This window comes from Calypte anna, chromosome 15, assembly GCF_003957555.1.
Source record: "Calypte anna isolate BGI_N300 chromosome 15, bCalAnn1_v1.p, whole genome shotgun sequence".
Lineage (NCBI taxonomy): Eukaryota > Metazoa > Chordata > Aves > Apodiformes > Trochilidae > Calypte > Calypte anna.
In genome coordinates, this window is record NC_044261.1 from 4469006 (window position 1) to 4525833 (window position 56828).

At 40.5% G+C, this 56828-nt stretch overlaps 1 protein-coding gene across 1 annotated transcript; it reads left to right on the forward strand.

Annotated features, from left to right (window-relative positions):
* Positions 1 to 728: 728 nt before the first annotated feature.
* On the forward strand, positions 729 to 49285 carry GLT1D1 (glycosyltransferase 1 domain containing 1). The gene is made up of 12 exons (XM_030460550.1): positions 729 to 1095; positions 7460 to 7608; positions 9000 to 9105; positions 14275 to 14326; positions 18076 to 18112; positions 18551 to 18607; positions 28215 to 28310; positions 29378 to 29427; positions 33126 to 33169; positions 33554 to 33674; positions 37201 to 37299; positions 47867 to 49285. Exons 1-12 carry the CDS (start codon positions 1028 to 1030, stop codon positions 48011 to 48013), a joined length of 1026 nt encoding a protein of 341 aa, XP_030316410.1. The 5' UTR covers positions 729 to 1027; the 3' UTR covers positions 48014 to 49285.
* Positions 49286 to 56828: the final 7543 nt, after the last annotated feature.

Below are 56828 nucleotides of genomic sequence, written 5' to 3' on the forward strand. Positions count from 1 at the left end.
CTTGGGGAAACACAGGCATCTTTGTGGCCTTGTGAATTACATCAGGGAACCCCAGACCAGGTTATAAATACACCTTTCAAAATGAGTTTTCTGTTAGTCCAAGCCCTCCTTCTCATCTGTCCCATGGCCACAAATATCCTGTGTGAGTTCTCAATGTTTTAACAAAATGCTGAATCAAATTCAAGGCTTTGGCTCCTTGTTTCTGGTTATAATTGGGTTTAAGCCCTGATAGTTCAGGATACAATTTTCTTTGTCCTGAGTTCAAGCTCTTCTGGTTTTCTCTTTTTCCTGCTTTGTTGTATCTCTGGATTATTCCTGCTGCTGTGGAGGCTTTGGTTACTCACCGGTATTCCCCTGGTTTTATGCACCTTTGTTTCATTGTGTGCCCTTCCTGATGTTTATTGTCATTGACCATCCCGTTGCCTTATTCTTTGGACTAGCACATTCCTCTGGCTTTTCTGGTTTTTGGCATCAGATCCTCAATTAATTTTTTTCTCTGTTCCTTCACTGAATATCTATGACCTCCTTCATCTCGGCAGACACATGGTGACCAGGGTGTAGCTGAGGAACTGCCTCAGGACCCGGTAGCTGATACAACCTCTCCCTGATGCTCTTCTCAGGAGGTTTCCTTGCAACCAGTTTAAGACTGGGAGCGCTTCATCTCTGTGCCCGTTTAATGAAAATACAAATCAATATTTAGCGGTGGAGGGGAGGTCCCCACACCTACTGGCACCACACCGAGACTTTGGCTTTGTAGTCCAGTGCCCCCTGATCAAGGGACACCTGGCACGGGCACGACTGTCCCCTCAACAGGCGTGTCTTGACACCCTAAGGTGGTGCCATCCTCAGGTCGGAGGTTTCGGCGGGGGCCCGGAGCGGCCGAACGGGCCGGGGCTGCGGCAGGTGGAACACACCGGGCTCCTCCTCCGGGAGGCCGCGGGGCCGCGCCCGGGCAGGCGCCAGGTGAAGGAGGCGGTGGTGCCCCTCGGTGAGGCGGCTGCCGCCCGGTCGGGCAGGAGAGGCCGCTATGAGGCTGCTCTTGCTGGCGAGCCTCCGAGCGCAGACGGGCAACGCGACCACCGCGGCCAGGATACAGTAAGTGCCTCCCTGCCCGCCATGCGAGGGATGAGGAGATGCTCTCTCGCTGCCGGTTCCCCGCTGACCGCCCGCTTGCCGCCGCCGGTCCTGCCCGCGCTTCACCGGCGAGCCAACCGGGAGGCGGAGCCGGCCTTCCCATCCCTCCCTCTGAGACCGCCGCAGCCCTCCCTGGAGGGCAGAGGGGGCTCCACGGTGGATGCCGGTGCCGCGGGCCCAAGGCGGGGATGGGGCTGCTGCTGAGGCGGGGGGCGGTGGGGGCCTGTCCGCCATTCGCTGCTCCCGCTGGCGCACGGAGGCGGTGTCGCTGCCTCAGCCGCCTGGATGGCTGCAGCCGGGGGTGTGTGAGGGGAGGGAGGCCGGGACCGAGCTGGCCCGGTCAGAGAGCTCCGAAGGGGCATCAACCGCTTGTCGGGGAGCCCGGGAGTGCTGGCTGTGGGCCCAAACCCGTGCCCGGGGAGTGCTTTGCTGCGGCTCTGTCAGGGTTACGTGTACCCTGTTGCCTGCACTGCTGGGGAGTAAGGGAGAGGGAGAGCCCAGGGGTTCGACCTGACCCCCCCAAAAATATCCAAAGAAACAAAAGCCCTTCCTGCTCAGGGCAGTTTGCAGGCACAGGAGCTGTTGGGACTTGCAGGGAGACCCCGGCTCCCAAGCCAAGAGCAGAGGTGCCCTCAGCAGCCGCCTCGATGAGCCCTGGCCCGGGCGGCCTCGGTTCTTGGGCTGCTCCGGTCCCTGGATCTGCCCACTTTGGGGATCACCAGGGTGAGATGGTTCATGCAAAGAGGAGGAGGCTCTGGGAGCTCTGAAAAAGAAAGTCCATACAGGAGCCGTCCTAGAGCAGCAGTTGTGCAAGAGCTGCTCCAGGCAATGTCCTTGCTGTGGGGATTCACCGTGCATCTCCCATGAGGATTATGGATGTGACTCGGTTGGAGTTTTTAGGACTAGCAGAGATGCATGAATACTCTTGATGTCCTCATTTATCTTTTTGTGTGACGTGGAAAAAGGATGTGGCTGACAGCATTTCTGAGGGCTTTGCTGTGCTTGTCAGTTTTGTTTTACAGAAAAAGTCACTATTAAAAATGAAACAATTGCCTAATGGTTTTGTCCTCTTGAGGCCCAAAGTAAGGGCTTGGTTCTTTACCTGTCAGAGTCATCCACTTTTCTTAGGATGAATCTCTTGGGATAGCCTTCTGCTATCACAAGTTTTACCTGGCCTCAATCTCTATATTATCACTATTTTAATGCTATACATATAAATAATCCACTTGGCATTGTTAAAGTTTTCACACAAGACATGTCATAGCAGGTTCAGTCTTAGATTTGTGCAGGGCAACTGCATCGTGCCAGACAGTGATGGAACGTGACTGATGCCTCATGTCACCCAGAGAAAGCAAATGGCAAAAAGACAGAGGAAGAGGAAGTTTTCTGCATTTTAAAAGAATAATTATTAATAAAATGTTGAGATAAGTACGTGTTTTTACCTGCTTTTACATTTATTTTACCTGTAGATGCTGGAACATGTATAGTGGTTGGTGTGGCATTCTGCATTTCCTTTCATCTCTTATCTCAATGGAATTCCAAATCTATGCTCAATGGAAAAAACAAAACTTGTCCTTGGGGAGACATATTCTCATTCTTTCTCTATTAGATTATTTCTTCTACTTTCACAGCCTAAATATTCAGTAACCTTCAACATCTGTGTCAAAACGAGGAAAATCAGAAAAACATTTAGACTGTAGCCATTCAGAGGTTATCTAGAGGAAAGCTGGTTTTGCATTATTTGTAGTTAAACTAAGTCAGACAACCAAATGTCCACATATTATTTCAAATTGTCTTCTGCCCAAGATGAGATTGATTATGACCATGTCAGCATCCTGCATTGACAGACAGTGGTTTTGCAAGGTTCCTTTCTGTGAGTCATGGTAACCAGCTATTGTGGTTAACCTTCTCCAGCCCTAACTCATGCGTGGTGGCATAAACTAATGGGTTTTAGTATAAAAGAGGACATCATCTTGGTGTGATGCAACAGCTCAGTTGACAGATGGTTTAACATATTACCGTGTTAATGCAATTATTTGCAGCTATGTGAACACATCTGCAGTGATCTTAAAGAGTACCCTGACTTGCTTAGCATCCTGTGGCTTTAGAGGCAAAGCTTATACAGAGTGGATGTTGCTTTCTCATGCACATAGACCCTTCAAATGGAAAGAAAATAACAAGTGAAAGGTCAATTTAAATCACGTTCACAGTAAAGGTGGATAAAGGATTTTAACAGAGTGTCTGAGCATTAGTAACTTATGCCACGTTCAGTTGCTATCTTATCACCTACCATAAATGTTAGTTACAATAATAACATAAATGGGCCCATTCAGGGGAAAAAAATCTGGCTGGGAAAAATAAGAATATTAGCTAGCAATTAAATTTTCCCTTCTGACTGAAAGGCTAGTCAAATGGTAGTTATCACTAAAAACATCCTATGTAGATGCTTCTACCTAATACTGGTTTTCTTAAGACTTTGTTCCATTAAAAAAAATGAAAACTAAATATATGATCAAAGGCATGGTCATGTCACTTCTTGAACTAATCTGCCATGCCTCAGGTTAAGTGGTAAGATTTATAGCATATGAGTTAATACACAGAAAACATACACTCCAATTAACATTTGGCTTCAGTTGTATCTGTGTACATGGGGTTTTTTGTGGGGTTTTTTGTTTGGTTTTTTTTTTTTTTTTATATTGAGCAGTGGCAATTTTTGGTAAAGTATAAATGGAACAATGAAGTTGTCTGCAGGTTGGTTACTTGCCAGCATAAATTTATTTTATAGGTTAATATCACTGTCTATACTATGTTTATGATGTAACAGCAGTTCTTATAACTGCTTCATCTTTTCATAAATAAGATATTAATTTCCTGAGTTTAAAGTAACTGATGACAAAGATTCTAGAATTGAATTTGGCTGGGGATCAGCTCACTAAAACAAGTGATATAATGAATGTGCTGTGGGTTTTATTCATATAGGTCTGCACAATCCTTAATTGCCTTGAAAAATATGAGCAATGGGTAGAGAACAAAACACTAAGCTAAAGTCTTTGGTTAGGCTGCCATTCTTTAGCCTTAGAAATTAGATCAAAAAAGATGTTAGAGAAGAAAAATTAATCTTCTCTGCCTCTTGAAATTTTCTGTTCATCTTTTATTACATGGTAGTAAAGAAGAATAGAAATCTTGAATTAATTGGTTAATTAGAAAGATTTAGATTGAGTATTTTGTCAATATGTAAATATGCTTTAGAGAGGGAAAGGTTGTTTCAGTTCTCATCTGAAAAGGAACAGTTGAAATAGCCATGTTGAAAATCTCCAAGTAATCAGCTGCAAGAGAATTAAACCCACAAATTCAGTAATGCTTATCATGCCTCCTTACAATTATTTTTCAGCTGAGACACTGGAGTAATTCTGAGCCCCAACTTTTCTTCTCTTTAGTCTTACACTCCGTGCTGCCATTAAATCACACAGAAGAGCACTAATACAGCAGGAGATCCTCTTCTCTTCAGGGTAGAAGATAAGAGATCTTTGAGCTCACTGGATTTGCACAGGCACCAGTAAATTCCTGCTCTTGTTTGTGTGGCCCAGAGCAGGACAGCTGCAAGGCAGGAATTCTCCCTCTGCCTCTGCAACTGAGACATTTATGCAGCCTGCACTTGCTGAATGCTGCATCCCAAAATGTTCTGCATGCCTAGACCTGTTTATAGGGCAGGATTAAACTTCACAAAGTTATTTGGTCCTTCAAAAGGAGCAGGACATAGAGACTGCAGGATTCTCTCCCCATTTTTGCTCATATTTTTAATTTCTGTTTTTACAGATTTGATTCATACTTCATTTAAGCCAACCCAATTTGCCTGTGTTGTTTAAAAGAGAAATTTGAGAAAGAAAGAAAATTGAAAATACTTTGCTTTAGCAAGTATGAAAAAAATTAATATAAATTACAAGGAAAACTGAGAAGATCAAACAAGGTTTCAGCTCTGTAATTCCATCAAACATCAGTGGGAATCACAAATATTCAGCTCTGGCCAGGCTTCAGAAAAGGCATTGGGAGTGTCTGCTCACTTTGTAATCTTTGAATCCTGCTGTATAAATTTAACAATAGCTGATGCACACCTTGTTTACACAATAGATTAGAAAAAGAGAATTAATAATTTTGGGTCAAGTATAATTTGTGCTGTTCAAGTGTCAGAGTATCCACCTAGCAGGAACTTTTTGGAAATCAAACATTCTTTGTCTTTAAGTAATTCAACTGAAATATCTGTAGAGAATTAGAACATAAATGTTTTTGCGGGGAAGACATAACAGAAAATAAAGCAAGTTTCAAAGCTATAGCACTGGAGAAGTATTTGTTTATGAAATGGCAAAATAATGTGAATACATGGTTGCCAGGAGGAGAAAAGCTGGGTAATGTATCTCCTTTGTCTTGGGTCTATTCAGGGACATCTGTGACTTCATAGATAAATCAGCTTGCAAAAAAAAAAAAAATAAAAATAAAAATTTCTGCAGTATCTTTGCAGCACCCTCATCGTATTCCTTGATAACAGGATATGTGTGAGAATCATAGACTACTTTTTTGTCACTGTTGTTATAAAGATGAAAATTCATTTTAAAAATATGAAAATATCCCTGTAAATCTCAGTTTAAATGCTACCTGATAACTCTGCTTCTATTCAGATATATTTCCATATATGCATAATCTGAAGCTTGACTGGTTGTATTGAACTCAATGCTATGTTTATGGAATTAAGGCTTTACATTTGGGAATGCAAATTAATCTAGGAATAATTTGATACTTTTTCTTTCTTAAGATGTATATGAATTATTTACACACTCCTGAGTCATTCTGTGTAGAAAAAAAAATTGAAGTGATAGAAGTAACCCATAATTTCTGAGTCTTTGGAACACTTGAGGGTGTTTCCCTCTATTTAGTGCAGAAACAGCTTTCATTCAGCAGTGAGATTTGGAGCTGTGAAACAGTGGAGGAAAGGAAAGATATTAATTCCCTGTATATTAGGGAAAAAAGACACTTCAGATCAAAATTCCTAGCTGAGTTTCTTGATTCCTGATGTCCTAAGAGACTTATTTTAGAGTTAATTGTAATATGCAAACATACTGCTTGTACAGGGTACTGATTTATAGTAATTGGAATCCTGATGGGAAAAAATCCTTTCAATCTGTGTGATGAGCACCTGTAGAATTCTGGAATCCATGCACCAGCATCCCAGTATTTGCCTAAGAGATTTTTCTTTCCACAGCTGTGAGATTTGGGCAGTGTTATTTAGACATAAATTGAGAGCCTCTTTCAAGAGGCAAGCAGGTACTTGGTACAACTTCATGGGACAGCAGATGTAAGTAATTGCTTAGCAGTGTAAATAAGGAGCTTACAATCTGGCTGTATTTTGTTATTTATTAGTACTTATTATAATTTACTGCTTTGTTTCAAGCAGTGCAGTTAAAAGTAAAATTAGTTTCTTTTTAGAATAAGGAGCAAATACAGCACCATATGTTGTGCCAGTGAAGCTCTGACTGATGCAGTGCTAATACATTCCTTACAAGGCCTCCAGACATTTTACAGCATTTTTAGCACCAATTTCTGCAGTAATGACTAACTTCTGCAGGACAGAAAATTACAATCCTTGGGAGGATATGAAATGATGAGGAAAGGAAAGAGCTGACATTATCAAAGAAGATATTGAATTAGCAGGCTTTTAGTGCCAGACCAATTAATATGCTATGAAAAATAATTCAACTGAAACAATACACAAGAAGTAGAAAGCATCCTTGTGATCTTTTCATAATATTGAAAATATAAACACCACATGTCAGGGACAGAGTGTGCTGGTTTCTATCAAAGCATGGATTTCTCCTGTATGTTTTTTTGGCTGATGTCACTAGAAACCTTGCTAACTGATTCTTTTTTTGGTGGGAGGATTGATGAGCCTAGAGCATAAAACAAACCAAAATGCCTCAAGTAAAGCTCCCTGTAATCTGTCAGGTTCTTGACTTTAGCAGTTTTTTTAATCAATGTTTTAATATGAGGAACCACCGTATAAAGATAAGATGAATGGAAGCTGACACTAGACTAGAGTGGGTTGTTGTTGGTTCTGTTTTTTTTCTCCTTTTATGCAACTGAGACCTTAAAAAATGACTGAAAGTATTTGTGTAATTACTTTTGGTTAGGTTTTTTCTTGAACTTCAATTTTCTTTTACAGCAAAAATTATTAAGGAAAAATATTTTGATTAATCCTACTTAATATACTAACCTGCCTACATCATTAATAATACTATTTGTTTGGGTTTTTTTTCTATTTGTTCCAATAATGAAGGAATCATCTACATGCTGCAGGTCATATCTGCATTCTTAAAGATGCTTTCATGTTTCAAAGTCCAGCTGAAGTAGCAAATCTAACGTCCACAGACAAGTTTGATGCAGCCCTGGCCATTCATCTCTATAAAGGAGGCAGACTTCTGCAAGGTAATTCTCTTTCTATTTTGCAATGAAAATACCTCTTAAAAAGGCACTGAAAGAGAATTAATATAAACAGTTTTAAATGGCTATAAATGTATAAACCCACCTATAATTCAGTTACTCTGTTTATACACCTGTCCAGAAATGCTGAAAATCTTTCTCTGTGGCAGATTTGATCCAGAGAGGAAAGAACTAAATAAATGTACTTTTAAAGCACATAGTGCATTTAAAATGGATTACTTTAACTTCATTAAGATATGAGCATTATATTAACAGTAAGATACTTTCAGCAAATGTGTTCTTTCAGAGGACAATGGCTTGGCCACGTATAGATGAGCTGAACTAGAGGCAAACAGAGAGCCTAATTTGATTTTTCTGCTCAAAAACGAGTCAGGGTTTTTTGGACATGAAATTTAAATGTTGAGATGTCATTCATGGCAGCTAAACTGTAGGAGACAGGATGTTATCAGGCAAATAAATTTTTCTATTGAATCTCAGTGTGTAGAACAGCATTTAGCTTGCTATTAATGAAACACTCAAAGCACTAGGTTTCAAAATTACAGATGCTGTCACCTACTGAAATGGCAAGTGTGAATCCATTTTTGAGATCATATTTGTACTGTACAAAGCTGCTCAGTAGGATGAGGATATATAATTTGATATTTCATCAGACCTAGTGCTACTTTTCAGACTACACACATGCCATGGTGCACATTAATTCTCTTCTGCTACAAAAATTAGAGCATTATAGGTAAAAGTGCTGAGTAAAGTCTTTCAGTAGTCAGAATGGCAATTAGTCTTTTGTTCATTTTGTTTGTTCTTTCATTTAGTAATGAGCACATTAGGAATGCTAATGGAATCTTACAGCTCACTTAATTTTCAAATGTAAATTCCAAAGACATACTATGTTTCCTATCTTTATCACCATATTTCTCTTTTTCCTCATTTGCTTTAAGATTTTGTTATTTGTTTGCTTTTAACAGTGAATTTAAATGATGAGAGTTCAGTGAATGCAACCTATCTTTTCTCCTCCACCCCCTAAGACACTGTGGGTAGCTATTGAAGATGTCATCAATGGGTTTCACAGCCTTGACCAATCAAGGTCATTTATATGATCTCAATAGGAAGAACCTTCATCAACACAGTAACCTCTAGTGCCCTGCTTACAGTGTCACCTATGGAGCCCTTGATCCCTCTTCCCTTCCATCCAACATCAAAAAAGGAAAAAGCAAAGCCTATTTTTGGTCTTTATTAATACACTGCGTGCAGTTTGTTTTTCAAAGGCTTTTGCTTACATATGTGAGACTATTATCAATACAGTTTTCACTTTTCATGTCTCCTTCTTGTCATTACTTTGAAATGTTGGTCGATGTCTCATTGTAGTCATTGCTTTGCAGGCAGCAGAATTCCTTTTGGAATCATCTTTGGTGGGACAGATGTAAATGAAGATGTCAAATGTGAAGAGAAATGTCGGGTAATGGGAGCAGTGCTGGAAGAAGCCAGGTAAAAATCATGTGTGGAAGGTTTATGAAAGGAACTTTTATGACAGGACTTTCAGGAACTGTTCCTTAAATGCTTGGAATCAATGAAAGAAATGTAAGCCAGCAGACAAAGTATAGACTACTTGAAATCCCTGTTATCTCTACAATCTCTAAATATTGTTTTATGATTCAGTGATAGAACAGTTTCCTCATAGTGTGTATGCAGTCTATTAATTTTATATCTCCTGTAACAATTGTTTCATCATATTTGTCCATGTAAAAGTTGGCAGAGGTAGTGCTGAAACTTGTTCTCTTGGGCTATGAATTTTCAAAAAGACTCAAAACCCATTAAAAGCTAATGGAATCTGTGCTCTTGCTAACTAATCCCATGCTTTGTCTGCTGAATCATAACTGTTTTCTGGAATAATAGAACTGTGCATGTGATGAGAGTATAAAATTCTAAGGCAGGTAAAAGAAGTGAGAATATTAGCAAGAATACTTAATCTGGGATTTGGGAGCATGTTGCTCTGGAGAATAATCTACTTCATAAGTAGATATAAAATCAGCCTATGGGTTGACTGCACTGACTTGACTTTGATTTATTTGATGTGTTTGTAATAGATACATTTTTAATCACACAGGTTTTAATTTCTCATAAATTTACTTCAAACTCTTTATATTTGCAGAGATTTAGGTAAAGAAATGCACATCTAAATATATCCACCAATATCCATACAGTTCTCTTTTGTACAGAACTATCCTGGCCATGAAATGACAGAGATTTGGTACTTCAATAGTGTATCTTTATAGAGGGGGTGGTTAATGGTGATTTAATGGTGTAAGTGTGATTATTTAAGTAGCAAATCTTTGTTAGTGGTGAAGGTATGAATATTCTCATTAAATCATATTATAGTAATGTTAGGAGATTAAACAAGGTTGGACCTACCTTCCCAAGGCCCTGTGCCAGAAGAGCCAAATACTCCTCCAAGTTGTTTGTTTTTTTGTTATTTTTTAAACCCTCTGTTTCTTAGGAGATTCTGGTTTATATTATATATATATCCCAACATATAAAATATTCTGGTTTAAAACTAACATGCATCAAGTGCTTGCTGCACATACAGAGCAGGGTGCTCAGCAGTTTGAATTAAGTGAATCAACAACTGAGAATAACTGACATTTGTCCTGCTGCATCACAGAATCAAACCTCTTACTGAAGGCCTCACATTTAGCTTGCTGATGGAGTGCCTCACTGAAAAGCAGATGGCCAAGTATAAGGGATTTTTGTTCTTTTTTCTTGTTAATGTGATCCTTTCTCTAGATATGTGAGCAAAGAAACAGAGGCTGAAGAAAGTCCTTAAGCAAACTCTCTCAATTTGTTAGGTGAATTGATAAGGTAGTATTTTCAGGATGTGTTGAAGTCTGGAAAAGTTGTGGTGAGATGTCAGTGTAGTCATCAAATACAGGTTAAGAACTGATGAGAAATCAGAGAAAATTACTAAGAAACAAAAAGGGTTTTTTCAGCATTTGTCACTGTTTCAACATCCCTAGAAGAGTTTCCTTCTGCTTGATCCTAAGGTCTGTTGACTTCAAGTGTTTGATTATGTCCGTGGTGGGCCACTAAGCCCATTGCTTGTGGGAAACTAGAGCATTTTATGGATATAAATCTTCCAAAGGATGGTTATTTTAACAGACAGCTTAAGTCTTACAGAGACAGAGGCTAAGGCTGTCACTTCATGTGCAGCCATTGTAATAGCTTGCTGATGGCAGGGATGATTCTCCTGCTACATCTCTTCCACTCTGTCTCCTTTCTGTCTTACCTTTGCTGTGTGACCACTCTTCCACCTGCAGGAGTGAACTGAGCAGGTTTTAACTCATTAAACAGCATAAAATTGTTTTGTTTTTTTTTTTTCTTGGTTGTGGAAGGACACAAGAAGGATGTTTTTTGGAGGCAGTAAGCTGCTACAGCAGGTCACTCAGCCTCATGGACTATGCTGTGACTAGTGATTACTCTGAAGAGTCAGCACTCCAGAACTGAGCTCTGCAGAGGAGAAAGGGGTCTCTTGAGTGTACTAGGTGTGATAAAATTAAAGCATTGGGAACACCATATCAAATCCAGTGGCACTGCTTGCACACACAAGCAGAATTTACCTACCTTGCTGAACAGAGCTTGCTCAGGATGCTTTTCCAGTCATTTTAGCTAAGACAGGTAACTCCAGCATGGATTTTGGTTCATGTTCTTAATTAGGAAACACATAGAGAATCTGCAGCAGGCTTCAGTCTCAGCTTTGTCTTTGCTAATACCACTGTATGTTGTAGCTATTATTAGCTAACTGAACACTGGCATAGACAGCCTGTTCTGTCTATAGTGCCCTATAAAATGTGGTAGGTAAACAGATTTTAAAGACAGCACTTAATCACACTGATTGAAAAATCATTAGGCCATGCTCTTATGTCTTAGGCTGACTTGTAGTAGAAAAGCAACTTAAGGCCCCATCCAAGACAAAATTTATATACATGTTTACTTCTGTTATCAAATAACTAGAAGGTATTCTTTAAGCTGGTCTGAAGATAAAGAAAAATAGAACTTGTGTCAGTGTCAGCAGTCTCATCCCAGCACTGCACAAAATGGAAAGTAAATAAAACCAGAATCTCTCTAGTGTATCTGTTTGATTCAGTTCTGTGTTTAAAATATGATTTGACACAAATATAGCTAATATAGCTTATGCAAAAACTGTGCTTTACTGAATTTTTAAAAATTATATTTATGTTAGGAACTTGAAATAGAATTAAGTTGCTTGGATTTCCTATGATGCTTCAAATATATTACTGCATCCTTATGCAGCTCATAATATTTACTTTGCTACAGGAAAGGTAATTCAGCTTTCCAGAGGTTATTCTGAATGGATTTCTTCTCCAATATTATCACTAGTATTATTCATTGTGGAGTTATTAAAAGAAACATTGATTTTTTTTTTCTTTATTGATTGCAGGATTCTAAGTACCATGAGCTGTAGATTACTTGTTCAGTGCAATATACCACATTCTATAAAACAAAGTATTGAACACTGTCTAGCTTTATAATGAGTATTTCATTTTTAATCAAATTCCTCTGAATGGTGGTTGTACTCCTCCAGGGTGTTGTTTTTTGTTTGGTTTGTTTTGGGGTTTTTTTGTATTGAACAATATTGTGTAGACATAGGAGCAACAGTTTTTTCTGCTTGTTAATGTGATGTATTGAAAGTAGAATTGCAAAACCTGGAAAGGGAACATGTGCAGCTTGACAAAACAAGCATTTTGCAAAGGCTTTAATAACCTTAAAGCTGTCAAGTTGTATGTGTGAAATTCATAAAACAGATACTACAAAACAAACGTATGGGAATAAGGCTGGTTTCAACAAACAACAGTAGGAGTTTTAATTCAGCATTTATGTGAATTCTAATGAATGATTATGATTTCATGTCCTCAAATGATGACATAATGTCTCTAATGCAAAAGCACTGTTCTGGTTGGGAATTAGCAATGTGCTTCACCTCTAACCACTAAGTTGTCATCAAGCTGGGTCAGACTAGAAACATTACATTAATTCTATGAAAAAGTAACACTGAATCACAAGTATAATATCTGATAACCTCTGTTTTATATTAAATGTTTTTAAAAGGGAATTTTTCTGGAGAGACAACTTGTATTTCATACGAAGGAGACATTCAAACATTTCTATTCCACAGGACAGACAATCTTCAGAAATGGTCCCATCTATGGTTCTAGTTAACAATGAAGTTCCATTTAAGAACAGTCAAAGCATGTGTTTGTATTTCATCACAACTTAAAAGCTACATTAAAGCCCAGCATGTTCTGAAGATCTCTTCTGAACAAGGATTCTTTATTAACTCTCACTCTGTAGAAGAATATCTCATATGACTTCCTGGTATTACACTGAGCTCCCAGTCACAATAACTTGTTTATCTAAGTAGGTCACAGTGCTGTGGCTGAACTCTCTCTGTAATGTGATACCCAAAATGAAAATGGCTCATATCAATGCTGCTTTTAAATTGTCTCTGACATAACTCTTTTTTTATGGAATTAAAGCATGCTACATACATTTCTCAAAGGCACATAAGTAGAAGACCAGATGATCCATTATAAACAGCTGTAAGGGAAATATTGGAAGAACACTTGGGAAATGAACTCTTTTCCTCCCTGATGAAAACCTTAGCCATTGAGTTAGTCAAGTACACTTTTGTTTGCTTGTTCTTACTTTGACACCAAGATTTATATACATTACAGAGGAAGTGTTCATACACTATTCTACAGTTCATTCATTTAAACACCCCATAACAAGGAAAGTCTTAACCAGAGAACAGTCAAACCATCTTTCTATCAGTATTATGTCTGACTACTTGTAATGGACCCTTGGCCTGAAATGGGTCTGGTAAATCTCACTTCTGGGTACCCAGTTCTCCCCTGATTACTATAAAGGACTTCCAAGTGTCTGAGCACTGCAAATTTCATCTCTACAGCAGATTCTAACATTTAGAGCTACAGAGCTGAGTGTGCCAAGCCTGTGAGATTCCACAGTTGAAGTCCATTCACTGGATTATCTCTCTTCTGGTTTAGTTTGTTTAATTCTAATAGTTTTCCTGAAGAATAACATTTTATCTCTAAGATGTCTGTTTCTCATTGGCAGCTTTTCTACTTATAAATAAGGAGAGAACATTGGGGAAAGTTTTTAAAAATCCCAGTTCAACTCAACTGCAGTGAGTTGCATACAGCAGTTCTGGGTGTTGTCAAACAACAACAGTATGAAACTTGGTGGGCTTAAAATCCCTCCTCAGCTAGCTGAGTGTGGAGAGAGCGACTGCAGCCTTCAGTGATGGGGAACCAGGAAATGCTAACTCTCTGCTGAAGCTGTACATATTAATCTAGATAAACTGGGGGATGTTCTCACTATTTGGGTTTTCTTTTACTTTAAGAAATCCTCACTTTAGCCCCCCAAGATCCCTAAGTAGTAAAGACTGAAGAGATACCATTTATTGTACCAGTATTTTCTGTTAAAACAAAGCCTGCTTTACATCTTTCCATCTATAATCACTTTTATAAGCCTTTGCTCTTACCTTTGTTTCTGAAGTGCTTTTCTGTTTTTACATTCAAACACTTCAAGCAGATGATCCCATTTCTTTGTCCATTTAACTAGGTTTGCAGTGGCTTTCACAATGAAAATGAAGGAACTGGCAGCAGCAAAGTGGGTATGTTTACATGGTGATGCTTATAGTATTACCAACTGTGCATTCTCCTGAAATGTTTTCTGAATAATGCTAGAGAATTGTAACAATCTTCATACTCTCTATTCTTCTTTTTCCTTTCAGAGAAAGCATTTAATATTTATGTACCTTGACAGGTCAAACAGAGCTGGCATTTGAAAACTGTTTAGTATTTGAAGAGTATACAGCAGTTTAGCAAGTGCTTCTGTGTAACATTTAAAACTAATCATTGGTGTTATCGAGTCTCTCCTGATGCCATATGCATATATTGGATTTTTTTGCATCATTTAATGAACCGTAGGTTGGCAAAATTCCACAAAACAGCCTTACTTGCAATAAGCAGTGTAGAAGAATAATTAAAAAATACTTGTTTTGTCAACACTGGAGAAAGGAGAATTAACTTCTTGAGGTTAACTGAAGTGATGCTAAGCCCAGCAATGTCTGATATACAGCTCTGTGGAATGGATGAGAGAGATGTAGCACATAAATAGCACTTAACTCTTAAAACTCATCTCTCCTGAAAAGAAAACAAAACACGTTGTGGTAAATGACACGGGGAAAAATACTGGATAAAATTATTCTTCTCCAAAAGTATAATATTTAAATACATTTGGAAATGTATTTTGAGGAGAATATTTAGCCAGCAAAGAACTGGCAGCAATAATGTGTAGTGAAATGAGGCAACCAGGTGCCACTAATTACCAGGCAGTGGGCATGAGCTTGTGTTAAGCCCACCTGTGCCTGATCAGGGCAGGTCCCAACTGCGCATGAGCAGGATTAGGGGGCCAATAAAAGGTGAGGCCTGAGGCACAGGCTCAGCTCATTCCTGAGCAAGCCAGCAGAGAGGTTTGTTGATTCTGGAGCAGTAGCACCAAGCCAGGGTAACCAATCCTGAGGGCAACAGACCCAGAGCACTATTTGTGCACTTCTGCTGGAACACCTCAGAGCGCCATGCCCTAAGAGAGGTTTGTCTTGCAACAATAATGGTTGGTTCTCTTTCTCCTCATTTAGTATTATTGCATCTGCTCTGTTGCAAGTCTAATGCAGGCATTCAGTCCAATTTTTTTTAGTATTTGATGCTCTTGTTTGAAAACAGACAGGGTAAACGTTCTTATACCCCTCTGTGGCTGAGCTGATAGCAGAGTGACAGTGGAGAAAATTGAGACAAATTCTTGAAGTCGACATTCCTCAGTCAGTCCTTGTTTCTGAAGAGCAAAGACAAGAAAGAGCTGTTGGTCAATTGAGTACAAGTTGTGCTTTTGGATTTTGTGAGGCTGCGCTGGTTACCTGTGAAAAACTCCACACATGCAGCGGGGTTTGCTGATCCAGCCTGATGGCCCAGCTGATTTGCTGTGTGGGGTCAGCTTTCTGACTAACTTGTTGGTTAAAGACTTGCACTGGGTTACAGAGAGCTGCTTTTAGCACCAGAGCCAGTGGAGGGTAAGCATAATTATTTGGCTGACAGTAAGGGGCAACACTCTGGGATAAAAAGACCTCCAGAGGGCTCCAGGAGGAGGTCTGTGACAAACAGGGAATTCGAGGCAAGTCTGTTGAGTCCTAAACTGAAATACTACCTGCTGACTTGTGTCTCAAATGTTGGAGTTTTGGGTTCTTTTTCCAGCTGTATCTTTATATAAAGGGTGATAGCAAATACCACACATTTGTATTCAAATGGTAAAGAATATGAATACATCTTTCCACACCTAGGTCACAGAATTGTAACACTTTTTGCATATTAACTCCCACTAATGTGAACTGCATTATTTCTCTAATGAGTGCCTTATTAGTTAGACAGTCAATTAAGAATTTAAATTATGAACATTTGAGCAATTGCACTGTGCTCAAGGGCTGTAACTTCCGACAAATTATTTTCTATTACATTGGATAAATTATCTTTAATTATGAAGTACATAATACAGCATTTGTAATAATCTGTATTCCAAGTGAGTTTGAAATACTGTAAAAGATCTTGTGCTTACGGTCAGTGTTTTATTTCAGTAGTATAAAACTGGTGCATAAGAATCACCTAAGCCAGTTTTATTAGCATTCAATTTCATTTTTCCATTCTCCTTAACACCATTTAAAGTAAAGAACATAACAGAAAATTGATCTATAAAGTGTGAATATATCTGTGTGTCCTGTTACACAGTGTTCCTGCAGTTTTCTTCTTGATGATCCAAGCTCTGGCAGGATTATACTTACCATAAGCCATTAAAGGTCCAGCAGAGCATGAAACCTGATGTTTAATTTAAGCTTATTTTTGGAATTTAGTGGGTTTAGGCAAGGAAAAGCCTATCTTCACCCACCAGAGTTTTGAGGCAGAACTTTGCAGTGTGTCAGCTACAGAGGCAAGGCTGGCTTAAGATGCCCTCTGCCCCATCTGCTTTTTTCATAGGTAGGAGAAGGACCGAGAAACGTTAAGTGAGAAAATAGCATATTAAACAAATTTTTTTTTTAATATAAAATAAAGAGCCACACAAAAAGAGCCACGGCAGGCAAATAGTCAATGACTCAGCCTGCTAGGACTGTCCCTCTCTAAATAATGCTGTTGGCATGGAAGAGGAGGGAAGATGTAGTCTCAAAATAGCAAACGTGTGATATTTGCTATCACCCTTTATATAAAGATACAGCTGGAAAAAGAACTCAGAAGGAAGTTGTTCATTTGTTCATTTCTAGATGCTGTGACACCTAATGAAGCAACAGCATTAGTAGAAATCCTTAAAAGAGGAGAATTCCAGATTGAAGCATTCAAGGCAATATTGAGCACATCTATTGGAAACTCCACCAGCTGAGCAGTCCCTTCCTTAGCTTGCTGCTTTGCAGGCATTGCAACCACTGCTTTGCAACACAGAAGAATTGTCTGAACACAAAGCTTTACACAAATACTCTTAGAAAAAAGCTCTGCTTGTTTGCTGGGAAGTGTTATTTTTGTTGATTTATTTAGGTTTGGGTTTTTTCAGGATATTTTTTCAGTATTTTGATGGAAATAAATGTATTCTGTGAATTTATTGTTAGAGTTATAGAAAGCTATTGAAATAAGAACTTGCTTATTTCATCAGCTAAACTAAGTAACTAGCATAGTAGCACTCCAAGAATAGCTTTGGACATGTAGTAATTACATCTTTTATTGTTCCTTTTTAAAAATAACTTCTGCAATTTTTATTTGGGAATATTCTGCAATAACTTCTACTGCCTGTTTTCATGTATAGACAAGCTTACATATATTTTACAGCAGCTTTTGAAAAGGTTAGATGTAAGTGGGGTTTGCCTAATGACTCATGTATTGTAAAATTCTGCTTTGGATAAATGCAGGCTGTGGTTTCAAAGCCAGCTCTAATTTTTCCTTCAAGACTAGAATTTTTTTGAGAACTGGGACTGTTCTAGAGATAGAGTTGAAAGTCTTTCTAGTTTAGGGAAATATTTTTCCAGGCTAATGATTATGGGAAGGGATACAGAGGTAAACTAAAAATATATATTTCTGCTAGTTTGGTAATTATGTTAATTGCAAAATTGATTCATTGATATGGCAATTATTTATAGTAAATGTAATCTACAATGCTGGCTTTGTTTGCTTTGGTGCTATTTAAATGTTTCTTTCTAAGGGTCTGTTTTAATTTTTAATATCAAAAGAGAATCATTCATGTGCATTTTACTACTCTCTTGGCTTTTAAAGATTCAACAGATCTTTTATTGTCAACTTATGAAAGTTATTTTTCTTTTCTTTCTCTTTAAAGCCAGATGCTAGGAAGAAAATATATGTCCAAACTCAAGGTGAGAGTTTTGAAATATTGACTAAAGCATTCAATTTATTTGAATTGTGTGTCTAGCACCTGTATGTTTATGTTTCTACTTTCTTTGCCCCAAAATCATTTTGCTGATATTGGTGTGGAGTTTGAAGTCCTGGTCCCACTGAAGCTGAGCTTTTTGCCATTGACTTTCTGTGAGGCAATATTTCAGTCTCTTAGCCTAAATTTTCATTTCATTTGGTGCTTTTGAAAAGTTTTCCCAGATGCCTCCTAGTAGGAATCTCAAAGATAAGGTAACTGATTTCTCTCCAAAGTATATGGAAATTAGTAGCTTAGGAGTTCAGTCTGATTTCACATAAGATGCTGAATATTGTTACCTTAAGGCAAGGATTCAAGAACCATACATAGCTCAGCTATCCAGTGACTGGTTGGATACATTGAATTTCTCTTTTTTTCAACACAGGAATTAAGACTACACCCAGTGAAACATTTGACTGGTATAGATTTCTACAAAATGCAGGTAAAACTCACTTTTTTCCTATATTCACTATATTCATTCTTAGATGTAAGTGATGAAAGACATTTAGAATTAAGGATAACTGATTATGAGCATGCTGGGCTTTATAGCTGTGTGACAAGAACTTGCTTGGCTGCTGCAGAAGAGCAGGTGAAGTGGAGAAGTGAAGAACAGAAATAGGTGTTGATGTTTTATTGCATGGTCTTGATCCAGAACCTGTTTTCACCAAAGTACTGGTGTGTAAGGGAGATAACCTAATTTTAAATCACCTGACCTTGACAATGTTTTAATTGCTACAGCTGCATTTCCCCAGAAGAATTTGTAGGCATTTTACTGTGGTAAAAGTATCTCAATATTATATTCATCAGTGAGATCTCTGATAGGACAGATGTTCACTCTATTACAAATGAATCATCACCAGTCAGTTGCTTTATCACATCAGTAAATGGGTGCCATTGTTCAAAACTGGTGTCCAATTTTAAACTGAGCATTGAGGTTATTTTGTTCTCAATAAATCACAGCACACAAGCACAGTGCCACCAAGATTAATAATTTTCTGAAGTGAAATGATTTGTCACCAGCCAGCACAGCCTTAGTGCTGATTTGATCTCAAGTCCAACCATTTTATGATTAAAAGTGCAGTCAATAGATTGAGGAGGGGGAAGCTCCCCCTAAAATGCATTTAATCTAACGTGTTAGAGATGGTTTTTTTCCTAGTGCTTACCAATGCTAAAGTGCAAAATAATTCATAATGTACATGAAAAGCAAACTAGAATGTGACTCTAACATCTGTGCCTGTTAAATAATAACTTGAAAACTAGCATGAGGTTATTCAGTAGTGGGTTTTATGACTATTTTGTCTCATTTATCTTATCAGTCTCTATGTCCATCTCTGGTGGCAGAAGTTGCACTTTTACTACTGTATTTGGAGGCAGATTTTTCAATCTAAATCATAGGATGGTATCAGCTGGAAGGGACCTTCATGATCATCCAGTTCCAACCACTCTGCCATGGGCAGGGACACTTCCTCTTCCAGTTTAAAGCCCTTTTCCTAACTCTACATGTCCTTACCAAAAGTTCCTCCTTGGCTTTCCTGTAGACCCCTCAGGTGCTGGAAGGCTGCTGTTCCATTGTGCTTACCAAAGAGAGGAGTTCCCACTGAATAGTTTTTCTGGGGTTTTGCAGCTTCTACTAAATTTGGAATAACCTTGGAATAATCAGTAGAAAACTATGAAATACAGAAGGCAGTTTTGATCAGAAGATTATGATTTTGATGGTGTAGGCTTGCAGAGTGAAGTGCACTTGAAAAGAGCCCAAGCTTTTATGCAGACAAAGCCATCCTATCTTGTTCATCTTGTGGCTTTTATGATTTATGTTTTTTTATAAAGACTTTTTCATTAAGTTCTATTCCATATATAAAGGCACTTAATGATTTTTGTGGGAAATATTATACCAGACTTCTTATGAATATTCTTTGTACTCATTTTTTTTTTCAGTAATAGAAAAGCCTTAACATTTGACTCATGTTAAATATAACACCAGTACATAAATAGTATCTTTGAATCACAGTAATGGCTTCAAAAAGAATGTAATAGTAGAATTAATTGAGTGGCAGAAGGCATCAAAAAATTTTACTGTGGGTGCCTTGTCCCCACCCCCAGCCCCCAGTGTGATTGTAACAAAAGCAAAAACTAAGGAATCCCAGCTTTCATTTGATAGTTTGGGAGCTCAAATAAATAGCAATTGCTTAATACAAACTGAAGCAGTGCTGGGAAAGGTTTTTTTTTATTGTTGTTATTATGGTTGCAGTAAAATCTCAGTAAAAAAATCATAATAATTTTAATGTGGCCTCAGCAGCAGACTTGAGAGCTGCAGAGGTCATGTTTGTATAGTGCTAGTGTGCTAGCTCCTAGCTGCAGTGTTTTCAGTGGCTGGCTGTTAAATCATTTATTGGATAAATCTGAAAAAAAAGGGGAAAAAAAAAGATTTAAAATGAATTTGCAGTCTGGTTACCATCAGCTTCACAGTTTGTCTTACATGGATGAAAGACTGCAAGCAACAGTAAAAAAAGCTGAAGCCCATGCAGATTTCAACACACTTCAGGAGGACAATGTTTTCAGTAGATTCAGTAACTCAGACTATTTAGGGAACTATTACAGCCTCTGTCAGTCTGGAGGTCAGACCAGATGATCAGAAGTGTTTTTCTCTGAGTGTATAATACAGGAATCTATAAGCATCATAATCAGTTTTGTTAGCAATTTTAGATGCCTATCCACAGACTTGAGAGAGACAATGTTCAGGCTTTGCCATCAATTGCTTGGCAGAAAATGACAAGACAGTCTGAAGTAATTACAGGAGCTGAGCCTGATCTTCTCTAACAACTTAGCTCAAGGATGGAGCACAGCTACTTGAGATCCCAGGCTTGATCCCATCATACTGTGATGAAAGGCTCCTTTTGATTTCAGTGGAATGTGGCTGAAGCTCATAAGATGTACATCTTAATAAACACTTGGACAGCATGTGATTAGAAGATGGAGATAAGTAACAAAGTCAATACTAATGAACTGGCAAACCTCATTTACCCAATAGATAAGACTGAAAGCTGGCTTCCTGGAAGGTGACAGAATCATAGGATCAGATGCTTGTTGCACTAGCCAATAAAATAATGCAATATACTTTTGTAGCTTGATTTTTCTGCTCTCAGATAATTTTTACCTGGATAGCATGGCCCTTTTGAGAGCCTGCAAAGCTTACACAACCTGACATCACACAGACAGGGTTTTACAGAGGCATTATGTTTTTCTAAAGCTATGCTGGGAAGAAAGAGCCACACAAGAAAAATTAAATAGTAAGAGTTTGTGCAGATATATACCTGACCACAGGAATAATGCTGATAGCAGCAGTAAACTGTGTTCTCCATCAGTTCCTAAAGCATGGAGCTTTTTTTACATTTTCTGAACTGTTAGAAATAATGGGGAAAGAAGGATTATTGGAGAATTTTGCAGCCTAATTTTTCTGGAATAGTAGCCTGCCCCTGGAAGTTAACAGGTTCATTTAACTTTTTTTGTCTTCACAAACATATCAGCAATCACTGAGAAAACCAGCACTATTGAATGTAAATAGCAGTATAAACATTATAGTTATGGTTATAACTATATATACAGTTATTACCTCCATTCCCCCTTAATTTTTAAGAAACAAATGGATTTGTAAAATAAAAGCTCAACTCTAAAACATGAAGAAATGATTGGCATCTTCAGATGGGTGTGTTGTTGGAATAGGACCTAATTGGGGTAATAATTGGAGTTCTGTGTCATCAGTGACTTCAGTTACAGTCCTTTCAGATCAGTATAAGGAAGGCAGTGTGGTGAAGCTGTGCTGTAGCAGGACACTGCTATGTCAAACAACCTGGAAAACTTGGCTGGTCCAAGCAGCTTGTTTTTAATAGTTGGCTTGTGGAAGAGACACAAAATCAAACTCTTGGTGCCATGAGACTAAAAGAGATAATGTATGGTATTGCTGCTATGTAGGGAGATGGATGTGGAGAATTACTGTGAATTGAAAGATTTAGAGTAGTAAAAATACATGCCAGAGTTGGATAGATTTATCTATGTTTCAAACTCAAATAAAACAACCATCTTAGAGACTGAAATCTCTGTACTAAACCTATGGATTTCCCTTTCTAGGGGATCAGTTAATACTTCCAGGTGCACTGGAGATGGATGAACAATTTTCAAGAGTGCTGGTAAAAGACTTGCTGTGATTTAAGTGAGCATAAAAGAAAATGAGAAGTTGTTCACCCTCACCATCTCTTCATGGCTTAGATTTGTGAACAAATCATGGCTTAGATTTGGTTTGTGAACAAAACCAAAAATAGATAGCCAAGCCCAACTGATCTTGATACTGTTGTCTAAAGATCTATAGAACATTACAGTGAACTTTACAGGGACTGGATAATCAATCTTTTAAAAATCTCTGATAATTCTTAACCTAATATTACTAAGAAATGCTTTTTTATGGTACTGAGCAATCTTTTAATTTCATCTTAGAACTATAAGTCCAATATTGATATAAAATATACTTAATCTCTAGTAAAAACTGGATTTTAAGCTGTAAAGGAATTAAAACATTTTAAAAAATCTGATTTATGAGGTTGCTGGTTCAGGTCCAAATCAGCAACTTCTTAATGAAAAACTCCATCAGTCCTTTATTTTTCTCCTCTCTAGAGATTTCAAAAACACCCTAGAAAACCACAGTAAAGTCTTTTAAAAAAGAAATCTTTTAAATCTCTTTATTTGTGCAAGTGGTGAAAAAATTGCTCACATAAGATGTTCTCAAATTGTGTCTTTACCTCTCAGCAAGGTAATGCTGGATATTGCTCATTCACTTAGATGCCTGCAGCTTTTCAGTAAGATTAAAGATTTATTTTTACTATACATCTATGATTACTACTTTTTTTTTTTTTTTCCTGGTAGTTCTGGAGGGATGGTATGAAATGTATCTGCTCTTTCAAAATCTGTTTAGGTAGCACTTTGGCTTATTCTTGTCTTTCTTAGAAAATTACATCCTTACTAATTCTTTGGAAATGATTTAGGCTTTTGTGTTACCTGCCCCTATTCACATTTTGCTATCCTAGCATCTAAGTACAAAGTTTTAAGGCCAAAATGTAAACTATCCCAGTGTGTCATAATAGTAAAAGAGTTGACATGACAAACAGTTACACAGTTCCAGATAAGGAACAAAGTAGGAGCCAGTGACATCTTAAATAATTAACTTATTATTTCCAGGTTGTACTGTGAAAACCTTTTCCACTTTAATATACTCCATTCTCTCATTCTGTCTTGCAACTGAAAACCTTACAACTGTTTACAAAAAGTTAAACCCAGTACCATTACTTCCCATCAAGCAATTTTTAAGGCTGCTTGCAGACAAATGGGTAGGGCTAGATGGATAAATCTAGATTTGAGAAATTTTCTAAGCTACACCATGACTCAGAATCACAGCCAGCAGAAGAATGTGAATCTTGAGTATTAATCACATTTCAGTTTCAGTTCTGAGCAGCTCAATTCCACCTCTGCTCATCACAAAAAAGGAGTTGTATGACTGCAGGAGTTGTGTGTCAGTCTTAATCTGCCACTGTGTCTGACTGATTTCAGCTCACCTGCAGTTTATTTGTTACCATCCCCACGGTCCTGCATGGAATATTAGAACAAGAAACTGTCCAGCTGAGGCAAGGAATGAGTTTTCATAACCATATCAATCACTTGTTTTGACCTCTCATCTCTTGCTAAACAGGTGACCCACTAAGCAGGCTCAGGACTGGCTGTAGCCAGTGTGCAAATGTTTTTTATAGATAAAGCCAACCTAAGAAATCAGACTACAGCCATAGGCAAATACTGAGAAGGCATGTTTAGAGGAGCATCTCTTCCTGACATTAAAGAGTTATGTTTGACACCAACACTTGGAAGAGTTGATTACAGGAGTTGACACACACTGAAGGAGTTGATTACAATGGCAAGACTTGACTTGAATTTAGTGTATAGTGATTGCATGGTGCTTGTTTTCCAGCTGTTCTTCACAGTCTTTTTTTTTTTTTTTTTGTCAGTGATTATATACAAATCTTTCCATTTTTTCCAAAGCAAACAGAAGGATGCATGAGATGAGAAGGATGAGATAATGAAGCACAGTGTGCTGTTGCAAATCTTTGCTTTTGTAACGCTACCAGGAATGAGGAGAAACACACACAAGCAGTTTTTTTGCTATTTGGGTGTTTGTATGTCACTCAAACTAGAGTGACACAGAGATTGTATCAAAAGAGCAAATCAGTTGATTGAGCTCTATTGATGTATCACCATTTCAGAACTGAATCACACAAGGCTGTACTATCTTCTCACAGATTAAGTAGTCTATCTAGGAAAGACAGAATGATAACAAAAAAATCACATACTGAAAGCTCAAGGAAAAAGGAAAAATATCATCTTTTAGGTCCCAGTTCTCACCCAGCTGATGGCTATAGCTGGTAAAGGCAGCTATTGTAGTTTTTCTCTTATCATGCTCTCTTTTCCAGCATTCTTGTGAGGGCAAAGCATACTAAAGTGATTGCTTTCTGGTACAGATGGCTACCTTTTTATTTCCACAGCAGGAGTGCTAGAAAGGCTTGAGAAGGCAACAGGTGGGAAACCACTGATGCAGGCATCATCTTAATGTGTGAATTTAACCATTTTCTGTGACTGAGCAGAAAGCTAAAAAGATACCCAAGTGCTGCTGAAGTTTGGTCTTAAGTAGACAGAGAACAATTAAAGTGCCAGCACTAAAGGAGTGGCAGTGATGTGCTGATAAAGCAGTCTTCTAGGAATGTCTTTATATGCTTCTAAGTGGATTGAGTGTGGAAAGGTCTGCCTGTAAAAATAAATTAGGTGATGAATAAGATCTACAGCATACAATAAAATAAAGCTACAACTGAGTCTTACTAAATGGACTGGAAGAGGCAAGTCCTTTTTCCACTAACCCTTTTGTGACAGTTTTTAGAAATGCCACGTAGGATCCAGTCTGTGTACCCAGTATCTGCTAGTTCAGAGAAAAGTGCATGAACTCTTATGATAAACAAGGAAGGCTTTGTAAAGTTGTATAAAGGGGATGGTCTGCAGTGAGAGTTCAAGGTCATGAATATCTCTTCAAAATAATAAAGGTTAAATAAGTGGGCTAGTTTCATTATTAAGTATTATTGTAGATAATTTATCTAGTGAAATAATTAGGATGTTATTGATGAGATTCTTGAGAGAAGTACCTTTAAATGCCACAGTAATTTATTGATAAAATTCCAGTTACCAAGTGTGGGGTTTCTACAAGGTAACAGCTATGTATGGGGGAGTATTAATGAACTGACCATGACTCTGAAAGGTGACAAAATGGTGAACAAGAACACGAGGAAGTTGGCACATAGCAATTAAACAAATGTATCTGGCGAGATATGCTGTTTTGTATATAAACACAGTTGTTGAAGTTAAAAAAAGATTTTAAATCATATTGATTCTGGCATTTGCTCTGAGCCCTCTTGCCACAACTGGTGCCCGAACAGGGACAAGGCCTCGCTGAGGATTGCTGAAAAAAGGTGCAGCAAAAAAACCCCCCTTGGACGAAGGTAGAGAGAAGGGTGACTGAAGCAGAGCTGCCCCAGCTCTGGAGAACACGCTCCATGGGATTGTGTGGTGGATGTGGTGAGCCCAGATTGAGGGAAAACCTAGCTAGGTGTGGAAACTTGGGATAAGCTTCCCGAGCGGCCAGGAAGGAGATGGGGGCATGGCTGAGCAAGAGAGAACAGGCAGTGGTGAAACTCCTTCACCAAATCTCCATGAGAGGGATTAAGTGTGATGACCACGCTTTGGGGCAGTTACTGCTGTGTGCAAAGCAGCACAACCATTTTAAGGACTGGGATAATGTGTTTGAGGTTGCACTTTGGGAAGAGGCAGGCAGTACCCTCTGGGAGGAGGTCTCTAGGGGCTTGAAGGATGCAATCAAAGTGGCAAAAACATGGTGTCTGGTGAGTCTTTGAAAGAATTAAACTATCTGGCAACTCTCAGCAAGACAAGAGGGCAGGGTCTCAAGTTGTGCCAGGGGAGGTTTAGGTTGGAGATTAGAAAGAATTTCTTTACGGAGAGGGTGATCAGACATTGGAATGGGCTGCCCAGGGAAGTAGTGGATTCTCCATGTCTGGAGATATTTAAAAAGAGCCTGGATGTGGCACTCAGTGCCATGGGCTGGGAACCACGGGGGGACTGGATCAAGGGTTGGACTTGATGATCTCTGAGGTCCCTTCCAACCCAGCCGATTCTGTGAAGAATTGTATGGTCTCCACATGAGAACAGGAAGAGCTCGTTTCTCACTGCTGTCTGAGTTTTCAGTGCTAACTTTTAAGTTTATTCCAAAATAGCCAGAGCTGAACATTGAAAGGTGGGAGTTTATAATTGAAAAGGGATATTTGTGCCATGCAGATACTTGAAATTTTACTGATGTTTTCCAGTAGTTTGTTTTGTGTGAGTTTGTCATGAGTTGAAACCACTGCTGCCTGTCTTAAAAACAAACAGTATTAATGGCCCACTGCACCAGAAAAATTGCTTTTTCAATCCAAATGTTTGTGTATTATAAATTACAAATTATTTCTTGGTTCAATAACCAGTAAAATATTACTTACCACATTTGCTGCAGCCATTCTTGACAACTCAAGCTGTTTTAGTTAAATGAAACAGACTCAATAATGAATCTTGTGACAGGGAGTTAAAAGTCCCTGAGCTGGATTTTAATTTTAAAAGCAATAGCTTGAGTGTGTAGTGAGTCTTTTGATTCTTCCCCTCCCACAAAACAGAGGTGAGATTGCAATGATCATGTTAATCCAGATATTCCTGGTGTGTTTCTTCCAGGGCCTGGAAGTTGCACAGCACTGTGAGGGAAGTAAAGTGGGACCAAGGCTGGGGGATGTTAGGTTACAAATTGCAGGAATTCAGTGGTGCTGTACAAGCAACTGAATTGTTCCTGCAACTGGTGGAGAGTGGCAGGGAAAGGGAGGAAGAGGAGGCCTCAGAGAAAGGAGCAGCTGTGTCTCCTTGTTAAACTGCATCCTGTTAGATAGGATGTGTCAGCATTCCTTGCCAGGAGCCCAATAAATAGGTGAACTGAGGAAAACTGATTTGTCCTGTACAGTAAATCAAAAATGAACATTGCAACCCCTCTAATATTAAGTAAATTATGGTGGTGCTATATGTGTTCATTCAGCAATTTTGGAATTATGCTGTTTTATCACTTTGCCAAGTTCAGCAAATACTGACCCTTCTCCTGAAGTATGAATGAATGAATGAGCTGTGCTGCCATCCAGCCAATGACAACTGCCATATCCTACATCAGATCTAATTTTCTAATCTAGCCTACAAAAATATTTTTGAGCTGTTGCTCTGTGTTTGCAAGAGAATTTCACTGTTAAAAATTCCCATGACGAGATCTTTTTCTCAACTTTTTTTCATTTGTTTTTCTTAGCACTAAGCTTAAAATAAATGCTGTGCAATAATTCAACTTCTGTTTAATTATTCTGTGGCAGTACAGGATATTAGAGAGAGATGGGACATTTATTTGATCTTTTTAAAAAAAATGTCAGATCAAGAGCTCAAATCTTTACAGGCATTGATTAACTAAACCTCACAATATCATTGAATAGGTGTTGAGTTATTTTAGGGATGTAAATTTCTTCTTTTCATGTGTACAAATATTGAGAAACAGAGTGGTTTGTATAGCTGCCAAGTCACCCAAAGCTGAGTTCTGGTGTTCAAGAATACTGGCCACCAGATTTTCTCCAAATCCTGCTCGTTCACTGGCTCTAGAAATAATCTAAATATATCTAAATATATAAGTAATCTTAATATATCTAAATAACATAAATTGATGTGCAGGATTTGGTTCTCCACTGAATTGATTTGAGGTTTGATGTGAAAGGAAACAACAGTGAGGTTTTTTTCCTGTCCACCCTACTACAGCATTTGCCACTGTATGTGCTCATTCATGAAACAGTTTTGAGTGTTCAACTTTTTATCTGCTTTCAGACTTTTAAAATTCTTTGTTCCAGGCATTCCTCCAGATACAGACAGTTTACATTTGTTTCTTTTGATATGTGGACTTCGAAGAGTTAAAGACCCTCTGTATTTAGTGGATGTATTTTCAGGTGGGTACCTCCTATTTGATTACCCTTGTTTTGTCCCTGGATTCAAATGTATTTCTCTTCAAGTTTGTAAGTTTGGCACAATCTGGGTTATTCATTGCAGAAAACTTCATCATATATTTACATTAAAAAAAAAATGCTCATGTAACCATTGATCTAGTCAACACATTATTTCTGTACTGCATCAGCCTGCTGAGAATAACAGAGCATTAAAATCAAAGCAATGTTTGATGATTTTCCTTGCTGGGAAAACCATTTTGCTGTTACATACAATATTAATGGACAACAAAATAATTCACCTACTTCAAAATAACTTTTTATCTTGCTTTCCTGTGGCTGTAACAGTGATTTGCATGCCTGCTAATTAATATAATTGAAATTACAAGCCAAGTTCACCACCTGTTGTTATGCTCAACACTGTAAACTAGGCTGAAGTTTTCTTCTAGTCATGTAGCTGAATGTTTAGCCAGCTCCTGCTGTATCTGTAAAAATTTCAGGTATTCCAAGTTGTAAATTTAGCCTTCACTATTCAGCTTACTTTGATAATAAGCCTTTGGCACCTTGTGACAAATGTAGTCACAAATGTGGTGTATAGCTGGTCAAAGAACTGGTTTTGTTCTGTTCTGGTATTGAGAAAGCAGTAGAATGTGCATGTAACTGTGTAGTAATTGTAATGGCTGCAGTTACTTCCATGTGTTCCTTTACAAAGGAAAAAAATTCTAATTGTCTCAGTGGCCAAAGCCAGGACAAGATACAGAACATTGTTCTCTTGAGACGATTCAAATGTAACATCAGAGTTTAGTCAAATAAGCCTGGAGTCATAAGAGACTGCATGAAGCAGAAATACTAAATACTAACATTTGGATATGCTAATAGTTTGAATTCTGAGGAATAATGGGAGGGCTGAGCATGAAATCTGGTATACATTCAATCTTCTAAGCAGTAATACAACAGTTGTCAAGTTCCTTTCTATTCATGCAGCTGTTTCCATTCATTTCAGAGAGAGAATAAAATAAAATTTAAATTTAATAATTTTGATTAATAAATAAGATTTTCCTCTTCTGTTTTAGACTGGCACAGAAAGGATCCCCGTGTCCATCTGGGCATAATTGGACCTGCAGTAAGTTGTTAATTTTTAATTTTATTTTTTTATTATGTTTATTCCTAAATATTTCTGTTTGCTTGCATCTGTGATATCACAATAATTCTTTCCAAACTGAACCTAAGTCAGAGGACTTCTAATTGTTCCAGAGACAAGACAGAACAAACACAACAGTTGTAACAGCTGTACAAAACAGGTTTAAACTGTGGAAATGATTCCAGTGCTCGGACTCCCAAAGTTCAGAGTTGGCTGTCAGCTGAGAGGCACCTCACTCCCCACGTGCTCTGCTTGTGCATTGCAAAAAGGAAAGCAGCTAAGGGAGATTTTCTAAGAGGATGTGCACTGAGGTAGCCCAGCTCCATACAGTAAGGTTTTTTAATTACTTTAAATTGTTATCAGTAGCACTAAAATAGTTTTCAGCAGCTGTAGACTTGTTTTACATAATCTGATGTTTAGGAGGCTTGGGCTAGTTTTATAATGGGCATTTCCAGCTGAATTAGTCATTTTATATGTAGCTCAAGCACATGACTTGATGATGCTGTGCATCTGTTATGAGAACAAAACGTTTAGTGTTTCACTTAACTACAGAAACAACTTTTGAAGATTAAAAAGGATCAAAATATTTGGATTCTAGTATTGGTTTCTGGTTTTGTATCTATGGGGTAGTATAACATTTTTTAGATGATCAGAAAGTACTAAATATATGTATTTAGTAATTAATATTAGTATTACCTATTAGTATTACTAAAAATATTAGTAATACTTATTTTGATATGGATAATCTATAAATAAGCCTATCAGATGTTTTGAAAAAGAACACTTGCTATCTAGAATAAAATTATTAGTAGATACTGTTAATAAGGAACCTTAATACTGTGAAGGTCACATCAGATTCTCATTATTCCTGTTCTTACATCTTTTGTTCACACAGAGGATTGATTCTTTGTTCCATTCCATTTAGACTTTGATGCAATTTCTGGTGGTCTCAATTTGTACACAATTAACAGTTTCCAGCAGGTGCAAAATGATGTTAGGTTTCTGTCTGATGCTAGACAGCAAAGAGAGCCTCAGCTGACAAATAAAATGGTGAAGTCTGTTTCACATTTAGAATCTGAGTTCAGGGATTCAGATACCTGAGAGGGAGGATGGGGTTGAATAAAATAAATAAAATCAGAAGCTGAGTTGTTCTTACAGCTCCACATCTCAGGTTAAGCTTAGAGTTGGTGTAATTCCTTCCAAATGAATTATATGCACTTTAGTAAATATTCATGTGAGATTTCAGGTTTTTCTCCCCAAGCAGCAAAGATCCTGCTTAACAAATTAGAAAGTTACAACTTCTTCTAGTTGAGGAGAAAGTTTTTTGAATATGGGCTTATGGAAGTAAACAAGAAAAATGATTGAATCCTCTCAGCTCCACCCCCACCTCTGATTCATCTTCACACAAGCTTGCAAACTTGCAGGAAGTCTGTTTTACAGGAAATAATCTCTGAATGGGCAAATAAGAGCTATTTTTTATATTTTTCTGTCAGATGTTTCTTTGCCTCAGTAGAACTTACCAAGTAGCCTATTGGTCCTGCTAGGTGTGGTTTCTTCTTCTTTCTTCCTTCCACTCCCCTTTTCATGTCTCATCCTTTCTGATAGAAACTACTGATACAAAGCCAGCTGCCTCCCTCTGGTCTTTGCAAAACTGATCAGATGTGCAGCTCTCTGAAGGCTCTTCCTCTGGATGGCTGATCTTTTTATAAAAAGGTGATAGGTAACTGATTATCATATTTACCTCCTACTTTGACTGGCAAGAAAATAAGACACCAAATACTTTCCCTGTAGAAGAATTGGATAATTGGATCATGGAGACATTTTGGGTGTAAATAAGATACTTTTCAGTAGTTTTTTCTGAGACTGTGTGGAGTTCCCAGGCATCCTGCCATAGTCAGTTGGCTTTGGAAGCATTTGCATCTTTTAAGTGGATTTCCAACTTGCTGAAGAGCTTCTTTTTTCTCTCATTTCTGTTATATTGAGCCTGTGATTGGATAACTCTGCCCCCTCAAGTTCCAAATGTAGCCCAGGAGGATCACTTCCCTAAGTCATTGCTACACCCCTCCTGAAAGTAATATTTTAAACTCTCATGTTCAGGCCAGGCTTCTTGCTTATCTACCAACAGAAGAATGCAGCTGAAAGGATTCTTCTCTTTACAAGACATATGGCAATTCCCTGGCTTCCACAGAAGTAGATGGGATAGAAATTAGTATTTTACAAATTTTATGAGCCACAGACTGTCATTTTTCTCTTCCTTCTAAAGGTAGAAGAGCAGAGGACCATATCCCACTGCTCATGACAGCACTTGCAAGCACTTGACTGATTTTAATGGAGAGTAAAGTTCTTCAGGAGAGGAAATCAGCATCAAAAAGTTGGGGAAAAAGCTTTGAAAAGCTATTTATATAGAAATACCAATTGGGAAGTTCAGTAGGAAATATCCAGGGAACCCATGACATGAGACACTGGCTTAGTGTATGGGTTTGTATTATCCTCTGCCTCCAGTATCAGGGAGTGCTTCAGGAAAGGGCACATGATTTCCCTTCCTGCTGTTACCAAAAATACTTTATTAAGCAGTTATTTCTTTCATTCAGTAGGAATTAATTCCCTAGTGCAAAAGTGATTCTTTAGACTCTTAATTTATGAAGCCTTGCTTCCATGAAATAATTAATCTTGCATTCATAGTACACAATCATAGTTTCAAAATAAATTATTTTTCCTAGTTTTCTGAAGTGCTTTGAGAGTGTTCTCTATCTCATAATGAGATAAAACCCCCTACAAATAATATTAAGGTGTGTTTAAAAAACAAGCCTTGTTGTTCCCAGTACTGCTGCTTGTTGTGCAAGCTGTCATAAATTAATATAGTCAGTCAGCCTTAATAAAAACAGTCTAGTTCTGTTCTTCATGTCTAGTTCAGGATTTGCAAGTTGTTTATTCCTTTTAATCATGTTAGATGCAAATAGCAGACATAGTTAAGCTTTGTAAATAAACCTACCCAGCTTAGATAACTTTTTCATAACTCTAGCAGCATTCCTTCAGGTTAGAATGTTGATTTTAGGCAAATGTTTCTGACAGTGCATGCCATCTGACTGTCTCAGTTTACCTGCAGATTTTTTCCTGTGTTAACCTAAATCCTGGGAAGTTCCTTTTCCTTCCTCACATTGCTTACTCCATCCCTAAAGGAGCAGAGAATTGCTTGGCATGTCAGTGCATTGTTCCTCACTTAGACAGCAAGTTGTCAACTCAGTCATTTGAGTCATGTTAGCCTTGGCTGAGCCTTCTGAAAACAGTCACTCATCTTAAATAAATCTAAGGCCTAATTAGGACTTGGAGCCAGAGGGATGTCAGGGGAGAAGAAATGGAACCTCCCCTCCTGACAGCAGCCCAAAGCTACTCAGCAGCAGAGGAGCCCCTTAAAGGTTTAGAGTGGAGCAGTCAGTTCACACTCTGCTGTATGCACACAGCCCCAGCTGGGGATTCTGAGTGTCAATCACTCTTAGGAGCATTTGTCTGAAGAGTCAAATGCAATCTCCGAGTGACAGATCTGCAGTGTGATTTTAGAGCTCAGCACATTCATGCATTTAAATATTTTAGCAAAAATGTAATTTTTTTTTCCCCCCTCCTCTGGGTGTTTCAGACGTGCTAAAGCAGTGCCTTATATCTATGTCTGTGTTCCTTTCTAGGTTGATCCACTTTTTATGAGTGAAGTTAAAGAAAAAGTTAACAGGTAAGAAGTTAAGGTTTTTATCTGAACATACACACAGCAGCCTTGCAGTCAGCAGCTCCTGCAGCTCACCACTCCATTTCCATAAGTATTTAGCCTGTGTGTTTTACAGAAATCTCTGTGTGCATCCTCCCCATATTACACAGTCTTTAAGGGAAAACTTCACCCTCATCCACCATTCAACAGTGAATTGGCAGATAGTGGTGTGTACTGTGCTGAGTTTATAACTGCATTTATAGTTAGAAAAGTAAGGAAAATACAAGGAATTCTTAGCATCAGCCCCATGCCAGAATTGATATGACCACCTTCCAGCACTGCTCTGTTTTAGGAGGGATTGTTATGGCATGTTTTTCAGAGGTGTCCTATTTGTGGGCTTTTTATTTCTAGGTCACCTGGAGTACATTTGTTACAGGAGATGCCACAAGATGATCTTCATGCTGCTATGAAAAGGTGCTTTGCTGTGGTGAACAGCTCCATTTCAGAGGGGATGTCTGCTGCAATTCTGGAGGTAATTTCATTTTACCAGTAGGTTTTCCAGTGAATCTGAAATCACCCTTTATTGCTGGAGATGTAAATCAACATTTTATGTCCATGTTTCAAAGCCAGTGAAGACAAATCTAAACCACTTCTTTTTGCAAGTGTTAGAAATTAATGTTTTCTTCCCTTGAACTGACATTCTTTTTTAAAGGACAGTAACTTTATCAATCCTGCTAAATTAATAGAGATACAAGAATCATTCTGATTTACTGTCATTATTCTTAATTCTTAATCCACTTCCTTATAAAGTTGCTAGAATAGACTTTCATTTATTTTTGCATCCTTTCAACGAGCAACCTAAGACCTGCATTTGTTAATTCTGAAATGATTAGTGAATTAACAACAGTTGTTGGGGTTTTTTTGCCATTAGTATTGAAAGTTAATAACTAGGTTTACTTCATAGCTGTCCAAGCAGGGCACTGCTGAGTATCAAATGCTTTCTAGGTAAAGAATAAATACACCTAAAGTTCTTTTGGCAGACTTTTTTACTATTCTGTTTGTGGTATTTTTGCTAAGTATTGTTTCTTGATGATTTCAGCAGATCACAGAAACTTATATATTTATTAATGTATCTCCTGTTTCTAAGGAGTAATTAAATGTTGCATTTCTAGCATGCTTTTCTTCCACACAACTGAAAGTCCTTCATAAGTAAGAAGTGACCATTGTAGGAATTACAAAGATTAGAGGATGGTGAGAGAGCAAATGTGTTTCCTTTCTAAAATGCCAGTGCTCAGAGGTAGAAGCAGATGCTGTTTCACAGCAACAATACTCTAAAAACAACAATTCCTACAGACTGTGACATTTCCAGACTTATCAGGCCAGATAAATTTTGAACGTTCAGTAGTTGAGATGAAATGGAGTTTACCAGCACTGCAGACAGAACAAGTCAGTCAAGTAAAAGTTAAGTAACTGTCACCTCCTCCTCACCAGCCACACATTCCCTTCAGGACTGCTCACATACCAGTTGACCAAAAATCAATCTAATTTATACCCTGAAATGTCAGTGAGGTAGGGGGGGAGAGGAAGCAAACCAGAAAGACTTAGGAGACACAGCATCTGCAACAGAAGTGCAAGTGTGCTCAGCCTGATATAAATTATTATGCAAACTCAGGACTGACAGGAACATTGGTACAGTTTTACTTATTTTGATTTCTTTATTTTTTAATGAAAAAAAATAAAAGGAAGATGGCCCAACTCTGTTCTGCTGTAGGGCAAAATCCAGTCTTAGACAGGTGAAGCACAAGCCTAGTATTCTGGAGTATAAATCTTAAGCAGACTATAAAAATAAAAAATAGAGATATTGTATACAGTAAAATTTAATAGGGGGCAACAAAAAGATGGTTGGGCTAGGAGGAAGAAAATGAAGGACAATTCAGAAGGGTAAATAATGAATAAAAGCTGTATTTACTCTGTAAGCCTCACACTGCTGGTTAGAAATGCTTGTCGTGTAACATCCTTCCAAGAGCTGAAATTTACACCCTGCATCTTTCTGAAATATCATTAAAACACTTTGCAGTCAGACTAATCTAAGAAAACAGATGGCCAAGGGACTTCAGTGCTATTTTATGCTTTTATTTGTGGAACTAGGTCAGTAAATTATACATATTTTGAACAATGCAAATGACTCTTTTTACTGCCTAAAAATAGACTAAGTATCTAAATTAAATTCTAAGCCACTTCATGCAGTAATTATTTACAGCCCAATCCATTTGTTTAAGCCTAGCTGGTATAAAGGCAGCCCCTCATCTTAGGTATTTGGCCATCTGGTCTGTCTTTCAGCAGCTATAATTCATTGCTACCTATGAGTTTGGGAACCTCAAGGTTTTCTTAGGTAGCTGTTACTGCCCTGCAACTAGATGAACAAATGTATTTCCCTTTAGAGTTCAGAAATTAGGGAAAATGAAATGTAAACTTAATGATCAACTTCAATGAATCATCCACTATGTAGAAAGCAGAAATAGAGCTGAATGATCACAAAAAAGTGGGACTTTTTTTTTTTTTAATTGCAAAAAGGAACACAGACTTGAACACCGACTTGTTTGGAAACCTGCTAGACCTGAAACATTCTGACAAACCCTTGATTTTCAATTTAGAAGTTCAAGTAAAACATCTTCATTCCCTGCTCAATGAACACATTTGAATGAGGTCCCAAGAGCCAGCACACTGAACACAAGCACAAGTCTGTCAACAGGAATGTCTGGAAAGGAGCTGACTCAGCAATTCTGTCTGCCTTGGAGATGCTGAGGCTCTGATGTGCGGGTTAGGGCTCTCCTTGGGCAGTGAGAGCCCAAAGCAGCTTCCTCAAGCTGCAGATTCCAAGTCTGCCTGGCAGAGCAGGGCATCAGCATCTCATTTCTTGGGTGAACTCTCAAGTTCTGTGGCTGTTGCTGCACTGATAGGCGGATAACAGTCAGTGGAGAGTTTGAAACTGCCTCATATTGGTTTTATTCCACAGTGAAGTCAGAAAAAATTACAAAATAAGTTGTGGGTGACCAATCACTCACCAAAACGACTCTGTCTGTATCCCAATAACTCAGATAATCTGCTCTGTGTTTGATATTTCCTGTTTACACTGCTTTGTGTTCACTCCTTTAATCTATTTGTCTGAGTTATCTCCAACTGAGCCTGTAGTTTCTGATACCTGTAGAGCAGGTTGTTTCATTTAGGGTTACTGTTATTTCTATTATTTCTATACTATTATTGCTATTAATAAATTATTATTATTGTATAATATATAATACATAATGTATATAATTATAATATATAATATATTATAATATATATATTATTATAGATCTGTAGTGGTGATTTCAGCAGTGTTTCTCTTGTGTATTTTAAGGTATGGAGATGTTGCTAAGTGCAAGCACTGTTCAAAACATGACTTGGTTCTGTACTTCATCACCCAGGGTGTTTTTCTCTTCAGGTTTGCCAGAACTACACAAACCCCTCTTGGTTTAGTCCTTGGAAGTCCTTTGTTCTCTTGCTGTGTAAACTGAAGAAGAATTGTTTCCCATCCTGGATTGTAATGACAGTAATTAAAAAAATGCGTTCAATCTGAAGTGATGGGGAATCAGTATAAAAGAGACTGAAGATTTGGGGCAGTGAATGACACTTTTCTTGTGTGACACTGGGGATAATCGTGCGTTTTCAGGTTTTCTGGGTTTTATACTCAGTGCATCTCAAGACTTTCAAATTCATCAACAGGAATTAAAGTTTCAGCTCAGGATATGCATGAGGAACAGAGATGAGTGCTCAGAGGCTGTGGCTGCTGCAGCTATTTTCAAAGTTACAAGCTAAAAAAAAAATAAACAAAACATAGCAGAGAAGTTACGGAAAGGAGCTGAGGGGAGACACGGGGGGTTTGAAACAAAACTTTGGAGAAATGGGAAAGAAATTTGGTTTGTTGGTTCTGCTTTTCCTTTTCAGATTCTTGCCATCAAGATGTTAAAATCCCTTGCTCTGAATTAACAAATGGCTGTTTCTGTGCATTCCTCTAGGCGATGGATTTGGAGATTCCAGTGCTGGCAAGGAACATCCCTGGGAATGCAGCAATAATACAGCACAAGGAAACGGGATTCCTGTTTTCAGATCCCCAGGTAAGAAAACAAAAAACTCCTCAGAGCTTTCCCCTGAATCAGGGAAGTTTTGGTCCATTCCATTCCATTCCTGTGCAGAGGAGCCCGGCTGTTCAGCGTCCCCTGCTGCAGCTCTGCTCTGCTCTGCCCTTCCCACAGAAGCTCCCAGGTGGCACCAGTGCAGAACCAGCACAGACCCAGTGCTGAGCCGGTGCTGCCCCAGTGCTGAGGCCTCCCCCGGTCCCCTGCAGCTCCCCAGCCCGGAGCTGCCTCAGCCCCCGGGCCTCAAGCTGCCCCCCCCGGGCTGCGGGGCCCCAGGGAGCTCTGGGTGGGAGCTGCCCCGACCCCGTCGCAGCAGAACCGGCCCCGCACGGACAGGGATAGGAACCAGAACCGGCACCAGAACCGGGATGGGCACTGCAGCTCCTGTGGGATTGGGTTCTGGTTAAACCTTGCCAGGCAGCAGGAGGCTGCTGCTCACCTCGGAATGGGTCGGAACCAATTGGAAAGAGATTAAACTGCTCAGGACCAGTCGAAAAAGGTTTAAACCGGTCGGAACTGGTGTGAACCTGTTTGAACCGGACAAAACCGGTTCGAACCAGTAGGAACTGGTTGAAACCGGTCGGAACCGGTTTGAACCGGTCTAAACCAGTCGGAACCAGTTTGAACCAGTCGAAACCGGTTTTAACCGGTCGAAACCGGTCGGAACCGGTTTGAACCTGTCGAAACCGGTTTGAACCGGACGAAACCGGTTTGAACCGGTTTTAACCGGTCGGAACTGGTTTGAACCAGTCGGAACCGGTTTGAACCGGTCGGAACCGGTTTGAACTGGTTTAAACCGGTCGTAACCGGTTTAAACCGGGTTTAAACCGGTCGGAACCGGTTTGAACCGGTTTAAACCGGTCGGAACCGGTTTGAACCGGTTTGAGCTGGTTTAAACCGGTCGGAACCGGTTTGAACCGGTCGAAACCGGTTTGAACCGGTTTTAACCGGTCGGAACCGATTTAAACCGGTTGAAACCGGTTTGAACCGGTCGGAACCGGTTTGAACCGGTCGGAACTGGTTTAAACCGGTCGGAACCGGTTTGAACCGGTCGGAACCGGTTTTAACCAGTCGGAACCGGTTTAAACCGGATTGAACCGGTTTCAACCGGTCGGAACAGGTCAAAACCGGTTTGAACCGGTCGGAACCGGTTTGAAACCGGTTTGAGCTGGTTTAAACCGGTTGGAACCGGTTTGAACCGGTCGAAACCGGTTTGAACCGGTTTTAACCGGTCGGAACCGATTTAAACCGGACGAAACCGGTTTGAACCGGTCGGAACCGGTTTTAACTGGTCGGAACCGGTTTGAACCAGTCGAAACCGGTTTGAACCTGACGAAACCGGTTTGAACCGGTTTTAACCAGTCGGAACCGGTTTAAACCGGTCGGAACCGGTTTGAACCGGTTTAAACCGGTCGGAACCGGTTTAAACCGGTCGGAACCGGTTTGAACCAGTCGAAACCGGTTTTAACCGGTCGGAACCGGTTTGAACTGGTTTAAACCGGTCGGAACTGGTTTGAACCAGTCGGAACCGGTTTGAACCGGTTTAGTCGGAACCGGTTTGAACTGGTTTAAACCGGTCGGAACCGGTTTGAACCGGTTTAAACCGGTCGGAACCGGTTTGAACTGGTTTAAACCGGTCGGAACCGGTTTGAACCGGTTTGAGCCGGTTTAAACCGGTCGGAACCGGTTTGAACCAGTCGGAACCGGTTTGAACCGGTTTGAACCGGTCGGAACAGGTTTCAACCTGTCGAAACCGGTTTGAACCGGACGAAACCGGTTTGAACCGGTTTTAACCGGTCGGAACCGGTTTGAACCAGTCAAAACCGGTTTAAACCGGTCGGAACCGGTTTGAACCGGTTTTAACCGGTCGGAACCGGTTTGAACTGGCCGGAACCGGTTTGAACCGGTTTAAACCGGTCGGAACCGGTTTGAACTTGTTTAAACCGGTCGGAACCGGTTTGAACCAGTCGGAACCGGTTTCAACCGGTTTAAACCGGTCGGAACCGGTCTGAACTGGTTTTAACCGGTCGGAACCGGTTTGAACCAGTCAGAACCGGTTTGAACCGGTTTAAACCGGTCGGAACCACTTTTAACCGGTCGGAACCGGTTTGAACCAGTCGGAACCGGTTTAAACCGGTCGAAACCGGTTTGAACTGGTTTGAACCGGTTTTAACCGGTCGGAACCGGTTTTAACCGGTCAGAACCGGTTTGAACCAGTCGGAACCGGTTTAAACCGATCGGAACCGGTCTTAACCGGTCGGAACCGGTTTGAACCGGTCGGAACCGGTTTGAACCAGTCGGAACCGGTTTCAACCGGTTTAAACCGGTCGGAACCGGTTTGAACTGGTTTTAACCAGTCGGAACCGGTTTTAACCAGTCGGAACCGGTTTGAACCGGTTTAAACCGGCCAGAACGGGTTTTAACCGGTCGGAACCGGTTTGAACCAGTCGAAACCGGTTTTAACCGGTCGGAACAGGTTTGAACCTGTCGAAACCGGTTTGAACCGGACGAAACCGGTTTGAACCGGTTTTAACCGGTCGGAACCGGTTTGAACCAGTCAAAACCGGTTTAAACCGGTCGGAACCGGTTTGAACCGGTTTGAACCGGTCGGAACCGCTTTTAATCGGTCGGAACCGGTTTGAACCGGTTTGAACCAGTCGGAGCCTGTTTGAACTGGTTTAAACCGGTCGGAACCAGTTTGAACTGGTTTAAACCGATCGGAACTGGTTTGAACCAGTCGGAACCGGTTTGAACCGGTCGAAACCGGTTTGAACCGGTTTTAACAGGTCGAAACCGGTCGGAACCAGTCGGAACCGGTTTCAACCGGTTTAAACCGGTTTGAACCAGTCGGAACCGGTTTGAACCGGTTTAAACCGGTCGGAACCGGTTTGATCCGGTTTAAACCGGTCGGAACCGGTTTTAACCGGTCGGAACCGGTTTTAACCAGTCGAAATCGGTTTAACCGGTCGGCACCGGTTTGAACCGGTTTAAACCGGTCGGAACCGGTTTGAACCAGTCGGAACCGGTTTGAACCGGTTTAAACCGGTCGGAACCGGTTTGAACTGGTTTTAACCGGTCGGAACCGGTTTGAACCAGTCGGAACCGGTTTGAACCGGTTTAAACCGGTCGGAACCGGTTTTAACCGGTCGGAACCGGTTTGAACCAGTCGAAACCGGTTTTAACCGGTCGGAACCGGTTTGAACCGGTTTTAACCGGTCGGAACCGGTTTGAACCAGTCGGAACCGGTTTGAACCGGTTTAAACCGGTCGGAACCGGTTTGAACCAATCGGAACCGGTTTAAACCGGTCGGAACCGGTTTGAACCAATCGGAACCGGTTTGAACCGGTTTAAACCGGTCGGAACCGGTTTGAACTGGTTTTAACCGGTCGGAACCGGTTTGAACCAGTCAGAACCGGTTTGAACCGGTTTAAACCGGTCGGAACCGTTTTAAACCGGTCGAAACCGGTTTGAACTGGTTTGAACCGGTCGGAACCGGTTTGAACCGGTTTAACCCGGTCGGAACCGGTCGTAACCGGTTTAAACCGGTCGGAACCGGTTTGAGCCGGTTTAAACCGGTCGGAACCGGTTTGAACCAGTCGGAACCGGTTTTGAACCGGTTGAACCGGTCGGAACAGGTTTCAACCTGTCGAAACCGGTTTGAACCGGACGAAACCGGTTTGAACCGGTTTTAACCGGTCGGAACCGGTTTGAACCAGTCAAAACCGGTTTAAACCGGTCGGAACCGGTTTGAACCGGTTTAAACCGGTCGGAACCGGTTTTAATCGGTCGGAACCGGTTTGAACCGGTTTGAACCAGTCGGAGCCTGTTTGAACTGGTTTAAACTGGTCGGAACCAGTTTGAACTGGTTTAAACTGGTCGGAACCAGTTTGAACTGGTTTAAACCGATCGGAACTGGTTTGAACCAGTCGGAACCGGTTTGAACCGGTCGAAACCGGTTTGAACCGGTTTTAACCGGTCGGAACCGGTTTGAAGCAGTCGGAACCGGTTTCAACCGGTCGGAACCGGTTTGAACCAGTCGAAACCGGTTTTAACCGGTCGGAATCGGTTTTAACCGGTCGGAACCGGTTTGAACTGGCCGGAACCGGTTTGAACCGGTTTAAACCGGTCGGAACCGGTTTGAACTTGTTTAAACCGGTCGGAACCGGTTTGAACCAGTCGGAACCGGTTTGAACCGGTTTAAACTGGTCGGAACCGGTTTGAACTTGTTTAAACCGGTCGGAACCGGTTTGAACCAGTCGGAACCGGTTTCAACCGGTTTAAACCGGTCGGAACCGGTCTGAACTGGTTTTAACCGGTCGGAACCGGTTTGAACCAGTCAGAACCGGTTTGAACCGGTTTAAACCGGTCGGAACCACTTTTAAACCGGTCGGAACCGGTTTGAACCAGTCGGAACGCGTTTTAAACCGGTCGAAACCGGTTTGAACTGGTTTGAACCGGTTTTAACCGGTCGGAACCGGTTTTAACCGGTCAGAACCGGTTTGAACCAGTCGGAACCGGTTTAAACCGATCGGAACCGGTCTTAACCGGTCGGGACGGTTTGAACCGGTCGGAACCGGTTTGAACCAGTCGGAACCGGTTTCAACCGGTTTAAACCGGTCGGAACCGGTTTGAACTGGTTTTAACCGGTCGGAACCGGTTTTAACCAGTCGGAACCGGTTTGAACCGGTTTAAACCGGCCAGAACCGGTTTTAACCGGTCGGAACCGGTTTGAACCAGTCGAAACCGGTTTTAAACCGGTCGGAACAGGTTTGAACCTGTCGAAACCGGTTTGAACCGGACGAAACCGGTTGAACCGGTTTTAACCGGTCGGAACCGGTTTGAACCAGTCAAAACCGGTTTAAACCGGTCGGAACCGGTTTGAACCGGTTTGAACCGGTCGGAACCGCTTTTAATCGGTCGGAACCGGTTTGAACCGGTTTGAACCAGTCGGAGCCTGTTTGAACTGGTTTAAACCGGTCGGAACCAGTTTGAACTGGTTTAAACCGATCGGAACTGGTTTGAACCAGTCGGAACCGGTTTGAACCGGTCGAAACCGGTTTGAACCGGTTTTAACAGGTCGAAACCGGTCGGAACCAGTCGGAACCGGTCTCAACCGGTTTAAACCGGTTTGAACCAGTCGGAACCGGTTTGAACCGGTTTAAACCGGTCGGAACCGGTTTGATCCGGTTTAAACCGGTCGGAACCGGTTTTAACCGGTCGGAACCGGTTTTAACCAGTCGAAATCGGTTTTAACCGGTCGGCACCGGTTTGAACCGGTTTAAACCGGTCGGAACCGGTTTAAACCAGTCGGAACCGGTTTGAACCGGTTTAAACCGGTCGGAACCGGTTTTGAACTGGTTTTAACCGGTCGGAACCGGTTTGAACCAGTCGGAACCGGTTTGAACCGGTTTAAACCGGTCGGAACCGGTTTTAACCGGTCGGAACCGGTTTGAACCAGTCGAAACCGGTTTTAACCGGTCGGAACCGGTTTGAACCGGTTTTAACCGGTCGGAACCGGTTTGAACCAGTCGGAACCGGTTTGAACCGGTTTAAACCGGTCGGAACCGGTTTGAACCAATCGGAACCGGTTTAAACCGGTCGGAACCGGTTTGAACCAATCGGAACCGGTTTGAACCGGTTTAAACCGGTCGGAACCGGTTTGAACTGGTTTTAACCGGTCGGAACCGGTTTGAACCAGTCGGAACCGGTTTGATCCGGTTTAAACCGGTCGGAACCGGTTTGATCCGGTTTAAACCGGTCGGAACCGGTTTTAACCGGTCGGAACCGGTTTTAACCAGTCGAAATCGGTTTTAACCGGTCGGCACCGGTTTGAAGCGGTTTAAACCGGTCTGAACCGGTTTGAACCAGTCGGAACCGGTTTGAACCGGTTTAAACCGGTCGGAACCGGTTTGAACTGGTTTTAACCGGTCGGAACCGGTTTGAACCAGTCGGAACCGGTTTGAACCGGTTTAAACCGGTCGGAACCGGTTTAAACCGGTCGAAACCGGTTTGAACTGGTTTGAACCGGTCGGAACCGGTTTTAACTGGTTTAAACCGGTCGGAACCGGTTTTAACCGGTCGGAACCGGTTTGAACCAGTCGGAACCGGTTTAAACCGGTCGAAACCGGTTTGAACCGGTTTGAACCGGTCGGAACCGGTTTGAAGCAGTCGAAACCGGTTTTAACCGGTCGGAACCGGTTTGAACCGGTTTAAACCGGTCGGAACTGGTTTGAACCAGTCGGAACCGGTTTGAACCGGTTTAAACTGGTCGGAACCGGTCGTAACCGGTTTAAACCGGTCGGAAACGGTTTGAACCGGTTTAAACTGGTTGGAACCGGTTTGAACCGGTTTGAACTGGTTTAAACCGGTCGGAACCGGTTTGAACCGGTTTAAACCGGTCGGAACCGGTTTGAACTGGTTTAAACCGGTCGGAACCGATTTAAACCGGTTTGGACCGGTCGGAACCGGTTTAAACCGGTCGGAACCGGTTTTAACCGGTCGGAACCGGTTCCGACCGCTTTAAACCGGTGGGAACCGGTTTGAACCAGTCGAAACCGGTTTTAACCGGTCAGAACCGGTTTGAACCGGTTTAAACCGGTCGGAACCGGTTTGAACTGGTTTAAACCGGTCGGAACCGGTTTGAACCAGTCAGAACCGGTTTGAACCGGTTTAAACCGGTCGGAACCGGTTTGAACCGGTTTGAGCCGGTTTAAACCGGTCGGAACCGGTTTGAACCAGTCGGAACCGGTTTGAACCGGTTTAACCCGGTCGGAACCGGTTGTAACCGATTTAAACCGGTCGGAACCGGTTTGAACTGGTTTAAACCGGTCGGAACCGGTTTGATCCGGTTTAAACCGGTCGGAACCGGTTTGATCCGGTTTAAACCGGTCGGAACCGGTTTTAACCGGTCGGAACCGGTTTTAACCAGTCGAAATCGGTTTTAACCGGTCGGCACCGGTTTGAAGCGGTTTAAACCGGTCGGAACCGGTTTGAACCAGTCGGAACCGGTTTGAACCGGTTTAAACCGGTCGGAACCGGTTTGAACCGGTCGGAACCGGTTTGAACCAGTCGAAACCGGTTTTAACCGGTCGGAACCGGTTTGAACCGGTTTTAACCGGTCGGAACCGGTTTGAACCAGTCGGAACCGGTTTGAACCGGTTTAAACCGGTCGGAACCGGTTTGAACTTGTTTAAACCGGTCGGAACCGGTTTGAACCAATCGGAACCGGTTTGAACCGGTTTAAACCGGTCGGAACCGGTTTGAACTGGTTTTAACCGGTCGGAACCGGTTTGAACCAGTCAGAACCGGTTTGAACCGGTTTAAACCGGTCGGAACCGGTTTAAACCGGTCGAAACCGGTTTGAACTGGTTTGAACCGGTGTGAACGGGTTTAAACCGGTCGGAACCGGTTTGAACCAGTCGGAACCGGTTTAAACTGGTCGGAACCGGTGTGAACGGGTTTAAACCGGTTGGAACCGGTTTGAACCAGTCGGAACTGGTTTGAACCAGTTGGAACTGGTTTGAATTTTAGTGTTAAATCCTGGTAATAATAATGTATAATAATAATATCATATCTATAGTTATAGAATAGAGAATATAGAGAATATATCCACATTATATGTACTAGATAACAGAATATAGAATATGAAAATTTAATATATTTTAATCTATTATAATAAGAGATTATATAAATATTAAATATATAAAATACATTCATATTTAATCTACAATACATTAATATTTAATATGTAACATATTATATAACATATTATTATATATTTGTAATATAAAATACATTTATATTCTATATTTATCTCATAAATATTTATATATTTTCTATTATATAAATAAGATATTTGATATATTTTACTATGTATTTTGAACATGTATTTCCTATCATTTAATAGCAATATAATATCATCATATTTCCTGAATTCTGCCCCTCTTTCACCAAAACTGAACCTAACTTTGTATCTACAATCACATGTGGCATTGCACAAATCCTTACAGCACAACAGGTGATAAAGGGACCTGCTGGCACACCAAGTGGTTTGATTATCTTGGGCTTGTAGAATAGAGAAATTAAATGCTGAAATTAAGTGAATTTCCTGCAAAGCTCTGTGGCTGCCTTCTGAAAGTGGGAGCCCCCACTTCAGGAATCCCAACTGGAACGGGGGTCAGCTGGAGTTGAGGGAGACACCTGGAAAATGAAGTTCTTGCCACCCAAAGCTGTGGCCAAACCTGAAAAGAAGCTCAGGCAGCTGCTTGGAGGGGAGGAGGCAAAACCCAGCTGAGTCAGAGTGAATCCCTCAGGGGTTCCAGTCAGATTGTGACTTGTCGGTGGTCACATCTGATTAGCAGATGAAGCAGGGGTAAAGCTGAGAAGTCCTCATTCTCTGTCTCCTGGTATTTGCCATTTCTCCCTCCTGAACTTTCTTCAGTTTTATGCTTTGGACTCAGTTTGGCATTTACCTGAAATCATCCCCAGTGTTAAGCATTGGAACTGGGAATCAGGATCTCATCTCTTCTATCATTTACATGCTTCCAAGTTTTTGTCCTCTATATCCACAATTTAAAAGAATGCTAATGGGAATACCTGTCAAGAAATGTTACATTGCTGCTTCTGTTCTTAAGGTAATTTACATAAATTATTTTTAAACATTACTTGAAATAAAATCCTCCACAGGAGCATAAAATTAAAGTTGGAATGTAGTTCAGTGTGAGCAGTATTTATTACTGTGATTATACAGGCAATTGGATAAAGCCAGCATAAGTCATCTAAGTCTTTCCCACTTCCCCTGCTCTGTATTCTTGGCAGATCCAGAGGAAGGAAAAGAACGTGGCTCAAGTCAGAGTCACTGCCTGTGCCTGAGAGACACAGCCTCAGGCTGCTTTCTAGCCCAGACTTAACCATCTTTAGGGTTGGTCTCACAAGCAGTCAGCAAAAAGCCTCTTCACACCTCGAGTCCCAAGCAAGGAACTGAATACATTAATTAGATTAGCACGTCCCTGGATGCAAGGATGTGGCTGGAAAGCAGGCTGGGTACAAAGGTCTTGGCTGTGTGGACAGAGCAACAACTACAAGCAGTGCTGTCTTCATATAAAATAAGATATAATAATAATAACAATAATAATAACAATAATAATAACAATAATAATAACAATAATAATAACAATAATAATAACAATAACACAACAACAATAATAATAATAATATGCACATATGAAAATCATCTTACTCTTATTACCTACTCACCAACCTTTCCAACAGAACTAAGGTGCACGTCTGATGATCTGACTTTCATGGCACATATTGATAGTTGGTCTTGTCACTGAGAGTCACAGCAGGGATTATAAGATGTTCAATGGGATTTCATATCCCAGTGTTTCCCAGGGGTCATTTTATAGCTATGTGTTACGCATGCCCATCACGTGCATCACAACAACACTGATTCTGGGGTAACCAAAGATTTGATATCTCTGTATGTATTTGTATACATTGTGCATGTATTTATATACACTGTATACTTAGGTTTTCAAATATAGTTTGCTAGTTAACCCAGTGTCTGATCTTATTTGTGGTATTTCCTTTAGTAGCTGACAGGTTGTGTAAATTATGTATCTTCTGCCATCCTTCTTGTTCCCTGTGTCCCTGTGCACAGCTCTTCACCACTAGTTAGTAATGTATTATATTAACGTATAGTAGTAATGTATTACATTAATTTTCCATTGACACAGTAGCTGAGCTGAACCAAGACACTGTTTTGCAAAGATATGAGAACATTTGCAATCAAGCTGAAGTACTGGAAGCTGTAGCTTGATAGAAAATGAGACCAGCTACTCAGAATAGATTAGTTCAGACATCAAATCTCCTTTCACACGTTTGAAGTTCACCATTTCTCTTCCCTAGAAATAAATTAGAGTGGCAGAGGAGCAGGCAAAGGAAGAGTTGTAATATCCAAGATCTAGCATTTTGCTCAGAAAAGTTAAAATTAATACTTACAGGACTTCTTTGCAGAACTTATTGAGTGAACACTTCTGTATCTGTAACTGCCCAGGCACAGCTGCTCCAGAAGGGCTTGTTTCTGGCTGTCTCCTCTTTGTATTCTGACTATATTTATGTACTGAGTTTTTTAGTCTCACCAGAAGTTTAACTCAAGATGTTACAGTAGCAATGAGATGTAAGTTTAGCTCAGCTGAGATGCAGCATCTGATGCAGGAGAGAAGGTGAATTAGTTAATTTGTAGCCTGCCTGGTTTTCTAACACTTGGGTAGGCAGACAGTTTTTGTGTCATCATTTAATTTGTTGTTTATATTTTTCTTAACACTCTGGGGGCTTGGCTGCATAAAAGGCTGTATTGGATAATTATTTTTTTATCATAGTTTCTAAATAAACTACAGGACTTGACCTTGAAACATTACTTTGAAAAGCTTTGTATACTGGCTGACAGTTGAAGTGTTTTTACCAAAATCAAGGGGCTAAGCCATTTCAGTATCATTAGAGCTTCCTGGAAATTTTAATGCATTATTTCCTTTATCTTTTTTAGGAGTTTGTTGTACTATCCAAGAGTTTGATGAATGACCCCATTATGGAAAGAGAAATTGTAACAAGGGCCAAAGACTATGTGAAGAAACACCATTCATGGGAAAGTGAAAGAAAAGTCTATCAGATTCTCATCCTCAGACTCCAGTGAACTGCAAGACCACAGCTGATACACAGCCCAGCAGCCTGTGTAGAGCACTTTGATAATGGCTATGTAATTACATTTGTGTTTTGTTTTAGCAGGGACAGTCAGATTGACATTATTATTCTATTTAAACATACCAACAGCACACAAGTTGCTACTACAAACTGTCAGATTTCTCTAATCCAGCACACTGCCTCTTGTGGACCAATTCAGCACAGACTGCTATCATTTTGTGACACCACACAGGAGAAATACATTCCTTGAGCAGACACAAAATCTTTGTTGTTTTAAGACCACAAAGAGAGGAGCATTTCTTGCACACAGTGGAGTGCTCCACCACAGAGAGCTTTTATCAAATGTTCTGATCCTGTTGCATCCAAACCAAACTGCAGCAGCAGTTTTCTTTCCAGTTATCCCAATCTGGATGTATTCAGGTACATGAGACCCACACTTCTATGTTCACAAAGCCACAATGAGTTATATAAAAAGAGTACAAATTTATAGAAAGATTCATTGAGACTGAAACATCAATGTATGTGGTGTGCAATGATCAGGGGGCCAAATGCAAGCAGTGTGGTGATGCTTGGAGAAAGTAAGGAGTATAAGTTCATGGGTTTTTTTACTGCCAAGTACCTGAATTCCTTGAAGATAAACTGATATTTCAAGCAGTCCTATCCCTGCTTCTTGTCTGCCCTGGAAGTGGAGCAGGAAGGTTGGCACATCACCTGGCAGCCTCACATGGCTCAGAACTGCAGAGTGCTGCACTCAGCAGCAAGATGCTTTTGTTATGTAAACTACCTCTTAGGTCTCCAGTTTCCTTGGTACCTCTGTAACATACTTGTTTACTAAAAGATTTATGAGACCTCTTAAAAGGGATGAAGGGGAGGCAATTTTCAAGGCATTTTCAATTTACTCTGTATTTTGGTGCTGTTTGTTCTCATTTGTGGCTTGCAGGCTGTTTTAACATGAGACTTACCTGTGCTTGAAGTCCATGCTAATCATTCCTGCCAGCTCATTGATTATGGGCATGTCTTCTAATCCCTAATTGGTCGTCAAAGGACTTAAATTATTATAAAAAAGAGAGTCCTATATTTAATGGAAAACTGCTTTGTATAGGCTTGATCCTGTCCTCATGAGAACCAGTGAGAAGTTTGCCATTGATCTGAATTGCTGTTGTGTCAGACTTTGTAATAATGAAGCTCAGTGTGTATTTTCAGCTTTTCTCTCTATTTTTGATGTTTTTCAATGGCTGGGATATTAAACAAGAAAGTTTCAAATCCAACATTTATCACTGAACCTGCAGTTACCACTCTAAACCTGAAACAGAACCAACCTGCTGGGTTTTCCTTGGATGTGACCATTACCAGGGAGCAGTGAGGCCTCTCATGGGATTGCAGTGTCTCTGTTGGCCACAGCAAAGCATCTGCTCAAAGAGGGACACCAACAACATAAACTTTCAGTATGATTTAAGTGGGATGGAATCTCTATAAGCAATTTTGTAAAAAAAGACCATTTATAGCTAACTGAGCCAACTGCAGGGAGTCCTGTAGCTCTCAAAACATCTCAGACATCTCCTCTTCAGTACATTTCTCATAATCTCCTTGCTTAGCTTTGATCCATCCTCATTCCTCCACTCCCCTTCCTTTAGTATCAGGGTTTTTTCTGAGAAATACCGATTATTAAAACAAATAAACAAAACCATGATGTGGGATAGAACTTTAAGCATTGAGCTAATGGTAATAGTAATGATTAGAAAGGTTTTTCTAAAGCATGAGAGATTTTATTGCCAAGCTTCAAGCAACCAAATGCATTAATCTGGAATTTTGCAAAACAAAACGTGCAAGTGACAAATTCTGCAACACCTTCAGAATGCAATTAACATATTTTTATTTTAGGCTGTATGTAACCTATAAGTATGAAATCTGCATCTGGGAAACCTGTATCCTCGTTTGCATATGAGAACCACACCAGAACCACAAACAGCCCTGCTGCAATATATGCATTACAACAACAAAAAAAACCCCAAAACCCCACAACAAAAAATCCCAAGAACCACAATAATGGTGACATCAGCCCTTTAGGACTGTTCTACAGTCCCCAAACAAGGCAACATTCATCAATCAAGGGCATTCAGCTTTGATATCATTTATCACACAGGCTTGTGTTCTGCAACATGAAGCCTGTCTATTAAGGCTAAAAGGTTGGGGCAATGACTGCTGGGGAATTTAATCACAATAAATTGCAATAGAATTTATGGTTTCAATTTCATTCAGTCCGATGTTCCAGGCCCATAAATATTCAATAAGTCTTGCAAGTCCTTGTAAAGAAAATATTAGACCCCATGCAAGCAATTTTAGGTATCATTATCTTTCACTCCAATGATTTTATATTTAGGAATAATCCTTTTGTTGTCCTGGAGCCCTAATTATAGTGTTTATCATCCCCCTTCAAAGCCTTATTTCTTATCCTAGCAGCTTTTTAAGCAAGGCACACCTCAATGAGATACAGAGACTTTTGAAAATAGCACTTGTTCTGTTAGCAGGCAAGACTTGCACTGTGAATTTACACTGCAGCTAATTCTTTATTTCAGAACCTTGAAATGTACCATTAATTAATCCAGTTACATGCATTTTATTTTGCAACTCGTTCTGCCATTGAATGCACAGGACCTGAATGAAAGCACTGGACCTGTCCAATGGTTTCTGCTCTGCTGTTTCCTTTCTGGGCACTCGAGCTTCAGAAGAGGAAACAATTTGGTGTTGTGGGGTAAATCATAGAATTGGCTGGGTTGGAAGGGACCTCAGAGATCATCAAGTCCAACCCTTGATCCACTACTGCTGCAGTTCCCAGCCCATGGCACTGAGTGCCACATCCAGTCTCTTTTTAAATATCTCCAGGGATGGAGAATCCACTACTTCCCTGGGCAGCCCATTCCAATGTCTGATCACCCTCTCCGTAAAGAAATTCTAATCTCCAACCTAAACCTCCCCTGGCACAACTTGAGACCCTGCCCTCTTGTCTTGCTGAGAGTTGCCTGGGAAAAGAGCCCAACCCCCCCCTGGCTCCAACCTCCTTTCAGGGAGTTGTAGAGAGTGATGAGGTCTCCCCTGAGACTCCTTTTCTCCAGGCTGAACACCCCCAGCTCCCTCAGCCTCTCCTCATAGGGTCTGTGCTCGAGTCCCTTCACCAGCCCAGTTGCCTCCTTTGGACCTGCTCCAGGACCTCTATCTCCTTCCTGAGCTGAGGAGCCCAGAACTGGACACAGGACTCAAGCTGTGGCCTCACCAGCGCTGAGTACAGGGGAAAAAAAAACCCAGCTAGAGGCTCTGCTGTGGGGAATGACAGCTTCCTACATTAGGATTGCATTTCCTTAGCCCTAAAGCCCACATATTCCCATTTTTTGAGTTAGTTTCTACATTCCAATTACAGATTTAACCAGTGTATGCCCTAAGAACACTGATACTGGGTAGTCTTCCCAGTTTTGTCTTCTCCCAGGCAAAACCAGCAACATTTCCCAGCTCCAGTCTTGGCTCTGTTATTCTCCCCAACAAGTAGAGCCAATGCTACACTCCCCTTCTCTGCTTCTGCCTCACCATGGAGAACATCGACCCACAACTGCTCAGAGCCCTCAGGCAGGGTCTTTGTAGGAACTAGAGAAACCTTTGCTTCCTAAGGACTGCCCACACCATTTGTCAGCCTCTTGTCCTTCTCTGATAACACAAGCAACAGCTGGCTCTGAACAACAGCCTGTGGAAACCAGATTGTACTGATCTGGCCCTGCTTATCTCACTGATAACCAGGGCACCTTTGAGCTGGACTACACATTGTGGCTGGAGGGAAATAAATTGGGGAAAGGATTTAGATAGCTATCTCTAAGGATCTAAAAAACCAAAAAAAAATAGTCCAACTTTTCTTTTACAATTCAGTTTAGAAGTTTTAGAGTATTTCAGACTTCAGAAGGCATGAATGAAACAGAGCAGCAGAGGAAGGGGCAGGAATCTGACTACAACTATTAGCACATCCTTTTAGTGGTTTAGAGAAGGCTGCATCTGGGGAGACTTGTCTCCAAAAATAATTAGTGACTGGGCATTGAGAGCATTAACATTTTAGGATCAGCTTTTGTGCACAGCACAAGTTGACTTAATAGTTACCAGGGATGGTGAGGTTTGGGGGACTTCTACAGGTTCTCCCTGACATAGCAGAACCTAAAGACAACAGTCAAAAGGAAATGTTACATTATAGATTGGAATATTTAGAAGTATTTCTGTTCCTGTATAACTTCCCATCAACCTGAATATTAAGCAATCCAAACACCTGCAAATGCTGCCTTTATGTTTATTGCATGCTCAGGTACTTCAGCTTTCTTTTTCAATGTATTTTTTCCTGCCTATTGGGTTCGTAAGCTGTTTGGTCCCTCTCTTCCCTCAGTCTTTTTAATCTTTTGGTCAAGAACCATTCCACATGAAAATAAAGAAACAGTTTTGTCAAAGACTTATCAGAGGAGATGGGTGCTTCCATGTGGAAATCAATCATTTAATGGCTCAGTGGGATCTGAGCATTTTTTTTCATTAAGTTGTCCAAAGTCATTTCATCACTCCATAATTTATTTCACTCGCATCCTCATCTGGTTGGTGTAAACCCAGCTGCCTGAATGTTCCAGACTTACACCCCATGTAAGAACAGATCCCTACAGCCTGAGCTGCAATTCCTTGGGTTCTCCTTCCTCATGTCCCAGCAGTCCTAGGTGCCTCAGGTACCTTTAATTCTCCTTGATGTAGGCAAAGGTAAATCTTGAGCATCCAAACTCTTAATTGAATTTAGAATTTTAGAGTAAAAGATTTATAAATAAAAAGTCTTATGGTCACGAAGAAGAGCAAAGTGTAAGATAAACCCAGGATTTCTGATCTTTTAAAAACAATCTCAATTTTCTAAAGGGGATGGACAATTTTGACGAACCTTTTAGTCATCTTTAAGTGACTCATATTTCCACTGAGTAGCCATTCCATGACATCTAATTTTAGATGTTACATATTGAGGGCACTTGGAATCTCTCATCCTTTTCAAAAATACAGATCAGCATTTGTTTTGTTCAGGGCTTAAAAACTTTTAGATCTTCATTTGCCCCAGAGCATTACCATTGAGCTAATTCAAAATATTTGTTTGAAAGTAAACAAACAAACTTTTAATAAGAACTGTAGCAAGACAAACCTCTCTTAGGGAACGGCGCTTCAAGGTCCAACCAGGTGTCCCAGCAGAGACTCACGAGCAATGCTCTAAGCTTATGGTTCTCAGAGTTGACCAGGTCGGATCAGTGCTGTTGCTCCAAGAGCAACTGACCTCTCTGCTGGCTTGCTCAGGACTAAACTGAGCCTGTGCTTCAGGCCTCACCTTTTATTGGCCCCCTGGTCCTACTCATGCGCAGTGGGGGCCCACCCTAATTAGGCACAGGTGGGCTTGACACAAGCTCATGCTCACTGCCTGGCAATTAGTGGCACCTGGTTGCCTCATTTCACTACAAAGAACAGCATAGAACATCTGGTTAGTGAGGAATCAGAGTTGTGAACACCTGACCTGAAATACTGTTTAAAACTCCTCTACAGCACTTTAACCCTTCCTACTCCAGGAGGAAGTCATCCCACCTCTTTTGTGATAACTCAGAATGCCTCTTACATTGCAATTCCCACTCTTGTGTACTTCAGCACAAACCTTCCTAAGTCCAGCTATAACTATAACCCTGCTAGATAGAGGTCACATTTCATTTGATTCAATCAAGTTATATCAGGCATTGAAACTGCCCCTGCACTGTTTCACAAATTAATCCCTGACATCAAAAAGTTGTGATGATATTTTAGTGGCTTTAATGAAGTGAAATGAGTTATGGGATTTTTAATCTAACCTGAGTAACATATCAAAAGCCTCTGTGCTTGGAGTATGGCCTTTGCTATCCCTTACAGCTGCCTAGATTTTTTCCTAGCTTTTTCTTTTATTTATTTATTTAAAAAATAAGTTTAATTTGGAAGTCACCTGAAATCACATGAAAAAATATATGCAGAATTTTCATGTGGTCACACTGCATCAACCACTGTGGTGCTTATGGGACCCATGTAGATAGGATGGGTTTTGGTTTTTTTTGCTTTCCACAGTTAGCAGCACCCTTCAAGCAGTAGGGCTGGGTGCTTTTGGTGAGGCAGGAGGCTGCCTGCATGGCCATGAGCACAAAAGTGCTTTGGTCTACAGTAGAAATAATAAATATGATTGCCACTAACTATAGGCTCTTTACATACCTGACATCACCCAGCAACAACATAACAACACAAGAGTTGTGTGAAGAGCAAGGAAAGGCTGTACAGGTAATGCAGTCTAAGGAAATAACAATTGTATTAAACATTGGCACAAAATATTAGCACTTCAGCCCCTATTTAGAATTCTGGGAGCTGAATTAGTGTCAGGATGTGACACCATCGTGGCAGTACCTCTCACCCCTCAAGCATCATCAGACACTTTTGGCTTACAAGGTGCTATCTGATGTGGTGCTAGCTGAGGTGCTTTTATGCATAAAAGTATAAAAGGCTGGCTCACACTTTACAATGTGGTTTAAAATAAGTTTGTCTTGAAAGTGTTAGTGACACTTTAGCAACTTACAGACTGCACTGCACATCAGTCAAAACATCTGCATCTTTTTCTATGCAGTAGTATAGCAAAGAAAGAGGCAATGAGGAAATTTAATAAGCATTGACTGAATAGATCATTATCATATGTTTTGAATATTCATCATCCTTTCATACTATTTCACTCTTTCTGATCTTGATACGGCCCTGGTAATGATTCTCTTCTGAAGAGGTTTCAAGTTTTTTAACAAAGCCTGTAGCTCATCTTCTGCCTTGTATTTACTGTTTCTTACTGATTTTATCTCTTATTGTGGTAGCCTTGGGAAATGCTTCAAGGTGTCCTGGAGTATCATGCAGTTAGTTACCATCCTTTTATGTTACTTTTCTGCATTTTAATGAGATTATTTTTCTATCCCTTCCAGTCTTAAAACATTTGTCCATTTGTTTGTATGAAAACCTCAGGATGTGTTTGAGCTTGCCAAGGGAAGTCTCCCAGCCACCATTGCTCAGGTTTTATTGTTCCATGGTGAAGCTACTTCTGTCCTTTTATCCCACCTCTTGCCAAGCTCTGATTCTGCCAACAGGCAGCTCTACAAAAGGACCAAATCATCTAACCCAGCTCGGACATGGGATTTGCAGCAGCCCAGAGCAGGGGGTGCTGTGTGCTGCTGAGAAGCAGGAGCCATAGATGTGCCTGTGGACGTACAGGGAAAATCCTAAATGGGGTGCAGGTGAGACTGCAAACCAAGGATTTTTTAATTTTTTTTTTTTCTTTCAAAGAATGGTGTCTTTTAGACTTCGGTCTGGGAGACAAAGATCTCATGACTGAGGATGAACCCTGTGATTTCTGTTCAGCCCTGCGAGCTGCAGTGATGGGACTTTTATTGGGGCTGAACACAAATTGTGGTTCCTAAGGACCAAGCTGACCCTGCTGACACCAATTCCTTTCATCCTTGAAACAAAGCTTCATCATAGAGCTGATGGCACTGTAAGATCCCAGCTCCATCAGGCTTCAAGTGGGAGGATCAGTCCCAGAGCCACTCTGGTATTGCCACTACACTCCTAACTCATGCTGCCAGCACCCGCAAAGTTAAATCCAATTTTTAAACAGGAATAATTGATCCTCAGGTCTGTAGCTTTTAAGCAGCAGTCATTAGTTCTGGGGATGGCTCCTATTTATCTGTCTTGTTTAATGTCTCCAGCCACAGCCCCAGGCAATTAATTGAACCCGCACATTAAAAGCCAGGTAGCAGAGATGTGCTGAGGTTGGCACTGGAGTCACTGGGAAGTGTTTCCTGCAACACTGACCCATCTCAGAAGAGGCCAAACTCCTGAACACCAACTTTGGAGGCAAGGAGGAGCTAAGAGTGATGTGCCTGAGCCAGTCTGGCAAGAAGAGGAAGTGCCAATGATGGACACACACAGAAGTTCAGCTCATCCTGCTTGCAAAGAAACAAACAGATCCATGGAAGAGAAATGAATCCTCAGTAGGGGAATTTCTGGATGAAGACAAATAGTCAGGAAGTGATGTTGTCTGAACTACGTTATGGTTAGCAAGAGTAATCTCACCTTCATGTAAGGATCTCATAAATAAAGAAAACTATTTACCCAGACCACCTTTATGGTCAGTGGACAGTCCAGGCCTCATCAAAATGATAGCTTCTCAATGCAAACTTAGGTGAAGATGATTCACCCACTGAAGGTATTTGTCTGTGTGAGACATTTCTGATGCTCACGTCTCAGAAAGATAAATTCCACTCTGAGTGCAGGTACTAACTTTCTGACAAGTGGTTCAGGTCTCAAGGTAATCTTTAGATAAACACCTGAAGGAGGAGTCATGGGCAAGAGAGAACCTGGAAGCACAAAAGCTCTCTGAGCCCTCATGAACTGTGCTGTTAATGCCTGCTGTGCCCCATTAGGACTGCATCCAGCTGCATCTGTCTCTGAGCTTCTCTTCATCTAAGTGGGCAGCTGTATGCTAGGGGGGTATAGCCCTTGGGGGGGGGCAGTATTTATTTATTTATCTGCATTTAAAATTATTCATAAATACATCATTGTTGCTAAAACATTTGGGATGGGATTGGTTAAATAAATAAACCAATAAACCAGTCTGATTGGTTTATTAAAAATAATGATAGGGAACTTTAATTGAAGAAAAGTTTGTTTCCTGAATCACAGCAAAGCAGGTTTCTAGTTTAAGCAAAGAAAACATG

Coding starts and splice junctions, on each gene's coding strand:
- GLT1D1 (XM_030460550.1), top strand. CDS start 1,028: ATGAGGCTGCTCTTGCTGGCGAGCCTCCGAGCGCAGACGGGCAACGCG. Junction 14,327..18,075: donor AACTGGCAGCAGCAAAGTGG/GTATGTTTACAT, acceptor TTCTCTTTAAAG/CCAGATGCTAGGAAGAAAAT. Junction 18,113..18,550: donor AATATATGTCCAAACTCAAG/GTGAGAGTTTTG, acceptor TTTTCAACACAG/GAATTAAGACTACACCCAGT.